Source organism: Chrysemys picta, chromosome 4 (assembly GCF_011386835.1).
Source record: "Chrysemys picta bellii isolate R12L10 chromosome 4, ASM1138683v2, whole genome shotgun sequence".
NCBI classification, from domain to species: Eukaryota; Metazoa; Chordata; order Testudines; family Emydidae; genus Chrysemys; species Chrysemys picta.
This window is the reverse complement of record NC_088794.1, coordinates 53,629,098-53,692,640: the sequence shown is the minus strand read 5'-3', so window position 1 is coordinate 53,692,640 and position 63,543 is coordinate 53,629,098. Positions and strand designations below refer to the sequence as shown.

At 54.9% G+C, this 63,543-nt stretch overlaps 1 protein-coding gene across 7 annotated transcripts; it reads right to left on the bottom strand.

Annotated features, from left to right (window-relative positions):
* Positions 1 to 4,937: 4,937 nt before the first annotated feature.
* On the bottom strand, positions 4,938 to 39,615 carry INAVA (innate immunity activator). 7 transcript variants are annotated; one of them, XM_042844104.2, is made up of 11 exons: positions 39,177 to 39,298; positions 19,971 to 20,042; positions 18,962 to 19,101; positions 16,219 to 16,343; positions 15,363 to 15,485; positions 13,552 to 13,774; positions 11,619 to 11,672; positions 11,134 to 11,389; positions 10,106 to 10,285; positions 8,358 to 9,060; positions 4,938 to 6,225 (listed from the first exon to the last, which is right to left on the bottom strand). In XM_042844104.2, exons 3-11 carry the CDS (start codon positions 19,014 to 19,016, stop codon positions 6,133 to 6,135), a joined length of 1,812 nt encoding a protein of 603 aa, XP_042700038.2. In that variant the 5' UTR covers positions 19,017 to 19,101; positions 19,971 to 20,042; positions 39,177 to 39,298; the 3' UTR covers positions 4,938 to 6,132. The 7 variants fall into 7 exon arrangements, with proteins under 7 accessions (XP_042700038.2, XP_065448335.1, XP_023969089.2 ...); XM_065592263.1 differs by lacking the exon at positions 39,177 to 39,298 and adding an exon at positions 25,366 to 25,526; XM_024113321.3 differs by lacking the exon at positions 19,971 to 20,042 and having other exon boundaries at positions 39,177 to 39,615.
* Between the last annotated feature and the right edge of the window lie 23,928 nt (positions 39,616 to 63,543).

Sequence of the window (63,543 nt, the reverse complement as noted above, 5' to 3'; positions counted from 1 at the left end):
TGGGAGCAGCTGATCTCCCAGGGCAGGGAGGTGCACGTCCTGCTGAGCAGCAGCCTGGAACCGGGAAGGTAAATCCAGGTGCTGAGTTTGTCCTTCCTTTACGTCTTCTGTCCATGTGCTGGCCAACACGCGCTGTCTCTTTGCCTGGTCTTCTGCACCAGGGGTCCGGGGCCCCCGGGGCGGGGCCGTGAGCAGGTTTCCGGGGGGCTGCCAAGCAGGGCCAGTGTTAGACTTGCTGGGACCCAGGGCAGAAAGCTGAAGCCCCACTGTATGGGGCTGAAGCCCAGGGCTCCCAGCCCTGCCTCCTGGGGCTGAAGCCTGAACAACTTAGCTTTGTGGGGACCCCTGTGGTGTGGGGCCCTGGGCAGCTGCCCTGCTTGCGACACCCTAATGCTAGTCCTGGCTTTTATATGCAGAAAAACAGTTGTGGCACCGGCAGGCCGTGGAGTTTTTATAGCATGTTAGGGGGGAGGAAAAAGTTGAGAACTCTGGCTTAGAGGCTATAGCTGATTTATAATCTGCTGTACAAGGTGCTGCCACGAGAGGGACACAAAGACTCTTCCTGAGTTAATGTGTTTTTCACCGACACTGAGTAGCTGTAGAAAGGGCCAGCGGGACTCTCAAGCGTCATTTTAAACTGAAAATTAGATGGATTGAACAAAGATGAGCCAGGGGCTGTGACCGGGGGAGACGGAGGGGATGGAAGTGAGAGCTGGAGGCGGAGTCCATCACGACTTGGCTGGCTGGCACCGGCTTGGCCAGGGTGGGCTATGGTTCACTCCTGCCCCTCTGCGAACCTCTGACCATTCAGACTCTGCAGCCAGGTGACTGATCAGTAGTTACCTTGTCTGGCTCCTGTGTCATGGAAAATACTCCCGGGAGCACTGGAGACAGGACACGTCTGCCTTGGCTGGGTTCGCTGCAGGGAGCCACAGAGAGATACAAGGCTTGCTGGTGCCGAAGGTCCAGTCCTGGCGTTGTGGTGGCCACGGGCCTGCCCTGGCAGAACTGTGTGGGTCCTGGCCCACTGAAGGGGTCACTCCCAAGAGCCTGCTTGCGGGCCGGGACCTAGACCAGACGCTGCGACGCTCTGACAGAGTCCTGCTTGGGTTCCCATGGGGTGGCACGTCGTTAGATAAGGTTGGCGTCTGTTGTCACTGTTTGTGGTTTTTAAAAGCCTTTTTTCTCTAAGTGCTTTATCACTATTGCACTGTGGTGTGAGCGCTGCCTGGTCACACTGTTCTCCCGTGGGCCCTGGCTCCCGAAGGACGATCCATAGGCACCGAGCCGGTCAGACCTGCTGGGTAAGCACCAGCAATGCCCAGGGTACTGCAGTCCATGGCCTGGTCTGAGTCGGAGAAGCTTGTGATTCCAGCCCAGGAGACGTCAAGGCCCAAGACCTGCCACCTGAGGGATGCACTCAGAGGCCAGGAAACGGACAGAGGGGCAGCCAGCCCTGCAACTGCGACACCCACACCCCACGTGAGGCTGAACTCAACTAGCTACACCGAGGTAGAAACCACCTGGCCTTGTCTCCACTAAGGTTTTACATCCAGAGGGCTCTCATTGTATACAAACACCTCCGATTTTGTAGTGAAGCCATAGCCAGAGTGCAGGGGTTAGGATGTGACAGTATTTGATGGCGACACTACAGATCATGGAATAATGACAGTGCTGGGCATGTTATTCAACTCCTGCTGAGTCAGGTAGGGAATCCCGAGACAGGCTACACCCGTTTTGTCTCTCGAAGAGGGAGTTACTCACTCAGGCAGGGAGTTGCTGTTTGCCATGGCTGCATGTTATCAAACAGCACTGACTGGATACACACCCAGTCCTCACAGAGGTTTCACTCTGGCTGTGACGGGCTCTCGGCCAATGAATCCCAGAGATGCTGAGTACCTGGGCCTCCCATTGGCTCCAGCCAGAGCACTGAGAGCTCTGCACCTCTCAGGATCAGGTGTCTCCAAAGGGGCTCCTGGAAATGGAGACACCCCAATGAGGGGCCGTGTTTGCAGGCATCAGTCATAGTGACCCAGAGTCTGCATGGGCCTGAGTGAACACTGGGACGGTTGGGGGCCAATCGCAAATATCTGCCACTGCCAAACCCTCCCACAATGCTCAGCGTGGCCCTTCCTCGAAGCGTGTAGACACCGGTAATGCACAACTCCCATCCTCCCCAGAACACCGATGCCTGCCCAGCCCCCCTACCTCTCTTAGCACAGTGTGAAAAACAGATCACTTCCCTCTTTGAGATTTTATGTATTTGTGGCCGGGGTCCTACCTCCTGGACTCACATCTTGGAGGTTCGGACCCCCGAGGTTCACAAACTGGTTTCTGGGAGTCACAACCACCCTGTCTTGCCTTATGGCTCAGTATTGCCAACCGCAAGGATCTCAAATCCTGGGGCAGGCCCCAACGATCATGAGGGTTTTTAAAGATCTTATTGTGCTTTTTGTCTGTCTTTTGATTTAGCCCATCTCTCCACACACGTGGGTGGCCCTCAGTGCTGCCAGCACTCCCACATGTATGCAGGGCTCCTTCCCACAGCCACCTGCCCTTGCCTATCAACTAATTCTGCTCCCCAACCTCCCAATCAACCCTGTTCCCCCAGCCCCCACTTAATTCAGTCCCAGCCCCGATCTGCCCAACTCCCACCTAGTCCCCATCACTCCAGCCTCACCTCCGCTCCTCCTGGGCCTCTTCAGCCCCCTTCCCTCCAGCTAATGCTGGAGAGGGGGTAGAGAGGCGCTGTCCCATCCCCATTGCTCACAGGAGGGGGAGGGAGTGGAGCCCTCTGGGCTGCCAGGCTCTGTGGTCCCTCCTCCCCCATCCCCTCCCATGAGAACGGCTTTGGGTTGCTGAGGAGCTGGGGAGGGAGAGCTCTGATTGGCTGCTCTGCCCCACGAGGCGGGCAGTTAGGGCAGGCAGCCAGTCAGAGGGCTCAAATTTGCTGACAGCCTTGAGCTTCTGGCCCCCCATCAAAATCTCATCATTCGGCAACACTGGACGCGCCAGGCCCCACGATATTCTGGTACTGTCACGGGGGATCCTGAGGTGGAAAAGGTTGAGAACCTATTGCTCTGGCTGGTCCCTGGGGAACTAAGGGTTAACCTCCCCCAGCACAGGAGCTGGGCTGGCACTGGGACTGAGCTATTTTAATCTTTTCTCCTGCTGCCCATAACCATAGCGCCTGGGCACCTTGCATGTATAGCAAGAGCAATAGTCGAGTCTCTCATGGAGGCCCCAGCACCGCTGGGAGGGGCCTTTGAAAGGCTGGGTTCATGTCCTAGGACTAAGCTGAGCTGCTCCATTCACTGCCCAGTGACGCTGCAGTCTCCTGACAAACACTGAGCTCTGGAGCAGGCACCTGGCTGACCGTCAAAGTGGGGTCTCTCTGCTGGCTCATCCTGTCAGCCCACCCCACAAAGCACTCTGCAGCGGTAAAAAGCCAGTGCCAGCAGCCTGAGGGGGGCCCAATGCCTCAAAAATGAAGTCTCAGATACCAAAGGGACCCCAAGAAACAACAGCATTTATTAAAGAAGAGAGCTTGGAATAAATCCAGACAACCTGAGCCCTCGCTGTTCGATACAAACCCACCGGGTGGGGACCCAATACTGTACCTTATTGCAAATAAGTTAATATAAAGAAATGGTGCCACAGATGCTGTATCTAAACTCAGTCAGCTACCGTAATTAATGGGTTAATTTCTCAGCCTAACACAGAAAGACATCTGGGCAGTTATAAAAGCCACAGGGTAGTGAGCAATAGGGGGCTGCTGCAGGGACCAGGGAGACAGTAGGACAAGGGGGTTCATGGATGATCTGGAGGGTGAAGCACTCGGAGACATGGGGGGCAGGTCCTGGCTGGCCACAGGCTCCCTGTGCAAATCACTGGGCTAGACCCACAAAGGGGATTCACACTCAGCAATGTCCAGTGAAGTGCCGGGCAGAATCCCCAGCCCTGGGTTAAGTGCCAAGGCTCCCTGGGCATTGGTGCCTGGGGAGCCCCCTATGGTGATTGCCCCAGGGGTGCTCTGTGACCTTTCGCTCCCAGTCGTTCGAGTGAGTGTGACTCTATAGCCAGGGGCCACTCCTGCTCCACACCAGGCAGAGCGGGGCGCTGAAGCTGGCTCTCCCACAGCGGGGGGGAGGCTCTACGCACTGGGGCCCACTGCCTGAGCTGTTTTGAGCCAGACCCAATCCATTAGCCATCTCGGAGCCAGGCAGAGGCATGGGGCTTAGGCACCGAGCAGCTCAGCCACTCAGGACTTAGGTGGCCTGGCATATGGCCACCAGCAGAGATTTAGGCAGCTCCTGGGGGTGTGGGGGGATTTGAGGATCTAATTTTTGGACTTGGATGCCTAAACTAGCAGTTAGGCACCTAGATCCGCAAAGGGATCTTGTGCTTAGTCTCTCTGGCTTCAATTCCCGCCCTGTACAATGGTGCTGGTACCTGCCAGGGGCACTGCAAAGTACCCAGATACTGCAGTGGGAAGGGCCTGTAAGTACCTGGGCAGCCAATGTTCAGGGCGCCCCAGGTGGCTGAAGCAGGAGGAAGTCTCTGGGGCATGTTTGTACAGGAAGCATATGGCGCATCCTGATAAATGACGTGTGGGAAAAGCCAGGTGCCTGGACACAGATGCCTCAAAGGAAGCAAATGTCAGTTCTGTGTTCGACTGCAGAAGAAAACCAGCCCTCTCATCCCCAGCACCGCACGCAAGCAAAGGCAGCAAATAGTTGCGTCACTCAAGGACTTGGCAACTCCAGTACAACTTCAGAGTTACGAGCTGAGCACACACCTCGTTCAGAACCGGAAGTACGAATCAGGCAGCAGCAGAGACACAAGGGAAAAAGGCCAAAACAGCACAATCCTGTGTTAAATGTAAACTACTAAAAAAATCAAGGGAACGTTTAAAAAAACTGACAAGGTACAAAAACTGTTTCTGTGCTTGTTTCATTTAAATTAAGATGGTTAAAAGCAGCATTTTTCTTCTGCACAATAAAGTTTCAAAGCTGTATTAAGTCAAGGTTCAGTTGTAAACTTTTGAAAGAACAACCGTAATGTTTTGTTCAGAGTTACGACCAACCTCCATTCCTGAGGTGTTTGTAAATCTGAGGTTCTACTGTATCGTGATTCCTTGGCCAATGCTCTGTTCACCTCTCCCAGCTGGGCTTGGGGGATCGATTGCTGTGGTGGGCATTGGAGGCAGGGTTTGAACCCACGTCGTCTACCACTAACTCCTTGTAGTACTTTGCCCAGTCACTTATTCTCACCAATGCCCAGTGTGTACAGTGGGGTGATATCCCCCAGGCTTCAAGCCACAAGGTCTTAGAAGGCGGGAGCCAGGTAAGTTCAATTGTAAACTGCACTTCCTGCTGGCACAGCTGGGCAGATGGCCTCCTTTGACTTCTCTCTTCAATACAACTGAAGAGAAGGATCTAGAGCCTCGAAAGGGGCAAGGCACGTACCTGTGGGAGAGGTGCAGTGGTTTATGGGTCTGCAGCAAGACTAGCAGCCAATCAAATCCTCCCATTCCCCAATTGCCCAAACACTCTGATCTTGACTGCCCTTGCTGCATTCTCCAGGAGGTGGTGGGGTGCTCGGCAAACCAGCAGCTTCTATGCTGAATCAACAAGAGGACAATTCCCTGGCACTGGACTGAACCATGACACATAACATAGGTGTCTCTCTATTAGCAAAGTACCATCACCCCAGCAGCTGCTGCTTTTCTTATCAGCTGCATGACACCTGTGAAGCAAGGACATCTGTCCCTTGGCGCATATCCAGCAGCCGAACCAGTCCTGCTCCAAGCCGGCCCCCTTCCTCTGCTGCAACCCACACAAACCCACAGGCAGACAGACAGGGGAGTTCTTGGGGGAGGAGGCACCCCACAGTCCAAAGAGAAACGCCTGAGAAGGTGACAACGCCAGAACGAATCCAGTCCTTCCAAATGGCAGTGTCCAAATAACGTGGTCAGGACTGGTGCACCCGGGGTCCTGCCCCCTTGCTAGTCCCCTCCAGGGCAACCAGCTGGCTTCCTGAGTAAGCCCCTGTGCCCAGGCTCACTGCTGCCTCTTCTCATCAGCTGGGCGCGGGGCTCTCTTGGCGAGGGCTTGGCAGCAGGCCCAGACTCTAGACCTGAGTGACGACCTCCCCGTTCTCTGGCACGTAGACCTGCACAGGAGCTCCCTCGGGGGACCGCTTCAGGACGTGGATCTGACACACCTGCATGGGGGTGAAGGAAAGAGCCTGTCAGAGCAGCCATCCCAGCCAGCAAAGCAAGAGTGTGACAACAGCCAGCCCGTCCTGGCCGCTCACACCCCCGGGGGTCGGCACTATTCCCCACCGCACATAGGGAGCACAAGCCCGTGGGAGGAAGGGACTGAAAAAAGTCACACATGGAGCCTGTGCAGAGCCAGGCACTCAGCCCCATCTCCTGGGAGTGCCCAGGCCCCTGCCCCCAGCACAGAGCACCCTGCTTTGACATGATCTTACTGCAGCTGCAGACCTGGCCTTTGGTGTGTGGATGGGGAGGGGCTGGGTGTGCGTGGAGTGACCCCAGGGATTCCTTGGCCCTCTTGCTAGGCTCATGGGTGACGTGACCCCTCATGCTGCCCACCCTGGGGTGCTCACAGGTGGGTGTGGTGTGCAGGGCCGTGCCCCCCCAGGAGGCGCTCCCAGGGGCGAGGACGGCTGCCAGGCTGCATGTCACTGCAGAGAGCACCTCTCTGGTTCCTGGCGGGGGCGGTAATGGGAGGAATCCAGGCACAAGCCCCAGTCTGCCTGGCGTGGGCCGCTGCCTCTGCTAGAGGCGGAGAGCTGCCCGGGCAGGAGAACAGACGTGGCTCAGGGGAAGGCCTGTCGGACAAGTGTTGCCAGTACCACAGCCCAATGGGATAAACCTGGGCTCGCTACCTGGGCTCTCCAGCCCCTTCCTGTGCTCGCCAAGGTCCTGGGCTTCCCAGAATGCACTGCCAGTGGCAGTCTGCCCTGCTCTGTCCGGGGAACCCCTCTGCAAGGCCTCTCTGCAGCTGCCAGCAGGAGTAACTTGGGCCATGCTGTGAGTGGCTCTTGGGAGCTGGATGCGACCAGCAGCACATTCAACCGGCCACGGGAAAGCAGCAACTGGGCAAGATTTGAACTCGGAGGCTTTCCAGCGCATCGCCAGCCCCGGGGCCAGCCCGCACAGACCTGGGAGAAACGTGCCAGGGAAGAGCTGGTCCCGCTCGCTGCTGGGGGTCATGTGGCACAGGAGGGGGCGGGTTCAAACATTAATAAACTCCATTCCCCCACCTGAATAGGCACGCTAAGTCTATTCAAATACTATTACATTAACCTCAGAGAGCGGGGGCAGGGCTGCAGCTGGTGTCAATAGGCGGTAGCTCCAGTGGCGTCAGCAGGGCCAGTGCCCCAGCTGGTGTCAATCAGCATTGTCCCTCTGGCATCAGTGATGCTGATTTACAACAGTGAGGGCCTGGCCCGCAGGCTACAGTGCTGCCATTCCACATACCACGTGTTACCCGCACTGGGCTGAGCGTGGCCGTTCTGTGAGGAGCGTTTTACACCCTGGCTGATCCCTTTGCAGAAGCTCAGCGGGAGGGAGCTGCTGATGGACGGTGCTGGGCCCCTGGCACAGGCCTACCCAGAGCAGCAGTGACCAAACGCTGTCACAAGCAGAGAGCTGCTGGGGACCCAAATGATGGATTTTTGGGGTGTCCAAGCTGGCAGGAGCTGCCCTCGCTGAGAGGGGATCGCTGGGAACTCCCACAGAACAGGCCCTCCCAACAAAGCCCTCACTCCCAATCCGCAGCCCCTGCTATCCCAGCCCTGTGCTCCCCTCACACACAGCTCGGCTGGTGCCCCTCACTCCCAACCCGCAGCCCCTGCAATCCCAGCCCTGTGCTCCCCTCACACACATCTCGGCTGGTGCCCCTCACTCCCGACCCGCAGCCCCTGCAATCCCAGCCCTGGGCTCCCCGCACACACAGCTCTGCTGGTGCCCCTCACTCCCAACCCACAGCCCCTGCAATCCCAGCCCTGGGCTCCCCTCACACCCTGCTCTGCCAATGGGGTTTGTGTGAGGTGGGGAATGAGCCATCCTAGGACAGTGTATGACCCAGGACACGACTGAACCTAGGCCTGTGAAGGAGAAAGGCTGGTACATTCCTTTGCCAGTTCTCCCTTACTTACTGGGCACTGAGAGGTGATGCTCGGTAAGGGGCACCCCAGCTTCTCCGAGTGCCCCAGGCCATAGAGAGTTGAACGCGGAGAGCTGTGCAGTGGTTCCCTTCCCCTAGCATTTTCCCGGGACAGCAGCACCTCCTCGCTCCCCACCCCGTGCCGTGTGCGGGCCCTACCTGAGCCTGCTGCCCGGCGGAGCGCGAGGCGTACAGCTCCCTGCCCGGCGCGTTCCGCACACGGAAGGCCCCCTGCCTGTCCAGCGAGTGGGGCCGCAAGTTCCGCAGCTTGGTGCGCTCATGCCACGACTTCAGCTCCTCTGACACGGCTGACTTGGCGAGGGCCCTGCCGCTGCCCGGGGCGTAGTCCTTGAGGGATGGGGTGCGCATGAGCCGGCTGGGGGCCGGGCCCAGCCAGTGGCAGCACAGCTGCACCATGTCCTGCTCATAGGGGAATGGAGCTGGGCTGCCAGGCCGCAGGGAAGGGTAGCCCCGGCAGAGCTCCCGCCCAGCCACATACTCCACAGCCGGGAAGTAACTGGGAGGCAGCAGCCGCTTCTGGGGGGTCTGGTAATAGTACGCTGCCTCGGCCGTGGAGCGCGGGCTCCTCAACACCGGCGAGGGCTGCTCTGTGGACGGCTGGGGCACCGGCCTCAGGAAGGAGATGTCAGGGCTGCTGCTGCCGGGCGACGGGGCGTATGTGATGCTGGAGACGTCCGAGTTGCTGTCCTCGGAACTGGAGTGGTAGATGGAGTGGGAGGCCAGGCCAGGTTTGGATGGAGGGAAGCAGTAGTTGGGGACGGTGACCGTGTAGTAGGTGGGACGTCGTCTTGGCAGCATGCTCCTCCCCCGGAGCTCCGCTCGGTCCCGGGACACATCCACCCTGGGGGCAGAAGGAAGCTATTTAGGGGTATTCTAGCACCAGGGGCGAGCGAAGGAATCTCCTGGCCCGGACCCAAACTTCAGGCTGAGAGAAGCGCTCTCAGAAATCCAAAGCACGAGTACAAGCAGGGAATATACAGACACACCAGCACTCCCCTCAGTGGAGAATACACCTGAAATCCTTCCAGACGCCCTGCCCACCCTCTGAGCTCCACCCACCCCCTTAGCTCTGCCTACCTTCTTAACCCTGCCCACCATCTTAATCCTGCCCATCCCTTAGCCCCACCCACCCTCCTAACCCTGCCCACCCCTTAGCTCCACCCACCACCTTAGCTGACCCCCCACTTCCACCTCCATATCCCCACTAACCAACACTAAACGAGGACATTAATAACATCTAAGCAAATCAAACCCCCTAGCAGAATTTTGACCTTGAGAAGGGAGCAGAGCCAGAGGCCCCATGGAGTCCACTAGAGACTTGGCTCTTGCTAGTGATTTTATGTGGCAGGCACCACAGTGATGAGTGTCAGGGTCGGTGCTAAGGTAGCTAGCTAGGAGTTGGTTCTGCTAGAGCAAGGGCAGCTCAGGGTGGACGTGCTAATTGGGTTTCACATCCCTGGTTTGCACTCGGGGCAAGACAAATCAGTAGCACCAAAATCAGAAACTCCCCATGAGCAGAAACTCTGGGGCTAGGCCCAGGGTCCCTCCCTTGCTGCTCCCATCTCTTCTCATTTGTCTCCCTTCTGGGGGTCCCGTCTCACACCCACATTCTGTATTTATCCCTCACTCCTTATCATTTCCTACCAGCACTGCCTGGAGGCCTCAGCCACTATCATCTGTGCTGCACAGAGACAGCCCTGCCCCAAAGAGCTCACAGGCCAAACAGAAAATGGGTGGGAGGGGAAACTGAGGCATGGGGCAGGGAAGTGACTTGCCTCAGGTCACTCAGCAGGGCAGTGACAGAGGTAGGAACAGAAGCCAGTTCTCCCCGTGCAGTGTCATAGCTGCTAGGCCACACAACGAGAGAGCCCGTTGCTGGGCAGTACCTCATGGACTGGGATTGCCCTCTCCTCGCCTGCATCCCTGGGGTCGGCAGCCCACTGGAGCCAGCCTGCCTCCACAAGGCCAAGGTCTGGATGGGCACAAAGTGGTAGGGGGGCGTCTCAGCTGTCCTCTGAGCGGCTGGGCTGCGGGCAGGCACTGGCACGGGTGTCCCAGCTGGGCTGCTGAGGAGAAGCACAGTGAACAGAGACCAGTGCAGGAGAGCTGGAATCCCTCCCCCGCACTGCAACATCTGCACAGCTCCTTCCATGGGAGCAGAGTGGCCCAGGTCCCTGGGGAGACGGGGAATGCGCCCAAACCTCTGCATCAGCGCCCTGCTCGTACAGTGACGCTGACCCATTGCAGGGACCCACAGAGCCCCGGGCATGCACCCACCTGCACGCATCGACGTGTCACTTCCCCAAGAGACGCTAGTGCTGTTAGACGCAGGATCCCGGTTCGCCCCCTGCTGCCGACAACCCACCCAGGGCATCACGTTTCTCAGGGGAGGGGAGGGAGAGCGGGGCAGAAGGGAGAGGAAAAGCGGATGGGAAAGACGATCTCCCGCCCAGCGCCCTGGGGAGGATCGAGCAATGGAAGCTGGGGAGGGCGTGACCTCCAGGGGAGGGGGAGACACAAGGCCACACGTTAGACTGTCCAGAGCCCCCGGCAATGGCGCAGAACCCAACCGCTTAGGCCAGGACATGAAGAGCATCAGGCTGGCTGACATCTGACCAGGACACTGGGTTCACTCGTCGGGCAGGGGCCCTGGATTTGCAGTTGCTGCAGGTCTCCGTGCTCTGGCTTCCAGTCTCAGCGGTAGCACCCCACTGCGAGGTTGGGTCTATGCCGGCTTAGAGGGAAGAGGCCACCTACAGCCCACCAACACCTGAGGTTCTCCTGCCTTACAAGCCAACTTGTTTCTATGCTTCCTATGGTCACTGCATCTCTCCAAGGTGATTCCCCCAGCCCCCTGATCAGCAGGGCTCCCCAGAGCGGAGATGGGGCGAGAGGTGCCACCCATGCTCTGTACCTTGGCAGGCTGCAGGACTCAGCCGAGTGCTTCCTGGGCTTCTCGTAGGGCCTGTCGAGGCTGGTCTCCTTCCAGGGGCTGTTCTGGATGGGCGAGCGCTCCAACTCCGGGACTTCGCTCTGCGTGGGTGGCAGCCCCTCACGCTGCTGGGGAGGGGCACAGCGGGTGGGCAGGGCCGGGGAGCTGTGCGGCGTGCCGGGCTGGACTGGCACCGTGAGCTGCTGGACAGCACGATGATTCGGAGCCTGGGTTTCTTCTGAAAGCGAACGAGGGGGGTGAAAGTGGTGCAGGAATCGCGGTGTCTGCCCATCACTTTCCCTCCGGCTCTGCGCTCAGATCCCCCCACAGCAGCCCTGCCTGGCTCACCACACATCAAATGCTTCTGTCTCCAGGGGAACAGAGCAGATAGGCTCATACCCCTTTCCCAACGTCAGACACTGCCCTGCCCGCAGGAAGGGGAATTCCAAACCCTGCTCATGCCTTACCCTCCTCCAGTAGGATGGCATCTGAGAGGGAGCTGTCATCCGAGGCACTCAGCTCTAGGGAGCAATGGGGAAAGAGGGAGAGGTGAGGAAGGGCAGAGATGCTCACTGGGCTCGGCCAGGGACCATAACACAGATCCCAGTCAGCGGGAATTGTTGGGATTTCAGCAGCACATAGACGCTGCACAAACCCCAAACACAGCCTACAGGAGCGGGGCTTGGGTCTCCTGCTGCTTTGCCTGCGCCCCAGGGGGTGGTTAACTATACATAGCAACAATAAACCTGTCTGTAGTCCCAAGAGCTCCAACCTCTCAGGGGCCCTTACCTACCACTGCAATGCAGCTGCCTCTGTGGTGGAACCGGTGGGGTTTGTACCATCAAAGGAATGTGGGACATTCCCAGGCGGGATCGAGCTGGCGGAGGCACGGAGCACTCTGGTACCTGAAGGGTTAACTGGCACCATGCAGGACACATGTCCCTACACGTTTCCCCTCCCCCTCCTCTCTGCTGAGCTGGGCTTAGCAGCTGCTCCTGCAGGTTTCAGCCCCCATCCCCAGACACGGATCCCCAAACCTTTCAAGAGTTTGGAAATTTTCCCATTTTGAATTGGGACAAAAAGTCAAACTCTTGAAAATATTAGTTAACCAAAAATTGCAAAAGTTTTGGTTGGAGGGACTCAAAACATTTTGTTTTAATTTTAGTCATTTTGAAACATTTCATTTCAGTTTCCACTTGTTTCTCTTTTTCAAATCTTCGTTTTGTCTAATGAGCTTAAATTTTGAAACCAAAAGTCTTTTGGAATTGGAAAACTGGAATTTGTCATTTTGAAAATAGCACAACAAACCATTTCAACAATTTTGAAACATTCCTCCCCCCCCCCCCCCCCGTTTTTCTGAGTCAGGAGATTCGTTGACTCCAAATCGACTCCACGAACGGCTTCACTTGGCACAAATCAGCATTTCTGGATGAACAAACCCTTCCTGCTCTGCCCACCACAGCCCGGGGCAGGGGGTGCAGTGGGAGCTCTGGGAGGGGACAGACAGGTTACGCAGGAGAGTGAAAAACGGAGCCAAGGGAGGAAAGTGAAGCCAGAGTGAGGCGGGCAGTTCAGGGTGCTGCCCCCAGGGATGACCACTCAGGCAACTTGGGCCTGATTCTTCTCCCACTCACACTGGTGTCACGCAGGAGTAACTGCATCTGGTCTGATTCCCCTCTCTCAGGCACCGCTGAAGGAAATCAAAGCCCTGTGCTTTTAGCTGGAAGAGGAGACTACCTCTGGAACAGGCTGCTGCAGGAGCCCCGGGAAAGCTGCAGAACCATCAGCTGTTCTTTGGGGAGCTGAGATAAATACAGCTTCGTCTCCTGCTCAAGGAACAAGGAAGCCGGGGAGAGCTCGCCCCCCATGCATGTACCTCCAAGGGGCAGCTGAGCTGTGGGACCCTGTCCTCTCCTTCCTCAGCAACAGCCATTCCTGAACAACTGCAGAGCTGGGAGACCGGCCCCGACGGACCAGTGAGACCCTCCTCAAGCAAATGGCGCTCTTGGGGGCTACAAGAGATCCTGCCAGAGTGTGAAGCTGTAGCAATCACCCACAGGACAGCCATTCTGGGTGATCAGGGCAGTGCTGGCGTTCCCTGAGTCATGGATGTGACCACCTACCCCCTGGCAGACACGTCCTGCGGCACAGTTAACATGCCAGCCCTCGGGGCAGGACAAACCCTCATGCGGGCTGAGCCACGCAGTGCCAGCCCGTCACGTCAAGGCTACAAGCAGGGCCCTTTGCTGCTTGGAGCCAGGCAAGCCAGAGGCAGCTGATTTCTGGGAGAGCAGTGGGTGCTGTGTCAAGGGCTCCCGCTGGATCGTGCCCGCTCTCTCTCGCACTAGGCAGGCTGTGATGGAGCAGTAGGCTGAGATCTGGCCTGCACACACAGCTCACCCCCGAGGGCTGTGATGCTGGCCCTGGGCTCCTGCTTGGCTGTCAAGCGACACTCATTGAGGGCATTCTCCAGCTCCTTCAGCTTCTTCTCCTCCTTCAGCACCATGTTCTTCCGCCGCTTCTTGATGTGCTTGCTGATGTTCTCTTCCCGGTAGAGGCGATGCGTGGCCGCGGCAATCTGCAGCTGCAGGGCCAGGTCTCTCTCCAGCGTGCTCAGCGGGTCCTAGGTGGGAAGAGAACACAAGCCATGGAACGGAGCAGGGGAGCTGCCCTCCGCCACAGGGCACTTGGGGCTAGGAGGAACTACGTCCAGCTAGGCCTTCGCTCAGGGGAAACCTCAGCCTTCGGGAGAAGAGCAAGGCCTGGCTACCTGGACCCAGCAGAGGCAGCCTGGGACCCCGGCTCCTTGTGAGGCGCTGATCACAGAGAGTTTGTGCAGACGTGTCTGAGGTACCGACCTGGCCCAACTGCTGCAGTAACTGAGCGCTCCCAGTCTCATGCACTGACATCCCCCCATGCACACTACGGCAGAAGGGCTCAGGGCCCAGCTTCCCAGGCACTTCAAGGAGCTATGAGGATCCAGGCCAGAGAGACTAAGGGAGTCCAGGGCAGAGCAGGGATTTGAACCCAGGTCTCCTATGTCGGTGCCCTGACCACTGGGCCAGGCTTCCTCTCAAAGGGGCCCTTCTGCCTTAACACCTTGGGATGGTCTCTGAGCTGTCTCCAGCCTTGTCTGTTCCGTTGTGAACCACATCTGGGGCTGGGGGCATCGCTGGACAGATCAGAATCCACCCTGGCCCCAGGGAAGTCCAGATCCTGGGTGCACCCCTGGCTAGTGCCCCCCAAGGCAGCCATACGGAGTCTGAGCTGGTTTCCCGCCCTGCGCTCTCCCTCCATGGGCCCACAGGGCTGGGAGCACTGCACATGCGGCACGCTCAGCCCCAGCTAGCAGGGAGTCCCAGGAATGATTCAGACTCTGGAGAGAGCCCCACCTGCCCCCTGGCGGAGGGACGGCTGCACGCTGGGCTCCTGGCTCCCGTCGTGTCTCCTGAGGCTCTGAGGCAGATGCCGAACAGGCTGGTTCCCAAGATTGGAGTCAAGTGAGAGGAAACGTGCTCCCACCTCTCCCTCCCTGGAGAGGGAGCAGCTCCCCACCCCCGCAGCACCGCCCTAGGCACTGGGTCATTATCTTGGGGTGTGGGCTGGCAGAGGAGGCCGAGGCAGAGGTACCAGGAGGTGGAGAGTTTGGACTGTTAACAAACTCTTGCACAAATCAAGCATCAATGGACTCCGCCCTTTGATGGAGCCATGCCCTTTCCTCTTCCACTCCCTGCTGGCCTGAGCATCAAAGCCTCAGCATCTTTGGGCTTCCTCACAAGAACTGGGACATCTCAGTGCTAGACTGTCCTCCCTTGGAGACGGCCAGGGACAGACAGAGCCGGCTGGGACAGGCATCCAGGTCATTTTCAGTACCGATGGGATGGGGCAGCATGGAGACTCTGTTGATCTACCGGGCGGGTCCGGCATGGGAATCCGTCACCTCACCACTGCCTCCCCCTGACCCAGAAGGGCCTCCTCGCTGTTTGGCCTCCGCACTGAGAAAGCCAGCAAGGGGCCAGGGGCAGTTCCTGTGCTGTGGACCGACCAAGCAGAGCCCACCAGACAGGGCCTGTGGGGTGCTGGGGACTGTGAAACTGTCCTGAGACCCTCCAAACTCATTTCACACAAGCCACCATGCAGTGGTGGCTGTGACCCATCTGTGCCCTGCCTAACAGCAGGGAGAGATCCCCAGGCTTCAGCAGGCTCCTTACCACTCCTCGCGAGATGATTGTCTTCTCGTCCAGTTTGAATGCGGTGCCAATCCTCCGCCGCACTTTGGGGGGCCTGTCCCCCTGCTTCAGGGGGTACTCCTGCGGCAGCATGCCCGTGAGCTCCTGGGGGAGGGGCAGGGACAGACATCAGCCTCCAGGGTGGCACAGGGCATCACCGGGGAAGAAGGGATCACACACGGCACGTCTTTTCCACCAGAGATGGGTGAGGCACTGGGGCACACTAGGGAGTGTGTCCTGCGTAGGAGTGTGCCCCCCTACACACACGTGGCACTGGGGGAGTGATGCCCTGGAGGAGCAGGCCCTGGAGGAGTGGGCACTACAGCCAACACGCATGTGGCCCTGGCACATTGTTACCTTTGCACTAGCTGACTGGCACTGCCACGTATTCCCCGTCCTCCTGGGATAGCCTAGACACCAGAGCAGCCATGGGCCCAAGCTAATCCCTCAATACCAGGGCTAGGGTTTGCCCGAGCCATCTGGCCTGGCCATGGCAGCCTGCGATCAAGGCCCAGGGGTTGCCAGCCCTCCAGGACTGGCCTGAAGTCTCCAGGAATTAATATTAATCTTTAATTAAAGATAACGTCTTGTGATGAAACCTCCAGGAATACATCCAACCAAAACTGGCAGCCCTAGATAGAAGCTGAGGCTTTGGGCTAGCTGGGGAGCCCCCTCCGCCACACGCAGGGATTCCCGAGTTCCAGGAAAGCCACCAGGTTCCTCTCCGAACGAGAGGTGGCTGAACAATCTCCATCCAGCCAACCCGCCGCCAGGCCCAGCCCACGAGATCCCCCCAGCGACCACGCCCATGTCCCCAGCCAGGCCCAGGGCTCCTTACCGCCTCGCGCAGACACAGCTTCCTCAGCTCCGCCAGACAGGCCTCCAGCCGCGCTGCCAGCTCCTGCTGCTGCTTGCGCACCGCCTGGGTCAGGTCCTTCAGTGGAGACACGGGGCTGTCTGGGCCTGCGGGGGACGAGACCAGGAGTCCCAATTCAGCAGCCAGCGGGGAGACGCAGGGCCGGCAGACTGGGGCCACTTGGGGCCTTGGATTCTAAGGTGCCTGGAGCTTGGGCACCATATCTTGTGCCATCTCTGCAGCCCATCCCCTTCCCCACCCCACTCCGAGCTGGTTTCTCCCCCTGCTGGCTGGGGCCCCATCATTCACACCGGTCACCTTGGCTGGGGGCACTGCCCCTTTCCAGTATGAGAGTGGCAGCCTCCGTGCCATGCACAGGACTGGGCACCAGGAAATCCATGGCTCTACTCCGGTCACCGACTCCCCCGTGGCCTCGGACAAGTCACTGCCCCTCTCTGTGCCTCAGTTTCCCCTTCTGAATAGCAGCACAAACCAACCTGCTGCTGGAGCCGTTGTGAAGATTTAACTAAACAAGTGGATTCACTGCACGTTGTTATGCCACTCTCTACAGCTGGCTCAAGGGCATCCCAGGATGCTAGTCCCTGTGCCAAAAAAGAGCCCAGAGACAGCCCTGCCCCACAGAGTGCCCCATCTCGGCCCAGTCCGGAGGGATCGAGTGTGCTCAGGTTCTGCTCACTTCACGTTAGCAGCTGGTAGGTGTTGGCCGATCTGGCTGCCGAGCCCACCCAGTGTCACTGATCTGGCTGAGGAATTACTCGGGGTCTGGAATTTCCCATCTAAATGGGTTTTTTCAATGCAAGATGCACTAACTGCCAAATTGAAATTTTCTGCAGGAAAAATTTTGATTTTGCCAAAACGTGTTGATTTTCTATTGGGAAAATCCAAATGGGAGCTTTGGGTCTGGGCTGGGCCAGCCCAGCAGCGAGGCTCTGGTTTGTCAAACCCAGGTTTCATTCCGAGTCAGTTTTACACTCATCTGTCCACCAGCACTCGTGCCCCCGCTGTCCTCTAGGGACTGGGCTCCTGGCTGGGCTACATCTCTCATGATGCACTGCAGTCACCCTGTAGTTAACCAAGGCAGTGCATCATGGAAGTCATGTGACCATAATCTTTTGATTTTTCTGTCCAATTTGGATAAAAATAATTTAGAAATATCGGAATTTTCCATGGGACAGAAATTCCAATTTCTGTTCTGATATTTCCCACAATGCATCTGAGATTGGTTCCCTGCCCCAGCCTGTCAGCCCAGTGCCGCTCCTCATCGTCTGCAGACTGGGGCGGGGGCACTGCTGGAGGGGCGGCTCCAGGAACCAGGTGACCCTGAGCGTGGATGTTTAATGACGCAGACAGAGCTGCCCTTTGGCCCATCCCCGGAGCCAGAGTGGGGCTGGTACCTAAAACACACTGTCCTGTAGGGCTATCCTAGAGCAGGCATGGCCCATCTCAGGGTAAGTGGCACTTCAAAGCACAGGCTGGCCTGCAGGCTCCCGGCCCAGCCTGGAATGTTTCTAGCTGGAGAGTGGGATTAGCTCCTTTCACCTCGCAGGCTGCAGCCAGCTCCAGGTCACTGATCAGCAGGGAGCCTGAGTGAAAACACTGCTGGTTTAACAGACAGCCAGGGCTGAGCTGGGTCCTGGGAGCAGAATGCAAATGGAGGGACAGGAGAAAGCCATGTCTCCCCTTCGCACCAGGATGTTCCTTTCAGCCCGGAATTTCCTACGGCTCAGGTCCAACACTTGGGGCTGGATTTTGCAGAAAGCTCAGCACTCCTGGCCTTTTCCGTTCCATGCTGCAGACTTTCCTGAGCTGCCTGGGGCTAAGAAGCTTCCTCTGACACACCTGGTACCGGCCCTTGCCAGAGCTAAGGTCCTGGACTGGGGGCCTGATCCTGAAGGCAGTGTTCTTGTGAGCGAATCCAGCTGTAAATCTTAGCCCCGCTCACTGACAGCCCAGGGGATTCCAGGTAAGGTCTCAACCTTCATGGAGCTGGGGACATCCTCACTCCCCCCCCGCCCGCCCCCCGACCAGCATCTCTAGGTGTGGGGGGCACCTTTAGACTGACTTCGGGAACGACTGGGCATGTAGGGAGCAGGATTTTCAACTGGAAAATCTGAGGGGGTTTGTGACAGTATCAGCTGATTATTTTTGCCAAATAAATGCTGAAAACAAGAAGTTCACAGATACATTGATAATTTCACTTACGCCCAGATCTTCAGCCACCCCTGCTCCTCCAACCTGGGGCTTCTCCCCGCACTGCCTACAGTTCCTGATCCCCAGCCCCCTGCTAGCCCAGCCCTGAACTGTCCCCCCCAACACTCAGCTGGTGCCCCTCACTGCCGACCCACAGCCCCTGCAGCCCAGCCCTGGGTCCCCCCAGCTCTGCCGGTGCCCCTCACTCCCACCCCACAGCCCCTGCTAGCCCAGCCCTGCCTATGGTTACAGTTACAGGACGGATGTGTGTGATATACAGGCACTTCAGGGCTCACGTGTCCCTGGCAAATGGCCTCCCCCTGCAGACACAGCTCTCGATGCAGGGAAAACAACCTTGACCCGGCAGCCAGGAGGGGAATCCCCAGAAGAGACACTGACACAGGATGGCTTTTCCCCCATATACCCGCCTTCCTGGGCTCACATTCCAGCACCAGGCTGATGCAGAGGGAGGGCGTGCAGCCCAGCAGCTGGACTTCCCCTGCCACTCACCCACCTGAGTGCAGCATGATCCCGCTGTCCGAGTCGCTGCCGTCCTCTTTACTCTCCATGGGCAGTGGTGGCCCCAGGGGCAGGAACTGTGAGGCGCAGAGACCCACGCCGGGGCTCCTGGGAGAGGGTGACCCTGAGTGGGAACTGGTTAAATAAAAGACAAAGATTCAGAAGTGTTTCACACACACACAGACATACACACAGTGTTGTGTAAGGTCATCGCACAGACACACATACAGAGTTGTGTAAGGCCATCACACAGACACACACACACACAGAGTTGAGTAAGGCCATCGCACAGACACACCGGGGCATTAGTTCAGCTGGAACGTTCCTTCTCGTGCCTTGTCGCCAAGCTCCCCTCTCTGAGCTGCCCTGCGAGGGGAGCTGGCCCACGGGGCAGTTTGGCCTGGGGCGAGGCTCAGGGATTGCCTCAGGCCCAGCTCTCTTTCAAACCCTGCTGGCTCACTTAAAACGTTAGCTGCACAGGCAGCTTTGGCCCAAGCCCTCTGATGCTGCACCAGGATGTATGGGGGGAGCTGAGGCCAGGAGCTGCTGAGGCCCCCAGAGGGCATCTCAGATGGCATCCCTGGGGACTGGCAGATCATCCCCTTTCCGGCCTCCCCTTCTCTCTGTCCCTGGCACAGGAAAGCCCCGTGGGCAGCCGGAGTGCGCTGTTCCTCTGGAGCTGTAGGGGGGCACAGGCACGGGGTGCCCCAGTCACACGGAATGATCCCGCTCCATGAGCCAGGGCATGGCCCCCAGCCTGCGAGAGTGGAGCCCTGGGGGCCACCTGTCCCACTCACTGCTGCTCACCCTGCAGCTCTCCTGTTGGGGGCAGAGCCGGGTTTGTACCCGTCTCCCCACCTCCACCAGCTGAGTCAGCCTGTTACACAACATCCTGAAAGTCGCCCAGAGTTCCTGTCTGGAGCTTATCCTGGGACTGGCGGCTCCCAGAGGAGGGGCAGAGGGAGCCCACACAGAAAGGGAGCGAATCCCTCCGCCCTGCGTACCTGTGTCGCTGTGGGTCCCCAGGAAACGCTGCAGGGGTAGACACTCCGCACCAGTGCAAAACACAGCCTGCGCTGGGGTGAGTAAAGCAAGCTGGTGTAAGCATTAGGGGTTGGCAGACATCTAACTACACCCCAGGTCCCTGTGTAGATGGAGCGAAAGCGCAGCCACTCTGGGTGGCAGCACTCCAGAGAGCGGGTCCATGGGGCAGGCGGCTGTAACGCATTCGCTCCATTGGCTGGTGTCCCGTCCCAGAGGAGGAAGGGCAGCAACCAGCCAGATCCCAGCCCCGTCTGCCAGCCGAGCGCTGTACGCAGAGCACCACGTTTCGGTTCACAGAGGCCCAGCCCCCCCGCAGTTTCAGATAACGCTGGAATCCCAGCCACCGAGTTTCACTCGCAGTTTCAGGTTTCTGAGAGCCGAGACGCTCACCGTTCGCCTCACTGTGAGTGTAAACCACAAGCCACCAGACTGGCGCTGGCTCCACGGGCGCCTGCAGACCTGCCCTGATTGATTTAGCCAGTTCTTGTGAATGGAGCGCGGGCAGCTTGAAATCAAGTAAGTTTCCCAAGGGGAGTTACAGGCTGAGCCGCGCACCCAGCCAGCACAGGCACCCAGCCCTGGCAGCAGATGCCCCTGGTGCCATCCTGCTCTAGCTGACAAGTTCTCAGATTCAGCCTCTGAATTTCAGGAGCCTAAATGCCCCCAGCCAGGGCCTGAGGCCAAAAGTGCTGAACACCCACAGGTCACCCCAGCTGCCTCGCACCCCAAAAATCAGACCCACTGAGACTTCCAAAGTGGAGGCCCCTCAAATCAGTGGCCACTTAGAAAGTTGGGCCCCAAACTGTTTGCTGAATCCCCAGGAGCCCCCTGTGAACCACCCTGCACCCTCACGTGCTATGCTCTGCCTCTGGGGCTATGCCAGGAACTCGGGTCCAGGCACAACCCCTGGCACAGGCTCAGCAGCGGCCACACGGTGGTGAGGAAACAGGTGAGGGTCTGCAGCCGCTGGCACCGACTCCCCAGAGTGACCTGGCAGAACAGCTGTATGCTGCGAGCCACTCGCTCCCTAGTCACACAATGGGAAAATTCAGGCCCTGTGCCCTCCCCGGGCACCCTGCGACTGGGCCGAGGAGCATGCTTGGGAGCACAGCGCTGGCTCCGGGCTTGCAGGGTCCCTGCAGCTCTGCTCTGGCGCCCTCCTCTGGTACTGGCAGAGCTACCGCTGAGCGTGGGGCGCTGCTGAGCAACAACTGAAGTACGTCTACACTGCAGTGAACACCCACAGCCGGCCCGGCTCTGCTGACGCAGGCTCGCAGGGCTTGGTCTTGGTCTTGAGACCAGGCCCTGGGGCCCCGGGAGTGGGGAGGGTCCCTGAGCCCAAACATCTACACTTCAATTCTACAGCCCCAAGGCAGCATAGCTGGGGCAGCCACAGGTTCATCACAGTGTAGACGTAACCTGAGAGTTTAGCTCAAATCCCCGTCTGTCTCTGTCCTGTCTTCCGCATCCACTCACTGCTGGACAATGACCCCGCTCTATCCCCCCATCTCCGCTGGGATGTCTTACCCACCCCCGCCCCTGGCTGGCTCCCCAATTCCACTCCTCCCCCTGCTCCCAGCCGGCGCCCCCACCCCTCCCCTACCCCCTCCCCCTGGTCCCGGCCAGCTCTTCCTTTCTCCTCTCCCTCTTGCTGCCGCTCCTGGCTGCCCCCCTGAGCTCACTTAGTCGCACCCCCAGGTTCCTGCTTCAGCAGCAGGGGAAGGGCCACGCCCGGCTCCCTGTGACAAAGGATTCGCCCTCTGGCCCTGGCAGGTTCAGCCAAGGGAATGGCCAGTTTCTCTGGGCACCAAGCCCAGGTTTTGTTTAACTCTAACATCTGTCAGCTGGAAAACGGGCACGGTACAAAGCTGCCCAGTCTGAGGCCGGCACTGGAGCTGCAGATGTCAACTTCGCTTTGGGGGGCCTAGCGCCCTCACTTTAATGGGTTCCTGGGAGGGACCCATCCCCCCCATTTCTGCCGCCCCCCCACCCCATGACAGAACAAGGAGTAATGGTCTCAAGTTGCAGTGGGGGAGGTCCAGGTTGGATATTAGGAAACACTATTTCACTAGGAGGGTGGTGAAGCACTGGAATGGGTTACCTAGGGAGGTGGTGGAATCTCCTTCCTTAGAGGTTTTTAAGGTCAGGCTTGACAAAGCCCTGGATGGGATGATTTAGTTGGGGTTGGTCCTGCTTTGAGCAGGGGGTGGGACTAGATGACCTCCTGAGGTCCCTTCCAACCCTGATATTCTATGATTCTATGTCCTCATCCCCTGAGTTCGGCCTGGCTAGTTGGGAATTCAGGCACAACAATCCAGATTCTACTTGGTTTTGCATCCAAACCTCAGCAGCCCCACAAATCCGCTTCTGCTCCCTCACGACCAGGTCCCAGGTTCAGGGTGGGGGGGCGTGTGAGCCGCACAGCACCCTGGGCGGGAACTGAGCATAAGAACATTCGAACAGCCAGCCTGGGTCAGACCAAAGGTCCAGCTAGCTCAGTCTCCTGTCTTCCGACAGTGGCTAGTGCCAGGTGCTTCAGAGGGAGTGAACCATCCTATCATCCACACCCAGCATCTGGCAGTCAGGTGCAGGGACACCCAGAGTATGGGGTTGTGTCCCTGACCATCCTGGCTAATGGCCACTGATGGACCTATTATCCAGAGACTTATCTAGTTCTCTTTTTTAATCCTGTTATAGCCTTGGCCTTCACAACATCCCCTGGCAAGGAGTTCCACAGGTTGACTGTGCGTTGTGTGAAGAAATACTTCCTTTTGTTTGTTTTAAACCTGCTGCCTATTAATTTCCCCGGATGACCCCTGGTTCTAGTGTTATGTGAAGGGGTAAATAACACTTCCCTGGTCACTTTCTCCACATAAGTCATAATTTTATAGACCTCTATCATATCCCCCCTTAGTCATCTCTTTTCCAAGCAGAACAGTCCCAATCTTTTTAATCTCTCCTCATACGGAAGCCGTTCCAGACCCCTAACCACTTGTGTTGCCCATCTTTGCACCTTTTCCAATTCCAATACATCTTTTCTGAGATGGGGTGACCACATCTGCACGCAGTATTCCAGGTCTGGGCATCACATGGATTTATATAGAGGCAGTATGATAGTTTCTGTCTTATTATCTATCCCTTTCTTAATGGGAAAAACAAGAAACTGGGAAAGCTTCCTGAGGTGTCAGCCACGATTAATTCATGAACAAGAACAGAGCAGAGCCCACGGGATCACCCTGCTGATTGCATGCCCCTGTCCTGTCCAGGCCAAAGCCTGCCTTGCTCCCACCACAGCCGTAACAAATCATAATATTTTCCCTGTTTCCCTCTCATCCACCTCTTCCTAGCCCCTCCCCTTGTCCTCTGGAAAGTTCATCAGAAATCCGTATTCCGGCCCTTTGGAACCTGGGCTCTTTGCCTCTGTGATTCGTGCGCTGCAGCCCTGCATGTCACTCCATCTGGCACTTGCCTGCCAATGCCAACTGCCACCTCTCCTTTCGCTGCCCACGCGAGGATCCCTTTTGGGGATTAGGCTGAGGAGCTCCTGCTGCTAAGGGAAGACCTGCCATGAGCCTGAGGACACAGTCTGAGTCTCTGGCTCGCTCTCTTTTCACATTGATTCGGCAGCCGTCCTGAGCCAGTGTCTGCAATTCTTTCAGCCTTCTCCAAGCCAGTGTCAGCCTCCCTGCTCTTCCCACGCACAAAGGGCCAGCCCCTTACAGGCTGTGTTTGCCCGCCTGACTCTCAAGCTGAACAGTGTGGCCCTGATTCTCTGAAGCGTTCAGCGTGCTGGGTGCTGAGCTCCCAGAAAAACTGGACCTGCATACCTCCAAATCGAGAGCCCATGAGGCTCTGTTGTTGGCACACAGCCATGAATGCCTGGCATCCACACAGCCCTGTGCTCTCTTTGGAAGGGATGCAGGTTGGTTTGCCAGGGAAGCTGCAAGCAGCTTGTGAGATCCCTCATCCCTGCGGATAGGCAGCAGGGCCAGGGCATGACACCTCCACTCCTGCCCAGGCACAGCCTAAGTCCCCTTCCCGAACCTGCTGGCATCAGGGAAGGGGTTAATTGGGAGCGAGTCACAGGAGGCGAAGCAGCCGTCTCCTTCCTCATTACTCACGCAGAGCCAGGCAAAGGGTGGCTCAGCGATAAGTCACTGATTGTACATTTCCTCCCACCCACCCCCCGGCAGGTCCACGGGGGAGCGGGGCGGGGCAGAGGCAGGTGGGCAGGGGCCAGCAAGGATGTGCCAGCACTGGGCTCAGTAGCGAGGGGAGAGGGGGCCAGGTCTCATGTCAGGACCAATGCAGAGCAGTTCCTGCGTGCACAGCGCCTACATGTCACAACGACGGGTCACCAGCTACAGCGGGAAAGAGACCCGCACAGAGCAAAGGCAGCACCACAACAGGCTGATCCTTCAAACATCCTTGGGCTGCGAGGCGCCCCCAGGCAAATCCAAGAGAAGCCTGGACCCAGGTTCCAGTGATTCCTATCTCTACTCAAGGCAAGACTATAATGAATAAATAATAGCTGCTCTCATGAAGTGCTTTGCATCAGCAGATCTCAATGTGCTTTACAAAGCAAGTCAGGATCATCATCCCCATTGTATAGGTGGGGAAACTGAGGCACAGTGGTAGTGACTTGCCTGGGTCACCCAGCAGGCCAGTGGAGCCAGGGAAAGAAGACAGGTCTCCTGAGTCCCCGTGCAGTGCTCCATACACTAGGCCAGTGGTTTTCAAACTTTTTTTCTGGCGACCCAGTTGAAGAAAATTGTTGATGCCCGCAACCCAATGGAGCTGGGGCAGAGGGGTTTGGGGTGTGGGAGGGGGCTCTGGGCTGGGGCAGGAGGTTGGGGTGCAGAAAAGGGTCAGGGCTCTGGGCTGGGGGTGCAGGCTGTGGGGTGGGGCCAGAGATGAGAGGTTTGGGGTGCAGGAGGGAGCTCCAGGTTTTGCGGGGGCTCAGGACTGGGGCAGGGGATTGTACCAGCAAAGAGGGGCCTCCCAGGGCCTGCCATGGCAGCTGCCCTCTCCCTTCCAGGAGCTGTAATTAGCACCCTCCAGAGAGGGGAGGGCCAGCCCCACGGTCCTTGAATACAAAGGGCTTGTGGTAAACAAGGAGGCTGCTTTTTGCTTCTTCCTTCCCCCATCTCCCACAGCCCCAGCGGAACCCAGGGGGCCCCAGCAATGGTCACAGGAAGGAAATGTCTCCCAGGCCACAGCCACGTGCTCTGGTACCACCAGCAGGGCTGGCAAATTCCCCCCCACCCCCACCCCAGACCCCCGGGTTTCTCTTCCATTCATTCCCCCGCTCCAGCTCACCTACTGATCCCCGGGAAGGAACAGAGCCATCCTTACCTGGGGGGCTACTCCGCCCCGTGCCGGCCCAGAACCCCAGAAGGAAACGGCATGGAATTGCCTTTTGATTTTAAATCCAACTTGCAGGTTTCTCCCAATCTCCCCACACTCAGTCGACTGGTCCCCTCTGCCAGCCTCTCCCCTTGCTCTGGCTCCACTCCGCTGGCTCTGGCCGTGCCAGGGAAACCAGTGAGTCAGAGAGGAGGGGCAGGTGAGCAACACCTTCCCAGCCCTGCCAGGAGCGGCGGGGCCAGGTGCAGAGGCAGCGTGCAAGCGGCACAAAGTGTTCCTGGGGCAAGGAGGAGTAAGCCTTCTTCCAAGAGCGGAGTGGGAAACCTGCACCGCACAAGACGCACAGCCAGGGCCCACCAGCCTGTCCAACCCAGCCAGAGGTTCAGCTAGGGCACCGGCCTGGGCCTTCGCACAGCACATCGCCTGCACCCCCGCAGTGCGTGTGGATCCCTCCTGCTCCGTCTGTAGCACGTACCCCCCTCCCATTGCCCCACAGCAATAGGAGTGGCTCAGGGACTCATGCCCGCACACAGCGCTGTGATTGTGCAGCTCAGGTGGGGTAATCCAAGCTCACCATCCAACAGCTGCAGGGGTGAGGCAGGAGGGAATCCCTGCACGGGGTCTCCCAAACACAGGCCTGGCCTAACTGGCCAGAGGCACACCAGTGAGCAGTGTCTGTCACAGAGGGATACGGGATCTGAGTGAGCTCTGGGCTGGACCAGCCTGGGTAAACTACATGTCTGATTCCCCTTTCACTCCCTCCCTCACCCCCCACTGAGCCCAATTCCTCTCACTCCCCCAGTGTGAACCAGGAGTAACCCACTGAGCCTGATTCCCCTCTCACTCCCACTGGTGTAAATCAATAGGTGAACTCTGTGCCTGCCCATGGGATGGGGCCGCACAGGGGAGTTGCAGGCAGAGGAAGGCCGATCTTCCCCCTACTGGTGCATCACTCTGAGGTTTAGGGGCTGGACGCCTGGTGCGGGGCAGCAGGGCGCGTGCACAGACGCACCTGGGGAACTTTCACTGCAAAAATGTAGGGAGCAAGTTTTGGCACTGACAGGGCTTGGTGCAGCTGAGCAGAGGTTTTGTGAATCCCAGTGGGGCCTGACTATGGGATTTAGGTGCCTAAAGTGACACTTCACCCTCTCAGGGGCTGGGGGAGTGTGTCCCTGTGAACTGGAAGAAGAGCTGAGTTCTAACCCCAGCTGGGTGACACTGGGAAAGTCGTTTCCCCTCTGGGCCTGTCTCCTGCCCTTCATCTGTCCTCTGGATTTCCACGGGGAGCCATCAAGGAAGAGGCTCGTTCTCATCCCATGGATGTCCAGCTCCCTGCACGACGGGGCCCGGATCTGTCTGGCCCTTCTGATGCTGCTGCAACACTGAGTTTTCCAGCGAACAGCAACGCTGCACAGGCAGGAGGGGAAGATACTGTAGCCAAGTGAAAGAGCCGTGTTTCAATAGGTGGGATATAATTACCCACGTTGGAGCTTGGCCAGGACTTCATTAATTGTTCTCATTATTTAACATTTGCATATAGCACTCCAGGTGTGTCTGGCACTCACACAGCAAGGCAAGACACAGGATGGGCATGTCAAAATGGCCTAAGAGATTTAGGAGATTAAATGTCAAGTAATGCACATTGGAAAAAATAACCCCAACTATACATACAATATGATGCGGGCTAATTTAGCTACAACTAATCAGGAAAGAGATCTTGGAGTCATCGTGGATAGTTCTCTGAAGATGTCCACGCAGTGTGCAGCGGCAGTCAAAAAAGCAAACAGGATGTTAGGAATCATTAAAAAAGGGATAGAGAATAAGACAGAGAATATCTTATTGCCCTTATATAAATCCATGGTACGCCCACATCTTGAATACTGCGTACAGATGTGGTCTCCTCATCTCAAAAAAGATATACTGGCATTAGAAAAAGTTCAGAAAAGGGCAACTAAAATGATTAGGGGTTTGGAACGGGTCCCATATGAGGCGAGATTAAAGAGGCTAGGACTTTTCAGCTTGGAAAAGAGGAGACTAAGGCGGGATATGATAGAGGTATATAAAATCATGAGTGGTGTGGAGAAAGTGAATAAAGAAAAGTTATTTACTTGTTCCCATAATATAAGAACTAGGGGCCACCAAATGAAATTAATGGGCAGCAGGTTTAAAACAAATAAAAGGAAGTTCTTCTTCACACAATGCACAGTCAACCTGTGGAACTCCTTGCCTGAGGAGGTTGTGAAGGCTAGGACTATAACAGGATTTAAGAGAGAACTAGATAAATTCATGGAGGTTAAGTCCATTAATGGCTATTAGCCAGGATGGGTAAGGAATGGTGTCCCTAGCCTCTGTTTGTCAGAAGGTGGAGATGGATGGCAGGGGAGAGATCACTTGATCATTACCTGTTAGGTTCACTCCTTCTGGGGCACCTGGTATTGGCCACTGTCGGTAGACAGGATACTGGGCTGGATGGATCTTTGGTCTGACCCAGTATGGCCGTTCTTATGTTCTTATGTCTTCCAATGGCAAATGCACTCCTAAGTCACTTGGGCATATCTTCAAAACTCCCCCCACAGCTCCTGCCCTAAAGAACATTACAATCCAAGTCACAAACGGCAGATTAGGCTGGGAACAAACCTCAGGGAAGGGTGAAGGAGGACAGACATGGAAGTAGACCCCCCAAAGGGCTCAGGGCCAGATCCCCAAGAACTCAGCACCTAGCCTACTGAAAACCTGACCCCAGTTGTTGTTTGTTATTGTGGGACCTCTCACGGGCACTGGACTATCCAAATCAGCATATTACACACCCACCTCCCAACTGCAAACTATCTCGTTACTGGAGGGCTAGTTTGTTATTGCTGGCAAGGACTTAGAATGATAACATAACACCTCAGCATTTGCTAAGAAAACCCCTCACAACAGTCTAATAATTACTCACTCAGCACCAGTGCATTCAGCCCTGTACAAACACTCCTCTCCCCAAGGGGCTCCCCGGCTAACCCAGACACAAACAGTCCAGGTATGTCACATCTGACACACAGGTTACAGGCACCGCACGCAGATTTGGCAGCAAGATAAAAGGCAAACAAAGGGCTGGATTTCTGTTTACTGGAAATCAAGCTGAGCTCCTGAGCTGCTAGATTCCAAAGGCCTGGGAGTGGAGACTCCACCAAACAGCCGGAATCCTGCCACTGCCACGAACACTCGGCTGCGTACAGCACCCATACTGGGCGGCTGTTGTTTTTACAGTCACACGCTCGGCTAGACCCACCCCAAGTCAGTGGAACTCCAGCCAGCTGCCAGCGCTGGGCCATGGGGCCTGGTTCTTTCCGTGCAGCCCCATCACAGAAGCAAACGGAAGGAAATTCACCAACACTGACCACCCCCCCAAGGCAGGGCTGGAACAACGCTCCACACCTGTCTCCTTCAGACAAGACCGAGTCTAGGCTAGCTCAGTGACGGATGTGCAGTAGCTGCATAGCCAGAGCGAGAGGTTGCATAGAATGGAGCCAGCCCCTGGCCGAGGGGCTGTTTGGTCACAGAACTTTGACTTTTCTCTGGATATATCTGCAGGGAGTACAGTCTAGTGGTCAGAGCAGAGCCCAGGGGTTCCTCTGCTCTCAACTGGCTGGCTGGCAAGTCACTTCCCCTCCCCTGACTTTGCTTCCTCACCTGCAGAAGAGGGCTAGTGAGACTGGTCTGCTGGGAGGCTGAATTAACCAACCTTTAAAATGTGCTTGGAGATCCTCGGATGAAAACCAGGCTGCTGATGCGCGGCGCTGGGGGGTGATTATTAGTTGTTCTCATCACTAACCAGGCCCGGGTGTGTAAATGCCACCACTCCCCCACAACCCTTAGCCCTCGTCTCCACACAGAACTTGTACACCTCTACCCTGATATAACGCTGTCCTCGGGAGCCAAAAAATCTTACCGCGTTATATCGAACTTGCTTTGATCCGCCAGAGCGCACAGCCCCGCCCCCCCCGGAGTGCTGCTTTACCGTGTTATATTGGGTCGCGTTATACCGGGGTAGAGGTGTACTGTGTAACAGTGCCATTAGGGTTAAAGTGGTCCAAGCCCTGAGTGCGGACACAACTATACTGGTATGAAGGTGTTCTTACCGGTCTAATTCATCCCCATCCAGGAGGGGGAACAGACTCTCCTGGCTTAAGGCACCTGTATACTGGTATAACTGCACCCACATTTGAGCTCGTAGTGGTATAATTGTACTGGTAAATAATCACACTTCTGCCTGACAGCAATACCAGCACAAAGCATGTGTGTGTAGCAGGCCTTCGAAACAAGAAAATGCCCAGTTAAGGGATTTTCTTTACTATACCCAATCCCACACACATCCCAGGAACTGCGCTCAGCAGCACATCTGCTCCTGCAAACATGGCCAGAAACACAGTCTCCGCGCCCCGTCTAGCACACTGGGATGTATAGCCCATCTCTGAGGCACTCTTTAGACATCTCTGCCAGGATAAGCAGGAATGGGAGGGGAGAAGCATAAGGTGACTGACTTCAAATGGAGTTACACATACAGACAGCACCTCGGAAGGGCCCTGGCATCTCAAGTGGGGCTGCCAAAAAAGAGTGCCTGCATCTGAAAATCCTGGCCAACATTTCTGTCCCCTAGTGCTATCCCTGCCAGCCTTCTTCCCTCCCACCAGCCCACCCATCCACTCTGGTAAGAACTCAGCCATGGACCAGGGCACCCGGCACCTGGCCAGCAGCAGAAGGAACACAGCTGGGTTCTGGCCTGAGAACTTTCCTTGTTGCCCAAGACAAAGACTTGACTTGCCCAGCCTTGTCTGGTGCAGGACTGACTCACGCAGTGGACACAGGGGACGGGATGTTGCATCAACAGGGGGATTATTAACCATGCTCGGGGAAGATTGAAAAGAAATACTGACCAGGGAACGCCGGCGCCGCAGGGAGAGCTCTTCAAAGAGGCCAAGTAGCCTTGGGTGACAGAACTGAGTTCAGATGGAGAGGAAGGCTGGCCTTGTGGCTAAGACTCAGGAGATGTGGGTTCAGTTCCTGGGGCAGCCCCAGAATCCCATGAGCTCTTGAACAAGTCACTTCCCCAGGCTGTGCCTCAGTTTCCTCAGCTGTACAATGGGGATAACACTTGCCTGCCTTGGATGGAGCCCATTGATAGCTGGCAGATGCTCAGATACTCCAGCGCCAAGGGCCACAGAGGCTCCTAGATAAATGCAGAGCCAGAGCCATGGTCTCAGGGTGTTTGGAACTGGGGCAAAGGTTCTGATGCTGCTCCTCAAAGCCCGTGGCATTTCTCAGTGCCATTGAGTGGACTGCCACATGGGGCGGGGGCTGTACCCTTTGTAGGGGCAGGACAAGTCACCGTGAGACTGAACACAACGAAAAGGGGAACAGAAGGAAGATGGGTCCTGTCCCAGGCTCCTAAGAAGCTTCTCTGCTCTCCCAAAGCCACAACATCAGCTAATCTGAACAGGCTGGGGCTGTATCCCTCTCGCTGACCCTGGGTTTACCTGGGTGTAACTCCAGTGACTTCAGCAGAGTCACTCCTGATTGACACAGGTAGCAACACAATCCGAACCCAGCCCTGTGCATGGCCTCCCGGCATTTCCTGACATCTTCTCCCTCCCCACTGGGAGGGCCATGGAGAGCAAGCCCGTTTGTGGCCACAACCAAAGCAGGAAGGGGCGAGGCAGCCAGCAGAAGGCTCATGTTCCGCCAGCAGAGTCAAGAATTCTGTACCTGAGTGCCTCAGGCTGCAGTGACCATGGGGCTGTGGGACTGTGTAAATGGGCAGTAGAGCAGTGCAAAGGACGAGCTCCCTGCTCTCACTGGCAGGCGGGTGTTATATTGTGCACACAAAGGCAGCCCAGACACCACAGTGCCAGGTGCTCGCCAGATGGAGGTGGTGTACACCTCCAGGGCCACTTTAAAACAAAACTATGGTCTACATGCTCAGTTGGTGGAAATCAGGCTAGGTCGATAGACTCCAATGGAGCTATGCTGATTTACACGGGCTGAGGATCTGACCTGTTATCGTTCCTTACAGCTGATGTTACAGAGAACCCTTGGGAAAGGTGCAAAGGTGCAACTTCCGATTCCCCGGTGCGGGTATGGGCCCAGTGGCACCCCTGTCTGGGCTAGGAAGGTACCGCTAAAGCACCTCAAAGTCAATGGAACTTGTGCTCCTAATTCATTTGGGTGCATTTGAAAATCCCACCTGTCATCTCTGTGGGGAACATTTTCAGAAGTGCCTCAATTACCAGCGTGTCACCGAGCACTTCTGAAATGTTACTCACAGAGACTGCAGGTGGAAATTTCCGAAGTGCCTAAAGTGAGCGAGGAGCACAAGACCTCTTTCAAACAGGCCTATGGTAGCGCAAACTAGCTACCTTTTCATTTGGGCCAGCAGCATCCCCACGGGGCGGTTAGTGCTCCCCACTTTTGGGTGCACTGTCATTCACCCACCCCCACAGTCCGCACTGCAGTGCAGGGTGAGTGATCCCTTAGGCCGGTGCCAGGGAATCTCCTGGAACTTCATGCTGCTGATTTGAGGTTTTATTCTTCCGTGTTTCCAGCCTGGCCCAATTCCCTCTTCCCCATCCAGGGGAGTCGGCAAAACACTTTGGACAGCTCCTGGTTAAATAAAACCAAGGTCGTTCCAAGGTGATGAGCCAAATGGACAATTGCTCAGCACTGCTTTGTACCTGGGAGCTCACATGCTCCCTCGTACTGGATCAATCCCATGGGCTTACAGACGTCCCCTTCTCTCTGCATTCCTGCTATGTCAGTCAAGCTTATCTGGGCTTTGTCTCAGAAGCCAACACCTGTAATCCAAGGCCAGCGCTACACTAGACATTTTTGCTGCCATAGCAATGTGGGTTGGGGTGTATTTCGCTCAGGGAAATGGTACAAGCTATACTGGTCACAGTGCTTTCTGGCCGGTGGATGCTGCATCTCCAGCAGGAGGGTTTGCCAGTCCAGGGGTACTGATCGAGCTGTGCTGGCACCCCTGTCCAGTGCAGCCTCGGCCTTGCTTCTCACGGGAGACTCTCCCCAATTCACAGCAACAACGGGGAAGCCAATGACTGCATCCTGCGCTGTCCGGCCAGGCTGTGATTGCCAACGGGGAGCAGGAGAGCTCAGTGCTAAACCACACGTTCCACTGGACGTTTGTCTAGCCGGGCTGCTCTAGCTCAAGCACAGCGTATGGGCTGCATGTGGGAACCCAGGGGTGGTTCTCTGGCCTGTGCTGTGCAGAGGCTCAGACTAGATCATCAGCGCGGTCCCTTCTGGCCCAGCCCACTGCGAACGCCTGACACACAAATCAAGTGGGCTGCATCACAAACATGGTTTGTTCACTTCTTTTGACTAACGACAGACCAGGGCTCTGGTCCCAGCTCTGACACTAACTTGCTTCGTGGCCATGGGCAAGCCTAATCCAAGCTCCCTGTCCCTCTGTTTCCGTATCTGTACCGTGGGGTGACGATACTGACACGCGCTTTGAGCTCTGTGGGGGGAGCGTGCTATAGAAGTGCAAAATAGGATTTGTTTTAATAGACTGTCCTTAGATCATTCATATAGTGCCTTCCACGCAGGGATCCCAAAGCACCTCATCAATGGGGGTTCAGTCACACAACCCCCTGGGAAGCAGGTCAGGATCTCATTTTTCCTTATTTGTAATGGGGAAAATTGCAGCCCAGAAGGATTAAACTGGTTTGGGGTGCTTGAATTTGTGAGACCCTCTGGCCTGATCTCTGGATGCAGAGCACCCCCAGGGTCCCCTGGCTTCAGCTGGGATTTCGGGGTGCCCAGCACTTTGGGAAATCAGGCCCTAAGTGTTTCAAGTTTGACACCCAAATCAGCGTCTACCTTTGAAAATCTGGTGTGACAAGCCCAAGGTCAACAGAGCCAGAAACAGACCCCTGGGCTCCTGCCCTCGTCCCCTGGGAATAACACCACACTATGAATCATAGAATATCAGGGTTGGAAGGGACCTCAGAAGGTCATCTAGTCCAACCCTCTGCTCAAAGCAGAACCAATCCCCAGACCCCTAAATGGCCCCCTCAAGGACTGAACTCACAACCCTGGGTTTAGCAGGCCAATGCTCAAACCACTGAGCTATTCCTCCCCCCATGCTCTCCCTCCTGACAGTACACTGGGGGTGGCAGCTTCAAAGTGCCAAAGTGATTTAGGAGCACAAGTCCCATTGACTCCTAAGTCATTCAGGAAAATCCAGCCCACCCTGGAAAGCAAATAAACTGCAACGGCTTTTGCAGAAGAGACTATGCTGAGGAGCGGGTGAAGGCCAGTGGCTGTCGGTGGGTGGGAGAGGCTGGATTATCAGGTTTGCATGTTAGCACAGTGAGCAATAAAGAGTCTGTTGATCCCAGAAACCTTGTCACATTCTCTGCCTCTTGTCGCTTCTAAACCTGCCTTGCTCCGTAGCTCTCAGCTGCTATGTGCCAAAGGAAGCAGCATGCAGACCAAACTGCACTGTGCTGTGCAAACATTCCCTGCCCAAGAACAACAGAAATTAAAGGCAGAAAGCCAGTGATAAACGCAGTGGTGATCCCCAGGAGCTTCCCTTCCAAGACCCCTCTCCTGCCTGCCCTGCTCCTAGGCTCCTTTGTCTTAGCCAGACGGCAGGGGAATTCACAGAACACTGTGTGGATTCATCCCGCTCTGATAATCAGCTCTTTAAAAATAACCCACACTGCAGGACAAGTGCCACGTTAATGTCTCCCTGCCTGGTCACAGACCATCCATCATCCAGCAGGGCTGGGAAAAAGACTGATTTCCCTTGCTTCAAAGATGCAAACCTCGTCAGGGTTGGGGATCCTTCCCCCCCCCGACAGGCAGTAGGACGTTTCCCTGGACAAAAGCCCGCTCCACATGTGGGCTCCTGAAGAACCGCTATTGCCTGCACAGTGGGATTGTCAGGGAACTTAGGTTGTGTCTACACTGCCACTTTCAGCGCTAAAACTTTAGTCGTTCAGGGGTGTGAAAAAACACACCCCTGAGCGACAAACATTTTTAGCGCTGAAAAGTGCCAATATAGACAGCGCTTTATCTCCGGGAGCCGCGCTCCCGCCACTCGTTCGGGGTGGTTATATTTTATCGCCGGGAGAGCTCTCCCCGGCGATAAAGCGCGACTACGCTGCCCATGTCAGAGTGCTGCTGCGGCCGGGCTGTAACGTGGGTAGTGTAGACATGCCCTTAGAAACTCACCGCTCAAAGCACCAAAGAAGGTGGCAAGTGGAGCCTAGAGAGCTGGCCCTGGATTCCAGCAGCCAGCCATGAATGGGGGATATTTACTTCGGGGCATCACAAAAACACAAGGGGCCAGATTTGCAGCAGAGCCCAGCACCCTGCACCTCCCCCTGGAACATTCGGGTTAGATTTCCAGAGACAGTACCCAACACGCTCAGCTCTCCCAAAAACCCAGGCCCTTATTTCGGTGCCTAAAGGGAAGCTGGGGCCTTCTGAAGGCTGATCCAAAATGTACTGTGTTTTGGGGACCACACCCCGCAGTCTTCCCACAGGCAACCCCCCTGCTGGATGAGGCACTGGTTTAGTGCTGGTAATGTGCCTGGTACATACAAGAGATAAACTCTGTGGGGCAGGTGCTTTGTCATGACAGGCCTCAGTCCTGCAGGCAGATCCACGCAGGCAGATTGCTGGGCCTCGGCACAGCCCTGCACAGACCTTGGGCCCAACTAGGGCCAAAGGCCAAGCTACGGGACGATACAGAACACAGGGTGGGGAGTGTGATTTCTGGGCTTTTCTCTTTTATATAGTCATGAGCTTACTTCCTTTGGGCATCATGGGAGGAGTGAGCTTTTAGGAGCACTCTGACTGGGTTGTTTGATAAACCGGGAGGAGGGAAGGGTGGTGTATTGAAAGCTGTGTTAAAATAGAAGACTGTCCCTTTAAATATCAGGGGGGTTCCTGGTCCTGCTTGCAGGCTGGGGGGCTCTGTAGGGCAGTGTGCAATCCAGGCCTAGCAGCAAGCAGTCTGCCTGCAGCCAGCCAGCCTAGAGGAAGGTGGGCTGAGTTGGGCCTGATGCCTTAGGGAGCAGCCTGCTTTGTCTCTGTCTGTGTTTTGGTCCTGTTGCTATCATTCAGCATTCTAGGATACAAACTTGTGTGACGTTGCAGCCTTCCAGCCAAAGTATTTATGTTTAGCTAACATGTCAGTGTGTATGCCATGAATGAGGGGTATGCCACGGGAGCAGGACATGGGGTGAAAGGCCCTGAGACAGGAGAAGAATATTATCAGGGTGTCAGGTCTGTTGTCATTGACGGAGCACAGGGGAAGGGGTGAGAAACACAACAGGAGGCAAGATGTCTCCAGGAGAGGCAGCAGCAGGTCCCATGGGACTCAGGAGACTGGGCTGTATTCCCAGCAATGACGCAGACTGTGGACAGAGCCATTTCACCTTTCTCAACCTCACTTCTTTTCCATTGCGAGCTCTCTGGGGCATGGACCATCTCGCACGCTGTGTGTGCGTAGCATCTGGCACAGTGAACCCTGATCTCAGCCGGGGCCGCAGGCGCTGCTCTGACACCCAATAATAATAATGGGAGGCTAGCCTACAAAAGGACTGTAGGAATTGGACCTAAAACCTGCCTGCATTTCAAGAACCACCTCATTTGTGAGGTGCTGGGTAAGGGTCTATTGGAACTTCCATCACAAGCAAACAGACCAGACTCTGCACGGATTTATCTCGTTGCCGTCAAAAGTTGCCCCCGGGCAGACAATGGACATTCCTGATCTCAGCTCTTCGGCCAAATCACTGTTGAACTATTCTGAGAAGGGAAAAGTTAACCAGCTCCGTCTTTTAAAAAAAAAAGTCAGTGAAGTGGAAGGTAACTTTATACAGTGTCTGTCCCAAACGCTGCCTGCACCACGCTTTGCGGAGGTCAGAGCCAATCCTGCAATTCCATCCCCGCAGGCCTATGCAGAGTCCTGCTGCAGCTGATGGGCTCCTCCCAGGCACACGATCCAGCTGCAGGATTGGGGCCTGGGATAACTCCCTTCAAACAATAAATAGCAGCAAGTGAGAAGCCCTGAGAGGTGGGGCTTTGTGGTTAAGGCACTGGACGGGGTCTCCAGAGATAGGTGCTGAGTTCCTAGCACTGCCACAGACTTTCATCGCTCTGTGTCTCAGTTCTCCATCTGGAAGACTGGGACACTGATATGTTCTTCCCTCCACCATCTGACTTGGTGTGTAGGCTGTAACCCTGCCAGGCAGGGGGTGCCTCTCCCTTTGTGCGCAGCGCCCAGGCTAATGAGACCCTGATCTCAGCTGGGGTGTATCGACTCCTCTGTGATATCGCTCTGAAGAGCTGGATCTAGGACTTTGGCCTGTTCTTCACACACAGCCCCTCCCCCAAGGTTCCGATTCCAAACCCAGAACTGAAATACAAACCTGGTCCGGAGCCTTTTTCACCGAGCTCAAGAACCCTGGGCCAGACTCCAGGCTCGGTGACACTGCTATAAATCCAGAGTAACTCCACTGAAGCTGATGGTGTTACCCCAAATTTACACAAATGTGGCCTCCTGGATCCAATGAGGAGTGTGAAACCCAAGTCGGACTGGTGACAGCCTGGCCCATCTCTATTGTGAAAAGAAGAACAGGAGTACTTGTGGCACCTTAGAGACTAACAAATTTATTAGAGCATAAGCTTTCGTGGACTACAGCCCACTTCTTCGGATGCATATAGAATGGAACATATGCATCTGAAGAAGTGGGCTGTAGTCCACGAAAGCTTATGCTCTAATAAATTTGTTAGTCTCTAAGGTGCCACAAGTACTCCTGTTCTTCTTTTTGCGGATACAGACTAACACGGCTGCTACTCTGAAACCTCTCTATTGTGAGAATGCTTTGCAGGTTTCATGCAAGCACAAGCAGGGACTGTCTTTGTGTTACTTGTTTGTAGGCTGCCGAGTTAGGTGCCCTGATCCCTATCGGGGGTTGGTAGATGTTGCTGCAATAGAAATGATGGGCCAGCTCTTCAGCTGATATAAGCTGGGATAGCTCCACAAGGCAGCTGAGCTGTGCTGATCTACACCAGCTGAGGACTGCCCCAAGGGTCGGTCCTGGGGCCGGTTTTCTTTAATATCTTTATTAATGATCTGGAGGATGGTGTGGACTGCACCCTCAGCAAGTTTGCAGATGACACTAAACTAGGAGGCGTGGTAGATACACTGGAGGGTAGGGATCAGATACAGAGGGACCTAGACAAATTAGAGGATTGGGCCAAAAAAAAAACCTGATGAGGTTCAACAAGGACAAGTGCAGAGTCCTGCACTTAGGATGGAAGAATCCCATGCACTTCTACACACTAGGGACCGAATGGCTAGGTAGCAGTTCTGCAGAAAAGGACCTAGGGGTCACAGTGGACGAGAAGCTGGATATGAGTCAACAGTGTTCTCTTGTTGCCAAGAAGGCTAACAGCATTTTGGGCTGTAGAAGTAGGGGCATTGCCAGCAGATCAAGGAACGTGATCATTCCCCTTTATTTGACATTGGTGAGGCCTCATCTGGAGTACTGTGTCCAGTTTTGGGCCCCACACTACAAGAAGGATGTGGAAAAACTGGAAAGAGTCCAGCGGAGGGCAACAAAAATGATTAGGGGCCTGGAGCACATGACTTACGAGGAGAGGCTGAGGGAACTGGGATTGTTTAGTCTCCAGAAGAGAAGAATGAGGAGGGATTTGATAGCAGCCTTCAACTACCTGAAGGGGGGTTCCAAAGAGGATGGAGCTCGGCTGTTCTCAGTGGTGGCAGATTACAGAACAAGGAGCAATGGTCTCAAGTGTCAAGTGGGGGAGGTCCAGGTTGGATATTAGAAAACACTATTTCACTAGGAGGGTGGTGAAGCACTGGAATGCGTTCCCTAGGGAGGTGGTGGAGTCTCCTTCCTTGGAGGTTTTTAAGGCCCAGCTTGACAAAGCCCTGGCTGGGATGATTTAGTTGGGGATTGGTCCTGCTTTGAGCAGGGGGTTGGACTAGATGACCTCCTGAGGTCCCTTCCAATCCTGATATTCTATGATTCTAGGACTGGCCCGAAGGATCCCCAGGGACCTGCACACATGGATAACACACTAGTGCACACAGGAGACCAGGGACACATTCACTCAGAAACATTAACCTGCCGCAGAGCCTTCCTGCACCCAGCACAGCAGCCAACCTTTCCCTTCCTTCCTGCTCTGAACTAAGGGGGCTGGCTGACCAACTCCTGCTCTTGTTCCTTCGGGAGGAGAAGGCTGCTAGAGCTAGGGATTGCCAGGGCAGCTGGGTCTCAGCTCAGCCTGTCACCTCATTCCGGTGATAGGTTTCTGTCTTAGCTCCCAGGCTGTCTCTGCCTGGCTTTCTTCCTCCAAGCAGCAAATCTCACCCTTCCTTTGGCCAGCTCTCAGCAGTGTGAACCCAAACCCATGGAGCGCTAACCTCCACCAGCCCGGAGCGGGCCAGGCTCTTTGTCTGGTCTCTCTCCACCCTGGAGCCAGGTCAGCAGATTGCAAAGCCACATCTCACAAGGACCCCGCATCCTCCAGGCTCTGGGCCCCGGCTGGTTTGAAATCGGGGGGAGGAGCAACAACTTGGTTCAAAGGTGGGGGGGACCTGGCTGCCTGCGCCTTTCTTCCTCCCGGCAGAACAAGTTCAAACAGCAACAAGTGCAATTAGAGGGGAGCAGCGCGCGCACGTCCCCGGGGGATCGCGAGGCGCCTCCAGCCCGCAGATCCGAGCTCCCCTGTGCAGAGAGGCGGGGTTGGGTCCCACTTACCGGGGCTGGCTCAGTCCCTGCGCACCCCGGGAGCGCTGCGGCCGCCGCTCGCTGCCCCAACCCGGCGGGCTGCAAAGCTCCCGGGGGACTGGTTTCACTCCGGCAAAACCCGGCTCCGTCCCGGCTGCTGGAGCGCTGCAGACATCTGTCGTGGGGCAGACCAATCCCCAGGGAAGTGGGAGGCCGCTAGCGCCCTTTACAAGCTCGGCCCGGGGCCCAGTGCGGCCCCGTGGCGCGGAGCCAGGCTGAGGGTGGGATGCCGCACGCGGAGTTGTGTGTTCGCGTCGATCGCTTGGTTGTTTTGTGGCTGTGGAGGTCACTCACCATCCCCCCGCCCCCGTGTCCTGCCCAGATTCCAGCGCCCCGGGCCCAGGCAGGGCAGGGCAGGCCCTGGGCTCCTCCCAGCAGCACAATCCTCCCCCATGGCTGCTTTTCTCCTGGGAGACCCAAGGGGGGAGTGTGGGGAGAAAGGAATCAGGGAGTGTTTTCAAATCCGCCCACAAGGGAAGTGTGCAAGGCAGCTGGCTGTGAATGTGGGGCACGTGGTGGATTAGCAGCAATCCGCCAGATAGGCAGAATGCACAATGGCAAACTAATGAGTTGTTTGGAAAGCCAGCTCGCCTGGGTACTTCTTAGGGGCCGAGCAAATGAACTGCCCTGGGATCCAGGCTGAGACCAGAACTTCAATGCTGTGTTCCGTGTCTATGGGTTCATTCTGCACGCTCCAGATTCCTTCAGTATCAGAGGGGTAGCCGTGTTAGTCTGAATCTGTAAAAAGCAACAGAGGGTCCTGTGGCACCTTTGAGACTAACAGAAGTACTGGGAGCATAAGCTTTCGTGGGTAAGAACCTCACTTCTTCAGATGCAAGTCGTGGCTGTGGCCTCCCACTTCCCTGGGGATTGGTCTGCCCCACGACAGATGTCTGCAGCGCTCCAGCAGCCGGGACGGAGCTGGGTTTTGCCGGAGTGAAACCAGTCCCCCGGGAGCTTTGCAGCCCGCCGGGTTGGGGCAGCGTGGCTTGCATCTGAAGAAGTGAGGTTCTTACCCACGAAAGCTTATGCTCCCAGTACTTCTGTTAGTCTCAAAGGTGCCACAGGACCCTCTGTTGCTTTTTACAGATTCCTTCAGGAACCCAGGGCCCATCTCATGAGGAAACGACTGCTAGTGTGAACAGGATAACACTTTGGCCAGGACCAACACAGACATGCACCATCGAGTGCAGGGGAACGTGACCTCAGTCGTGCGCTGTGTAATGGGCTCAGACCCATTTGGTCCTAGCACCACTACAGCTGAACCGTTTCACTCCTGCAAGGACCTGTCAGCAGTGAGGGTACATGGGGCCAGTGATGAGCTCCCAAAATCCTAATAACCGGTTCCCTATCGGCTGCACTTTGGCGGCGGGGGGGGGGGGGGGGGGGGTGTCTTCACTTGCTCCGGGTTTTTGGCAGCGGGTCCTTTACCTGGAGCGAGTGAAGACACCCACCCCGCCCCACCGCCGAAGACCCGGTAGGGAACCGCGCGGTGAGTACAAGCCCCATGTGCCTGTCTCCCCCACCCATCCGACCCCAACCCACTTCCTGCCCCCAACTGCCCCCCTCAGAACCCACAACCCATCAACCCTCCCGCTCCTTGTCCCCTGACCCCCCCATCCCGAGACCCCCCCACCCTAACTGCCCCCCAGGACTGCACCTCCTACCCAACTCGCCCCGCTCCCTGTCCCCTGACTGCCCCCACCCCATCCACCACCACCCCGAAAGACCCCCAGAACTCCCACGCCTACCCAACCCCCCCTGTTCCCCATCCCCTGAACGCCCCCCCAGAACCTCCGCCCCCTCCAACTGCTCCCTGCCCCTTATCCAACCCCTCCTCCCAGCCCTGGCCCCCTTACCATGCTGCTCAAAGCAGCAGGAGCTGCAGAGCTGCCCAGAGCGCTGGTGCTGGCGGCGCAGTGCACTGGGGCTCTGCAAGAGGGGGTGGGAGACGGGGGAGGGGCTGGGGGAGCCTCCCCAGCTGGGCGCTCAGGCAGCCCGGACAGGATGGTCCCGTGGGCCGGATGTGGCCCGCGGACTGGAGTTTGCCCACCCGCCAGCCCCTTTAATAACCAGTTCTACACCGGCTATTAAATTTAACAACCGGTTCTTGCGAACCGGTGCGAACTGGCTCCAGCTCACCACTGCATGGGGCCCTGCAGTCTAGATACTAGACCAGGGGTGTCAAACTCAATTGCACAGGGGGCCAAAACTCAAAACTCGCGGGCCGAACAGTATAACCATTTATTTAACAGACTAAATATTTATGTTTTTTAACCATTAATATGAACCAAAATACAGGATATCATTCCAAAATAAATACATTTCAACTTAAAATATTTTGCTCTTCATAAAAAAATATCCTGTCAATACAATACATTCAAAATCTGTACATGCTGGAATATTAAAAAATCTGAAAATATAAATAAAAAATTGAATTTAAAGCAAAAGTATAATCATAACAAATCATAACATTCCATTTTCTTGTCCTATTTAGTCAGAGCCTGATACTTGGAGTCTTTTCTTTGCAACAAGTTCGTTTATGTTTGGGGTTAGGTTCTGTGTTGTGAAGATTCTCAGGATCGATTGCAGGTGTTCATCAGTGAGGCGACTCCTGTGTGACGTTTTGTTAATTTTCATCACAGAGAACAGCTGCTCGCACAGATATGTGCTGCCAAACATGGACAGGATTCGAGCCGCATGTTGGCGGAGCTGCGGCATCGCTTCAGGAATGAAGCGAGTGAACTGTGCTGGCCCCGCAGTGTCGTACTTTGCCTTCAGTGTCCCGTTACATTGCAGTTCTATCAGCTCCATCTGCATTTCTACAGGTGCGGTTTCCACATCGACTGCAAATGGGTTGCGAAGCAGCTCGAAGTTACTTTTCTGTGCCTCAAAGTCACTGAAGCGCCGTGCAAACTCAGTGCGCAGCGCGCTGAGTTTTTCAGCAAAGGTGGCATTTGGGAAAACTGTGGCACTTTCTTGGTTCCGTATTACTTGGCAACAGGGAAAGTGAGACAAGTTGCATTGGTGCATTTGTGTCTCCCATAAGCGCAGCTTCACTTGAAATGCCTTCACTGCATCATGCATATCGGTTATTATGTGCTCCCGTCCCTGGAGTTGAAGGTTTAAAGCGCTAAGATGCGACGTTATGTCAGCCAGGAACGCCAACTCACATTTCCACTTTTCATCCCGCAGAACTGTGCAGTCTTTCCCCTTACTGTCCATGAACTGGCAGATTTCCTCTCGCAGCTCAAAGTGTCTTTTGAGAACTTTTCCCCGACTTAGCCACCGGACCTCCGTATGATATGGCATATCGCCAAACTCGCTATCTATTTCCCGCAGAAAAGACTGGAATTGGCGGTGATTTAAACCGTGGGCTCTGATAAAGTTGACGGTTTGTGTTACAGTATTCATCACATGATCCATTTTTAGGACTTTAGCACTCAGCGATTCCTGGTGTATGATGCAGTGATACACTGTCAACTCACCGGCACAGTTCTCCTCCCGCATCTTTGAGCGCATCCTTCCCACCAGTCCATTTTTTTCACCACACATAGCAGGTGCGCCATCTGTTGTAAGTCCAACGAGTTTTTCCCACGGCAGTTTCATGTCGGTTACACTTTGAAATACATTTCCAAAGATGTCTTCTCCTTTCGTTGTCCCGTGCATCGATTTAATGTCCAGTATTTCCTCTGTTACGCACAAATTGGAATCCACACCACGGATAAATATCGCCAGCTGTGCAGTGTCAGTCGCGTCAGTAGTTTCATCCACGGCAAGGGAGTATGCAACAAAATCTTTTGCTCTTTCAATCAACTGTGTTTTCAAATCAGTCGCCATCTCACAAACCCGATTAGCAACAGTGTTTCTGCTGAGGCTTACATTTGCAAACGCTCGCGTTTTATCTGGACAAAGGACGTCGCACACTTTCATCATACAATTCTTTACGAATTCCCCCTCGGTAAACGGCCGTCCTGATTTGGCGATCTCTTCGGCCACAATGAAACTTGCTTTCACAGCAGCTTCACTTTGTGATTTTGCTTTGGTGAAAAACGTCTGCTGGGATGTCAAATTCTTCTTCAACTCCTCTACCTTTTGTAGCTTCTGTCCTGCGCTCAGGTTTTTGAATTTGTTCTCATGTTTCGTCTCGTAGTGCCGTCTTAGGTTATACTCCTTCATTACAGCGATATTACTCCCGCAAAGGAGACACACTGGTTTACCTGCAATTTCAGTAAACATATACTCATTCTCCCACCGGCTTTGAAAGCCTCGGTTTTCAGAATCAATTTTTCTCTTGGCCATTGTTGGGGTCTAGCTTTGATTTGAGATTAGCGTTGTATACATCAACAGACCGCGAACTTGAACCGCGGCTTGCCGTTGGCGGCAATTGCACTGCATCATGGGATTTGTAGTGTGTGTTATTGGGGCGTCATATCACAGGGCCATTAAAAACAGATATATAAAACGATTTCGCGGGCCGGATATAATTGTATGGCGGGCCGGATGTGGCCCGCGGGCCTTGAGTTTGACACATGTGTACTAGACCTTAGGCCAGATCCTTAGCTGATGTAAATCAGTGTAGCTCCATCCCCGATCTGGCCCTCTGACCCCCACCTCACTTGGAGGAGGAGTGAACTTTTTGCTTGGAAATGGGTTTGGATACGGAACACCTTCATGCCAAACCATCTCAACGCTCCGTAACATCTATGCAGAACCTTGTTGGTTCCTATTCCGAGGCCTGCCAAACCCTCCCAGCCCGCTGCGAGGTCAACGAGGTTACTGTCCCATTGCACAGACTGGGAAACAGAGGTGCAGCAGTGGCCACACCTGGAGTCACTGACTGAGCCAGGAAACCCAATACTCTTGGGGGATTCTGCACCACTGCGCATGTGCAGAATTTATGTCCCCCGCAGATTTCTTTACTTCACTACAGAAAAATGACTTTCTGATTTCCCACCTCTGTGCAGCCAGTACTTGTGCTCCCCAATGCCATGCTGGAGCCTCCACATTTATTTGACAAACAAAATTTGCAGAATTTTGCAATATTGTGTGCAGAATTTTTAATTTTTTAGCACAGAAGTAACCCGAGTCCCACAACACTTAGGATTGTTAGCTGTGATTCTTTTTCACTCTGCCCCACTCCCCTCTCACACTTGCTTTTTTTTGCTGTGTTTCACTCTCTTTGGTTTCCTCTTTCTTTCCCACGGCTTCCCAGAGCCTGGGCTCCAGTCCAAGACTGAATGGCCACACTTCAATTTTATAGCCCTGTAGCCCAAGCCCTGTGAGCCTGAGACAGGTGTTTTATTGCGGTGTAGACGTACCCCAAGAGACTTGACCCAGGTCACAGTGGGAGTCTGTGGTAGAGCAGGGACTTGATCCCTGGTCTCCCAAGTCCTAAATTAGTGCCCTAACCCCTGGGCCTTCCTTCCTCTCTACACAAATGGACACCATCACTGGACCTGCCTTTGAGAAAAGTACTGAATAGTCAAAGGTAGTTAAAAGTCCTCACTCACTCAGTTGTAGAGGTACAGAATAGTGAAATCAGTGGGGTTTTGCTAGTATTCTTTTTACAGATTAGTGAATTTCAGCTGAAATGCAGCCATCTCTGGGGCAGGACAGTGCAGCTGTTCAACGTGCACAGCAGTTTGCGAGAGAAAGTGATTGAGAATACCATCTCTGACTGAAACTGCGGAGGGGATTTTATGTGCCTTGGTAACAAATAAAGTAAAATATGACAGGGGATAGCACTACTCATTTGACAAACTGTTTTCCAGTAGAAGCAGAGAGATTATATGGAGACAAGTAGTTAAACAGTGCATATACAACAGGTTTCTGTGCTCATCAGAAGATGATAATTATATCTCAGTATTTCTGAGTGCGTGTTTCAAGCTGATATAACCCCGGCCCTGCGATGTGGCTGAAGACTTGTTCCATTTTGTCTTGGGGTTATGGGTCCTGGGTTCACCAATAAGAGTTCCTGGTGCCTCCACCCAAGGAAACCCCTCCTAGTGTAGAGAACACAGAGGGCTTGTCCCCTGCAAAAATATGTCACACCCACTCTCATACAAAGTTTGAGCACACAAGAATAAAATAGCTGTCACAATTCCTAGAGTAATACAACAGTAACTGGGGCTTTGCTAGGTGTGGGGAACTCAGGCTGAGAGACAGCAGAAAAGGGGATTAGGATAATAAAAGACACAAACAACAACAATAACTCTACCCCTCCCTACATTCACAGCCAGTACAAACCACCCTGTACCATGTTCCAGCACCTGCCTAGGCAAATAGTGGGCTTAGGCTCAGTCTGTGATGGGTGGCACTGCACTGACATCGGGGGCCCACTTAAAGCACAATAGCAAAATAAACAGGTCTGTTCTTCCAAAGTGTCTGCCCCAAGGCTGGGCAGATGGGCCTTGCAGCCCCCTGGCCAGGATTCCAATGTGCAGTTAGGCTGGCTCTTGGTAGCCTGGCTGTGACTCTCCACAGCATCCTGCTGACATGACTCAGTTCAGCATCTCAGAAATCCCAAAAGGATCAAAGTTCCCTCGGGTCAGAATAGGGTGACCAGAGAGCAAGTGTGAAAAATCAGGACACTTTTTTTTTTCGAAGAGAAGTTATAGTTTCCTATATAAGACAAAGCCCCTAATATTGGGATGGTCCTGGTTATATCGGGACATCTGGTCAGTCTGGGCAGGAGAGCGGAGGGGAGAAGGGCCTCCCTGGCTGTGCCTTGTCTCTCCTTGCCACACTCCAAACCACATGTAAAACCAAACCCTTTGTCTTTACATTCTGGCTTCTGATTAGGTCTGGTGGTGCTGCTAGCCAGTCCTTATCTCCACCCTGGAGCCAAGGCAAGCTGGGAAATGGAGTCCTGAACCTTTGCCACCCTGCTGCTGTAGGCCAGGGGCAAGTCCTCTCTGTGCTCAGTGTGGTATGTCAGGCGCACCCCTCAGAAAGGGTTACACTGACTCAGTCGCTCAGGGTACGGCTACGCTGGAGCTAGAGGTGTAATTTCCAGCTGTATGAACATACCTGCGCTAGCTCTGATCAAACTACTGTGCTAAAAATAGCACTGGCGTTGCGGCAGCACAAGTAGCAGGCCAGGCTAGCAGACATGCCTAGGGTCTCATTCTGGGCCACTCTTGGGGAGACGAACCCATCCTGCTGCGCGCACCACCACAACCACACTTCTACTCCAGTGTGCTGGCTCCTTCAGAGCCACGGCAGGTGTGTCTGGAAGTTACCCCTCCAGCTCACGTGCAGACATATATTCAGGCAGATCAGGGATGTTCCTGAGAAGTGGCACGAACCATTTTGTAGTGATGGTAAATAGTCCCTGCCACTCAGCTCTCAGCTGTGGTCCTTAGACGTTTCTCATATGTCATGCCCACTGCAGCCTGGCTATCTTGCCATACTGAATCAGGTCCCACCAGGTCCACTATTCTGCCTTCAGCTGTGGCCTGCACATGAAGCTCATAGCAGGCAAAAAAAAATCTCCCATCACGTGCCTGATCAACTGCTATATTGAGTGTAGAGGGATATAGTCCTTCCTGACCATGTGCAATCAGCTAATGCCATGAAGCATGAGACCTTCCCGGGTATAGCTAAATACTGTTGTTCATCATTGTACTTTACAGCCACTGCATATGGCTCTAATTCCCTGTGGCAGGGAGTTTCACAGATTATCTGCAACACGCTATTAAGAAGTAGCCTTTTATTAGTTCTAAATTTCCCAGCCATTAATTTCATCCAATGACCCCAATTTGTTCTCACATTATGTATAGAACAGAAAACAAGGGAGCAATTTGCCTTGACTCCATGTTCTTTGCCAATATAACAAAACTCAGCCTGGAGCTCTGGGTTCCCACCGTGCAGCCAGAGCCTGATGTAAGGAGCATAGCCAGCATTAGGGGCTGGTTCTGCCAGTGGGATGAGGTAATTGGTTTGGAACAGGTTTTAAATGATTTTCCACTCAGCTACTCACCACTGGCATGTAAAGGCAGCCTCAAGCCTCCATGAATAGCCACCTAGCATTGGGGTGAGAAGGGCTGTGTATTAAGGCGTGTGGAAGTAGCTGGTAACCATGTGGAAATGGCAGGCATTATGAAACCAGCTTCCAGCTGTAGCATCCCTCCGGTGCCCCAAAGATTCAGTACTGCCAAGTGCTGAGCTCCCTCCGAGTTCCATTGACCTCAGGGGATCGGGCCCTTTATGCCTACTCTGTGCGTTTGCCCATTGCTGCCCCACCCCCAGTGCTGCAGGGGGCTCTGTAATGTAATAAGGATTATTAAAAAAATTACCCAGCTCATGTGAAAAATACTAGGAGACTCATAAGAACCTATACATTGTTCTTGACTGTGGAGACCCAGGGCTCTAATCTAGTGCCTGAGGGAGCTTCCAGAGGCAATGGGGGGATCTGTAGGGCATGGACCAAGGAATGTCAGATCTGAGCAGGGTTACAAGGCCAGAGTCTTTGGGCAGTTTTACTATAACACCCTGAAAACCTCACTGCCAAACCCTCTCACCCTGCCACTTGCAAACCAGCCTCAGCAAACACTTGCAGGCAGTGACTTTGGTTAAAGTCAGGGCCCGGTGTTCCAGTCTGGGATTTCCTTGGCACGGTGCATGTACAGCTGAGAGCATTCACGTGAGTGAGAGGACTCCAGGGGCGTCCAGTGCATCCTGAATAACCCCCATAGATCTGTCCATGCTGGGAGTGTAACTGTTAGTGCAGTGGTTTAATATATGGAGATATACCTATCTCATAGAGCTGGAAGGCACCCTGAAAGGTCATTGAGTCCAGCCCCCTGCCTTCACTAGCAGGATCAAGTACTGATTTTTGCCCCAGACCCCTGAGTGGCCCCCTCAAGGATTGAGTTCACAACCCTGGGTTTAGCAGGCCAATGCTCAAACCACTGAGCTATCCCTCCCATAAACTGGGGATTTGTGAAATGTTCCAGAGGGTTCTCAGGAAAAAATTCCCTAATGGCGGACAGAACTGTCCCTAGGAACCCCGGGCAGCCCGGGGCCAGCAGCCTGGAGCCCCTGGACTTCCAAGAGCTAAGCAGATCAAAGCAAGCATATCTATCACACTGAGGAGATTTAAACTTCAAGACTCCTTATAAGAAATGGAAAGGGAGGTGGATATTTTTTGCTGTTTTTAAAATTAAATAGGCAGCTAGTGGTGTTTTTAAAATTATTATGAAGAACAAGTTTAAGCTTTGTTGTAACGTGCGTTGTTTGCCTGAACTGCTCAAGACCTGAATGCTTGTGTAGGAGGAGCTCTTTGAGTTGGCTTCTTAAATACCTTCATGCTCTTTCACATCTGATACTCCTTGATGAAACATAGGAGCCTTGTCTTATAACAGGCTTATTCAAAGTGACACAAGCTACGAAAGTGAGATCTTGGAAGAGTGTTGCCGTTTTCATAATGTAATTAAAATACTGTAATAATAATTCATAATAAATAGTGTGTAATAAGCATGTCATAAAAACAAATTTTATATTTCCAAGATCACTGCTTTTATAATTTATACTCAGGTAAAGGAGAAAATCCCTGGAAATATTCATTTTCAGGAGGGGGTTCGCGAGACTTGACATTTTAGTGAAAGGGGTTCACAGATTGTTAAAGTTTGGGAGTCACTTTGTTAGTGTAATCCCCAGCTAGCCATTCGGTGGTCTGCTCCTTCCCCCTCTTGTGGCGGCTTGGCCACCCGGAGAGGGAGAGGAGCCTGTTACCACCCTGGCTAGCAGAGCTGCGTCTTTAACACAGGCAGTAGTGGCTGTGATCCAGAAGTCCCAGGTTTGCTCCCCACCCAGGGCATTAGCTGCACCCACACTCCCAAGTGGCTGCCAAGCTCACTGGGAGCCTGGCTTGATGCTCCAGTGTGGACCAAAAATCCTTCCCGGTGGGTAAATCACAGTTCTTCGGTGGGCTTTGGTCCCATTCACAGCCTGTGAAAGAGTGGGGCAGACAGAGGGAGTAGGACCTGGTGGGTGGGAAATGGGAGCTGAGCTGGAAATGGAGGTCTGGGGCCAAGGGGAGGAAGGCATTTGAGATCTGAAAGGGGCCCTGATGTTTGGGTTCACCCAGGGGACCCTGAGGCCTGGCCAGTGGCAGAAGAGAGACTGAAGTGTGGCCCAGCTGGGGGGAAGAGGCGAGGCTGGAGGCCTGGCTGGCAGGGGCTGATGTGCCAGGGGGGTGGTTTGGCACACAGAGGCGAGCCTGAGGTGAAGCCCAGAGAAAGGAAGCTGATGTGGGGCTGGGTTAGGGGGCGGAAGGGAGGCTGAGGTGAACACTGGTTTGGGGGCCAGTTTGGCCAGGGGAGCTGAAATGAGGCATGACTGGGGAGAGGCTGAGGTGAAGCCTGGGGGGCGGGGGGGGGGCAAGGGATGGCTGAGGCCCAGGCTGTGTGGGCAGAAGGAAAGGCTGCAGTGAGAGGCAGAGGCCAAGCTGAGTGTGAGGCGGTTTGGGGGGACCCCAGGCCAGATGCTCCCTTCCAAAGCAAGCCAGAGTGAAGTTAGCATGGCAGCCACCTGGTGGCCCTGTCACCTGAGCCTGGGCTTCTCCCTGTGGTCACATTCCAGAGCCCTGCATCCCGTAGCAAATGGAGCCCAGACATCTGAGCTGGGATGGGGATGGGGGTCCTCTGCCTTTATCCCATTACCAGCATGTGCCAATGACATCGCAGCCATTTGGTGCCTGTCACTGTGCTTCTCCTGGGAGCTTAGCCCAAAGGCCCTGCTCCAGGAACTGTGCTGGGCACTGGGGCTGGGTGCTTCAGGCATCCCAGTTACAGCCCCAGCTGCCAGAGGTGCTGTGAGGTACACGCTGACATGGCTCTGTCACACACATACCTGCCACACAGTTTGCTGCACAGAGAAGTGAGGAAACCAGCCCAGGCCTCAGCAGCAGTTCCCTTGCCTAGTGTAGATGGGCCAAGGACAGACTCTCCAGGCTGGTATAGTATCTGAGCTGCCCTGTCCATGCCCCCAGCTGCCCTCGTGGGAAATTATCTCCTGAGAGTCCGTACGGCACAAGAGATTAATCACAGACTGCGACTGGTTTCTGCTGAGCTGACCACATCCTCTGCTCGTGGCAGACAGGGCAGGTGCTGGAAAATGTGCATCAACCCAACTGCCAGCCCCAGAGGGTTACAAGTTTGCAACAGCAGACAGTGTCTTGAGGCCATGAACTTCCATCAGTCCGTCTCTCTCTCCAGTCTGATGCCGAAGGCTTCACCGAGCGAGGGTGGCAGCTCTCCGCAGCTGGGCTGATGCTGTGTGGAGACGCCCCAGGGAATGGAGGAACCCATCTGAGAGCTGGTGAGTCTCCGGGATTTTTTCTTAATTCTGAGTCTTACTGGGGTTTCACTCCAAGAACTAGGGCCTCCAGAAATTGGCCAAGGTAACTGGGGAAAGCAGCATCCTGCTTACGCCATGGGAATGACTACAGAAGTCTGGCTGAGCCTACAGGACCTTTTCTGAAATGACCCCCCCAAAATTACCTTCCTTCTCCCCCTGCTCCATGGCTCAAAGAATGGGCACAAGAGACACAAGATATTTCAGTGTCTGCCCAATCTCACCATATCTACTGTCTCTATTCTCTGCTAGCTATACTGTTCCTCTGCTGTACATCCCATTTTCACCCGTCTCCAAGGGACAGGTGTCAAAACAATTATAGCATGTGCATTCGCCAAAGCAACCAGTATGATTCCGCCGCACTCCCAGGGCAGGGTCCACCTTTCACAGAACTGTTTCCGCCTGCTCACAGCTTTCTGGCCAGTGCTGCTTTGGGGTGAGGCTCCTGTCCCGGGTCTGAGCCCTGACAGGAGATGTGAGGGAGAGTAAATCCTTGCAGCCATTACGAGTTAGCAGGGCAGGGCTCAGGGAGAAGTCACCGTTTCAGTCTTTTGTTATTTTACTCTCCAATAACTTAGAATAGGCTGTGGGGCAAAGCCCGCCAAAGGCCGGGCTCCAGTTGGGGACGGGAGAAAGGGCGTAAGAGTTTCCCAGGCTGGGGGCTTGTGCCTTTGTGGGCTAAGCTTCCCAGACAGAGTCTGGGCAGGGCACTTGTTATGCACAGCTAGTTGTTACCGGACCAGAACCCTGCGCTCTGAGTAATTACTGAACACCGCAGGGTGCTCCTGCCTGCAGCTGTTCAGTCACCAGCCAGTCCAGGGCAAGGGGAGGGGGCAGAGGCCCTGCCAGCACCTGGCCCAGAAAAGTCCCTGCTGTGTCACAAGAGCTAGTGTCACACAAACAATCACACTGAGACGGCAGGTGGCCAGTTGGCTGCAGGAAACTTTGCGAGAGCCTGGCTGCTCCCCGCGGAGGCACGGTGCCTGCTCCTTGTCAATAAGGGTAGCGATTCGGGGTGGTAAACTCCTGTCCCCCAGCCATCTTGTCTGGCAGGGTTTGGGGAAGCTCTCGGGTGTGGACCTTGCTGTTGTTATGCACGCCTAGTTCTCTCCAGCTTCTCGGCCCATCACTGTCCAGGGGCTTTGTAACCTCCCGAGCGTGTCACACTAAGGCCTCAACTGCACTAAGCATGCCGAAAATGGCCAGCTCCCCGGCCTTAGCCCTCAGCTCCCCAAGGCAGGGAGCCCTGCAGGGGAGGCCTGACCAGCTGCAGGGGGAGGATGCTTCACAGCCGTGTCCTGAACCTCTTTTCTTTAGCTAGAGGGGCGGTTCTCAGTGAGCCAAGCAGGTTCTGCACAAGCAGCTCCCCACTGTGAGGGGAGGGGATGTGGGGGCCCCTAGCGGGTGTTGGGCACAGATGGGAGATAGCCAAGGTGCCCACTCCTGGTTTATGGGGGAGCCTGTTAAGACTTGTGTGTGTTTAAATAAAACTGCGTGAGCCCAGGCTGCGGTGGGGATCTGTGTAGCGGCTAGCTTTGGAAAGGCGCTCCCAGCCAGACTGTGGGACTTTGGTTTGCACTTGCAGAGCATGCTGCCAGCCCTTTCATCTGGATCAGCAGCAGCAGGGTGAGCCTCTGGCCCAGGGTAATGGCTGCCTAAAAAAAATGAAAAATAGGGGCGTGAGAGCTGGCCATACGTGACAGCTTGGGACAGGAGTCAGCACACACTGCGCCAGTCTCTGGCCCTACTCCCACCTCACACTGCTAGCATTACACACCCAGCCCCGTTCAGCCCCACCCTCACCTCCACTGGGCTGGGTGCACTCCAGCTGGGACAGTTCTTCCCTTGTCCCTGTTCCCCTCTTTCTGCCTCTCATCTCCATGTACAGGAGCTGCCAGCCTGGATCAGAGCCGGGTCTGTCTCAGGCTGGATTCTCTTTCTGGGAGTGGCTAGTAGCAGAACCTTCCATGGACAGTGATGGGACAACCTGTCCCCAGGGCAAGTTTCTTCCTAACCCTGCCAGTTACACAGAGACTTACGTTCAGGGCAAGAGCGTTTCTGTCCAGGACTACTTGTATTCTGCAGCTCCACAATTGGGCTGTTGGTGGCAAAGATTCTGGGCTCCAGAATCTCTGCCTTCATTTTTTTAAATTGGGAGCCACATGCTCAGGTGGTGTAAATTGGTGTAACCACTGTGGTCGATAGGGCTATGGCAGTTTATACCAGCTGAAGATCTGGCCTCATGTTTCTAACTCTTGTGGTTGCAAAGAGAACTTTGAAAACATGAATTGAGTCCAAGCTCATGCAATGGTGTCTTCCTGAGTTTGCAGGCAGCCTGAAACAGTAGCTCTGAGACACATGAAGCATTTGTCTGAACGGGTGTTGACTCTGAGATCTGAAGATGATCATTTAAATATCAACATTGGTAGCCACTTTCCTGCTGTCCATATTAGAAGAAGGATCCAGCTAATTTGCATATCTCCCACTCCCCAAATAAATAGCACAGAGGCTGCTGTACAGATTCTGCAATTTATTTTCAGATTAAATTGAATAACTTTTAGTAAAAAACATAAAATGAAATAAAAAAAAAGCCGAAGCAGCCCCAGAATGCAGAGAATTTTCACCAGAGGCCACAGAATCCAGGTCCCTTGCCCATCATTTAGGGCCCGCTCATGGCAGAGTACACAGGGCTTCTTCATAAACCTTTTAGCCCTTTGTTATGCTAGTTTATGTAACCAGGAATGTTCTCATTATAATGTTGAATCCTTTTCTAACCCACACTGTTCTTTTGGCCTGAGTTACATCTTGTGGTGGAGAGTTCCACAGGTTAATCATAAGGTGTGTTCAGTATTTTCATTTATCAGTTTTAAATGTGCTGTCTTTTAGTGTAATTGAATATTCTCTTGTTCTTGTACCATGAGAAAGAGTAAATAACTCACAATTTATGCTCTCTGTATCAACCATTATTGTGTAGTATTATGTATAATAATAGGTTTTACCATTTTAATTATTGATAAAATCACTGCACATTGAGCAGTGCTCTTCACTGAACCACCTGCATGACGCCCAGGTCTTTGTCTGCAGTGGTTACTGTTAATTTAGATCCCATAAGGTTTGGGATGGCGCCGATGTGCATTACATTGCCATTATCAATGCTAACTCCCAGCGGCCGTCCTGCAGCCTGGGAACCCAGCTGGGTTAGGTGCTTGGAAGTTCCTCTCTGCCCTCACCAGCCTTGACCTACCTAGAGAACTGCACATTTTGCCCCCTCCGTGCTCACCTTGGATTTGATAAATCCATTAAACCGGCTCTTTGGATAGAGCCAGAGGAGCCATTTTGAAACTGGCCTGAGTGAGCGCATGGAGGCACAGCTGCCTTTCACTACTCTGGTTTCGTGTCCCTGTTCTGCACTTGGGGCTGCCTGATGGCTGTAGAGACAGGGCAGTGCATAATCCCCTCGTGGGGACGGAAGAGATGGGACCTGCTAGACCTTCCCCGTCTCTGGTGTGTCTGAGTTAGGCCCCCGCAGTGTAGAGATGGGCTGGGGTGCTTGCCAGCATTGTGCTCTGGGCTTACCTCTCCATTCCCCAGCAGCCGGGGAGGAGCTGGGTGGGGATGACAATCTCCCATGCGGTGTTCAGCTCAGGTCTCTCCTCCCCTCCCCAGCTCCCGCCCCAGGCTGGCAGCCTCAGAGGAGTCCACTGACTCTCTTCATTTCTCTCCTCCAGAGTTTCTTTGGCCTTTCCCCATGTCATTCTTTCCAACCCACCTGTCTGAGTCCTTGTCTCTCTCTCCCTCCCTGTTCTGACTAGTCCTGAGCAATGGTGTAGGCTGGAGTTTGTCCTGGCTTCCCGTAGGGGGAGGGCAGGAGCACCGGATACTAGAGAACAGCAGAATGGCTCCGCTCTCCAGGAGCCCGACTCAGGGACTTATCAGGGGTGGGGGCAGGCATCAGAGTGCTGCGTGGTGGGCCTGCGAGGGCATGGGGGATGTTGGCTTGTTGGTGTAGTGAGGGGAAGAGAGAAGATGGGGGATCCCCTCCCCATGTGCTGGTCTGGGTTAGTCCTGGGAACCAGGCTAGGGACGAGGCCTAGGAGACGTGGGGTCACTCGGCGTCAGGGACTTTGGCTCCTGATGGAGGTGGCTACTTTGCTTCTGTCCTGGGGCCTCCTAAATGGTCACTGTGGAGGCAGCGCCCTACGGGCTGGAACGTCCAGGCCCTGACTCTCCAAAGCCAAAGAATTCCTGCTCCTGCTGCCAGGGCTCGGCTCCAGGCCACGGAGCAGGAATATCGCACATTGAGGCCTCACTACCAAGGGTGCCCCAAGGGACTGGAAGCTCTTGTCTTTTCCCCAGCGATCATGCAGCCACCATGGTGACATCTGTGCAGAGGAGAGCTGGTCCCGGCCGCAAGGCATCTCCTCGTGAGCGACAGCCTTCCACAGCGGGGACGGGGAGACAGGCCTCTCGCTGCCTCCACCGGCACGCTGAGAACCGAGAGCAGCCCTGAGACGCAGACACAGTCTGTGCTAGTAGGCGTCAGTCCCACACTCCCTGCACAGCGCACTGCGCTGACAGACAAGCCCTGCCCGCAGTGCATCCTCTGCACCTTGCACTAGCGAGCGCAGTCCCTGGTTGCAGAAGGGGAAATTGAGGCCCAGAGGAGTTAGGCACCTTACCCACAGCCAGACACTGAGTCAGTGTCAGCAGGATGAGCCCTGGAGTTCCTGCCTTCTAGCTCCAGGCCAAAGCCACTAGACCACGCTGCTTGCTGGGTGTGACAGCAGTGCCCAACGCAGCCATGGGGTCCCCTCCCGTAGTAGGACGCAAGCCAATCTCCCCCACACCATTGCCCTTCAGAATTACCTGAGGGGGCTGTCTCCCTAGCCGGCAGTGCCCTCTAGTGGGCATTATGGTGTCCATCAAGTTCAGTGCCATCCTTCCTGTCCCTAGCACGGGGTGGGCAAACTTTTTGGCCCGAGGGCCACATGCAGTATGGAATTTGTATGGCGGGCGATGAATACTCACGAAATTGGGAGTAGGATGTGGGAGGGGGTGAGGGCTCCAGCTGGGGGTGCAGCCAGAAATGAGGAGTTCAGGGTACGGGAGGGGGCTCCGGGTTGGGGTGCAGGGGGGGTGAGAGCTCTGGGGTGGGGCCGGGGATGAGGGGTTTGGGGTGCAGGAAGAGGATCAGGGATGGGGCAAGCTGTTGGGGCACGGGGGAGGGGTGTGAGGGCTCTGGCTGGGGGTGCGGGATCTGGGGTGGGGCCGGGGATGAGGGGCTTGGGGTACAAGAGGGGGTTCTGGGCTGGGATCGAGGGGTTCAGAGGGTGGGAGGGGGATCAGGGCTGTGGCAATGGATTGGGGCACGGGGGTGGCTCAGGGGTGCAGACTCTGGGAGGTGCTTACTGCAAGCAGCTCCCAGAAGCATGTCCCCCTCCAGCTCCGAGATGCGGCCAGATGGCTCTGCGCACTGCCCCATCCGCAGGTGCCACCCCTGCCACTTATATTGGTCAGGAACCGTGGCCAATGGGAACTGCGGGGGCGGCGCCTGTGGATGGGGCAGCGCGCAGAGCCTCCTGGCCACGTCTCCACGTACTACGTAGGAGCCAGAGGGGGATCATGCCGGCTGCTTCTTGGGAGCCGCGCAGAGCGGGGCAGGCCCTCAACCCCACTCCCCAGCTGGAGCTGAGGGCCAGATTAAATGGCCTGATGGGCCGGATGTGGCCTACAGGCCATAGTTTGCCCACCCTTACCCTAGCAGATACAGTGCCTGGGAGCTAGCAGGGACAGATGATGCAAATCAATAAAATTAAATGGCAAAAAAGGGTTCATGCAGAGTTAGGGCTCCCTGGCGACAGCTCATGTCCTTTCAAATAATCGAATCCAGCAAACCTGAGATTGCAGTTCCAGTACCCACCCCCACAGCCTTCCCTCTGCCCCCCACAGCTGGACATGCCCTGGGGATTAGCCTCATGCATGGCAGCTGCAGGCAGGGCACACGGTGGGGCTGGCTGGTCGGGGGGGGGGGGGAGCTGAGCAGAGGAGCTGGGGACGGGCTTGAGGCGCGTCACAGAGCTGGGACTGGGGCATGAGGAGATCAGGGCTTGCACCCACCCCCTGTGGGCAAAGCAAGGCAAGGGGAACATGTGTGTCCTAAGGAGCTAGGCTGCATCATGTAATGCCATGCTGCACAAGCTGGCTCCCTAGCAAGGCACCAGAGTGGGGCAGCCACAGGAGCTGTCGAGCTGGGATCTGAGAGCAGAGCAGGCTGTGGTTTGCGGCTGGGGAAGGGGTGCCATCCTGCTAGGGAGTGTGAAGTGGGTGTCCAATTTCACAAAGGTGGGATTCTCCCCGGAGAGTAGGGCAGAATGGCAGAACCTATCCACTGTCGCTTGGGGAGCTGACTCTACCCTGACGGTAAAACCCTGCCATCAGCCAAGGCTGTGTCTACGCTCCTGGGCTATACTGGGCACTGTAGCTAGGCTGGTCTAGTCCCCACAGCGCATCTGCACCCTGGTGTTTGCATGGCAGGCGAGACATTATGGCAGAGTGTGAGTATGGGTGTTACGGGTGTTTTGGGGCATCACTGGAAGAGGGCGGGGGAGGCCCAGTGTGATGGTCTGAGCTGGATGAGAACACCTCAAGTGGATGGAGACAGCCTCAGACAACAGCTGTGAGACATGAACTGCTCCAGGCATGTCAGTGGGTGTTCTCCTCCCCCGCCTGCACGCTGGAGAGCCTGTGATATGCCATGAGCATGCCTGTTCTCAGTGCCTCTCCCAGTGTGAGCGGGGTGCTCTTGGTGCGTGCTCCCAGCACACCTGTTCTCAGCTGCACACCCAGAGAGGCAGGGCGTCCTCACGTACTGCGCACATAGGGGGGAAGGGGAGGGAGGTAAGCTCCGACCCCCTAGAAGGACAATGGTCACAGATCCTACCTCACACAAATGAGGGGAGGGTGGGGGGTTGTCAGACCCCTGTATATGGGGCTCCCAGACCATGGCACACCCATGGGAGTGAAATGTGGAGTTCACAGGACAATGTGGGCAGAGGCCCCACATTTCCCTCCCATGGGTGTGCCATGATCTGGGGGCTCTCTGCGCATGCACTGTGTAACCCCTTTGGTGTGAGCCTCAGGGCTTGTACTCACTAGCACTTACAGCGGTATAACTTACGTCGCTCGGGGGTGGAAAAGCCATGTCAGTTACACCGACCTAAGTGCCGGTGTGTGACACTCTCCCCCCACCACAATGAGAGAGCTCTCTCCTGTCGACGCAGAGCGTCTGCACTAGCCGCTCCAGCCAATCTAGTGTAGCCTAGCCCTCAGGAACGCGTGGGGAGCGCCTAAGCAAAGCATGCTTCTCATAGCGTTGTAATGTGCTTCCCCCAGCAGGCTGGTGGGCGCCAGGCACTGTGTTGGGTGACCCTGTGACACTGGAGGTCCTGGGGCGGTGATCTGAGCCCTGGCTTGAGCTCTGTGTGTGCAAACATACATTGCCAGACTCTCCGAGAGACAAGGTGGGCGAGATAATAATCTGCTACAAGAGCAGATCTCGGTGCGACTGAACCAGGGCTGGAACCCTTGGCCAGCAAGAGCATTTGGTACTGTGAAGCTCTGCTGACCCCTAGCTGCAGCTTCTGCAATGTCAGGGTCCGATTTCCAACAGACTAACATGGCTGCTACTCTGAACCCTGCAGCGTCTCTCCCTAAGACGGGAGGGGATCCCCCAGAGGCAGCAGACAGAGTCAGGTCCCTGCAGTGCCTCGTATTGCTCTGCAGCGCTGCAGCCAGGGCCGGCTCCAGGCACCAGCCCAGCAAGCAGGTGCTTGGCGCGGCCAAGGGAAGGGGCGGCACGTCAGGCTGTTTGGTGGCAATTCGGCGGCGGGTCCCTCTCGGAGGGAAGCACCTGCCACCGAATTCCCACCAAAGAAAAAAGCGGCGTGGTGGAGCTGCCTCCGGAGTGCCACCGATCGCAATTGCAATCGCGACTTCTTTTTTTTTCCTCCGCTTGGGGCAGCAAAAACCCTGGAGCCAGTCCTGGCTGCAGCTTTGGCTGGTTCAGGAGCATCTCTGGCATGTCATCAGACACTGCACTACGCTTGCTGGGTGTCGAGGGGGCCGACACAGCCTGGATGCAGCAGGGAGAACACAGGCTGAAAGATGGCGTCTCCCACTGCCCGCACGTGTGATTGTTCTGCTCTGTGTGGGGAGAGGAATGGGATGGCTGAAGCTTTGCTCAGAACCCCAGACTAATGGCTGGAAATGGAGGCCCCTCTTTCAACGTCTCCAGGAGGAGAGTTAGCACTGGCTCCATCCTTTCGGGATCTGCTCTTCCGGCTGCCATCTGTCAGTCAATCTGTGCCGATTCAGAACGGCAGGAAGCCAGGCAGGCCTGCAGGGGAGTCAGGGAGGGCCCTCGTTTGCACACTGAGAGGCACTGGCATGGCAGACCCCGACCGGGCAGCTAGCTCAGGACCTCTTGAGTGCCCCCTTGCTCCTGCCAGGTGAATGGTGGTGCCTATGTCAGTGCCTGACATGAGAGCTAGTGGCAGCTCTGTGCCTGGCGGAACGAGGGGAGGAAGTGTAACCCGGTCCCATCTAGTGGCACCGAGACCACTTAAAGAGAGAGATAAAATGAGTCTGCTACAGCCTTAGCTAACAGCCAGTTGGCTTTTAGCTCATGCGTAGAGACTCAGGCACTAAGCTCCCAGAGGTCCCAGATTTGATCCCACCCACCGATGACTGGGGTCTGTCAGTGTTACAGAAGGTTTGGGCCAATATAGCTCAGCCCAGACACCAAACCCTCTGGATTCAGAAGGGCGCTCTGGAGGCCTGCAACGGGGAGGTTGCCCTGTCGCTGCAGAGGGAGGGAGGCAGAGCGGCCTTTGAAAGCCTGGATGGGCATCGGGACTTGTCCCTGCGATAGTGGAGCAGCTTCACTCATCCAGTGGGAGGGAGCTCTCCCTAGGTGCAGGGCCAGATTAACAATAAGGCTATAGGCTTAGGCCCTCCTATTTCAGGCAGGGGGCGCAGCTGGGGCCGGGTGAGAGCCATCTTGCTCACACCAGCAGGAAAGGCAAAGCAGCCCCCTGTGGCTAGGCAGGAGCTCAGCCGGAAGCCAGCTGCATCGCCCCGCACTGCAGGAACACACTGCCAGGGATCCGGTTAACACTGGTGACCGGACACTAAAAATCCGGTCACCATGGGAACCCGTGCCAGCTGTGGGTGTAGTTTGAGCAGGCATTGCCCCCCACCCCAGCTCCCCAAATCCCGATTTCTCCAGAGCTCTGCTTAGCTGTCAGGGAGGGAAGAGGCTCCCTCTGTCCCTCCCCTGGGCTGAGGCTAGTAGGCACCTCCAGGACACTGCCTCCTGGGACCTAGTGCCCGTCACTGTCATCTTCTGTGTGTGCTGGGTTCCGTTTCTGGACAACTGGTGAATGTGTGGGAGGGTGTGGGGGACAGGGCAAGGGAGTGGCAGGGGCAAGAGACGGTACCAGAGTGGTAGGGTGGGAAGCTTGCACATAACCTGCACACACTCTATCCAGCTTCAGCCAGAACGATTGCCCCTCCCATGCATAAGGAACGAATTCCCACACATTTGTAGGAAAAACAAAACAAAACAAACCATCCCATTCTGGATCCCAGTCCTTTAACTTTTACAGAACCTTCCAGTGAGGGGCTTCAGGGGTATGATGCACTGTGTTCAACACTGATTTTTAGTACAGTTCAATACAAAGAAATCCAATGTTGTTATTTTTTTATGTATTTTTCTGTCCTGGGATTCACAGGCCACCAAGTTCTTCCCTTATGCTCAGCCTAGTTCCACAGACCAATGCAACTTTGTACTTTTAAGGGGTTGCAAAAGCACTGGAGGAAGCTCAACACACAATGTTGTAGGTTTCTCTCTCCCTGAAGGATTTTAAATCCCTTCTTAGCAAGTTATGATAGAAAGACTGGCTGAATAAGCTACAGGCACGTTCTGTCCATTTGCTGATTCTCGACCAGTTCAATCCATCATAAAAGTACCTCACATTTGATTTCTTTTGCGTTTCATTCCAAAAACTTATAGCTAAATAAACCTGAAGTTAGTCCTCATTTTTCTGCCCCAACTCAAACTAACTTCTTTCCCAAGTGGAAAATGTTGGGAAAGCCTGGAATGTGATTCAAGAAGGGAACGGGAACACAGGCCAATTCCTGCTGACAGTTACACCTGTGCAGCCTTATTGACTTCAGGGAGAACAGATTTTTGCACAAGAATAGATTTGGGTCCCTTCTGCTTTTTCACACATGGTATAAGCAGAATCTCATTCACTTTCCTCCCCTAAACTCTGAGCACTTTAAGGGAAAAAAAATAAGCAAGATCTGCTTGATTTACACATGGAAAGGAAACAGGAAGCTCTCCTTTCATTCTACACTAGCCTTAAACAAACACCAGACCTGATGTAACAAGGGTGTCACTACAGCAGCCGTGGCTGGACTGTTCTTTTGAAAGATCCTTAATGGTTCTTTTAAGATGCTGATTGTCAATTAAGTATTTTTGTTAAGGGGGGCAGAGAACACAACAGGGAATAGTTCTGTTTTGTCAACTCCTAGTCATTCAAAAGCTGAAAGACTTTAGATTAAGTTTATTTAATGTTTGTACAGTGATTTTGAAGAGCTAACATAGTACAGAAGTGCTAAATATTATGACTGGGCAACCATCTAAAGATCTGTGTCACTTCTAGCTGTTACCTTTTTCTTACAGAAATCTTAAACAAATGCAAACCATAGGGGGCTGGTGCACACAAAACTCATGCTTTAAAAAACTCATGTCAGAGCTGCTGATCACACAATCTAGAATAGATAATACTTAGTCCTGCCATGAGTGCAGGGAACCGGACTAGACGACCTCTCAAGGTCCCTTCCAGTCCTATGATTCTATTCTACGATTCTAATTGTGGAAGAGCTTGGTGACAGAATGGCCTGATGTGGTGACTCACTGGAGATTAACTACACAAACTGGGTATCATCCCACAAATAATATTTGGGTTCAATGTGAAAACAGAAATTCATTGTTCTCAGCCAGTGCCACACTGGGAGATAGCTTTCAGAGCAAGACAGCCTAAAATACAATGGCACCTACTACTTCCTCTACTTCAGTGGATTTTACACCTGAGTGGTTTTCTTTTACATAATAAAAGCTGGCTGCCTCCCAGAGTGCAGTCAGAGTGAGATAGGGTGTGTGGTGTAGAGTCCATAGCTTGGGGGAAACACCTGCAGGGCTTGGCTTTGCACGGTGCCATGTGGAGAGCTGAGGGTAGAAGCACAAGGTGGAAAGAGGTGAGCAGGATGGGGGATGTTGCAATGTTCATCCTCATACAGATGAGCATTCCACTACCTAGGAGGAAGGAGGCCTAGGAGAAGGACAGCATAGCATCCCTCAGGCTACCTCTTACTCAGAAGTATCTGTTTGAAGAATTGAGTGTCGTGAGAGTAGAATAAACTTGTTAATTTTACATAAATAAATACACCACTACCTCGATATAACGCTGTCCTTGGGAGCCAAAAAACCTTACCGCGTTATAGGTGAAACCGCGTTATATTGAACTTGCTTTGATCCACCGGAGTGCGCAGCCCTGCCCCCTTGGCGCACTGCTTTACCGCGTTATATCTGAATTCGTGTTGTATCGGGTCGCATTATATCGAGGTAGCGGTGTAATATGTAACTATGTATGTAGAGAAATGTTTGATGACTTCATAATTGTTTTGCAATCTGTCATTCATACTTAGGCCCTTCCCCCCATTAGCCTTAGGCCCCTCGTCACCTTCATCCAGCTCTGCCTAGGTGATGGCCATTTCCCTCCCATGATGTGTAGCCATCCAGGGCCGGCGCAACCCACTAGGCGACCTAGGTGGTTGCCTAGAGCACTACAATTTGGGGGGTGGCGACCGCGGCGGTATTTCAGTGGCTGGACCTTCCGCTGCCTCTGTGGGGGGGCGGCATTTCAGGGCAGGACCTTCCGCCGCCTAGGGCAGCAGAAAAGCTGGCAGCGCTTCTGTAGCCATCCCCATCGTGGCCCCACAGCTGCCTGCAGCCAACTCAGGTGTGTGCACAGCTTGTTATTGTAAATGAGGTTTACACCTTAAGCCCTGGTGTAGCTGCTTTAAGTGAGTGTCAAGTGTGGTGGCTTCAAACAGTCACAGAGAGATAACAGTTTGTTGTTTTCTGTTTGCTTATTTTGGGAATGGGAAATAGAAACAGGAAAGTGTAAATGTGAGCCCCAGCAAAACAGCTGCAAAGCTAGAACTGGCCAGGCTAGAAAAGCTGGCAGCGCTTCTGTAGCCATCCCCATCGTGGCCCCACAGCTCTCTGCGCCTCCCATCCTCTCAAGGACCCTCGTTCTCTCCCGGCTGTGGAATCCCCCTCTCTCTTACCCACCTAGTGCATGCGTTGGAGTTGAGGTCGAGGCAGACCCCCCCCCTTGCCACAGTGCAGGAACATCTCCCCGTGTGCCAGGTCACAAGCATGTGGCCCAGGCACCCCTCTGTCTTTATGGAGGAGTGGCAGGTCAGATGTGAGTGGTGCTGGGATTGCACGGCCAGAGTGACACTCCAGCCACAGCCGTCCTGATTTAGTGCGGGACCCTGCTTGTGAGTGGTCGGGCCAGTCCCCTCCCCACCCCGGATCTGCCCCTTATGGAACTTTGAGTAAGTGTGAAAACCTTTGGGGTCACATTCGCCCCCAGCAAGCCCCCTATTTGGCACCACAGGTGCCCCTGCTCCTACCTCCCCGCTCCCTAATGTCCCAGCCAGTCGCTTGCTCCAGACGGGTCAGCCAGAGCAGATTGGGCATTTTATCTTTATTTTTCTTGTAACCATTTCTGACTTTTATGTCTCATTACTTGTACTCACTTAAAATCTCTTTCTTTGTAGTAAATAAACTTCTTTTACTATTTGATCTAATCCAGTGTGTTTAAACGGAAGTGTCTGGGTA

Excerpts from the sequence above, each read along its gene's own strand:
- INAVA (XM_024113321.3), bottom strand. The coding sequence starts at position 19,016 with ATGGAGAGTAAAGAGGACGGCAGCGACTCGGACAGCGGGATCATGCTG. Across the intron at positions 16,344-18,961 it reads CGGGATCATGCTGCACTCAG|GCCCAGACAGCCCCGTGTCT; the intron begins GTGGGTGAGTGG and ends CGTCCCCCGCAG. Across the intron at positions 11,390-11,618 it reads TGCCATCCTACTGGAGGAGG|AAGAAACCCAGGCTCCGAAT; the intron begins GTAAGGCATGAG and ends GTTCGCTTTCAG.